At 42.9% G+C, this 72,089-nt stretch overlaps 4 protein-coding genes across 4 annotated transcripts in view; 2 read left to right on the top strand and 2 right to left on the bottom strand.

The window, feature by feature from the left end:
• Positions 1 to 13,142, top strand: part of fgd (faciogenital dysplasia) — a 93,805-nt gene extending 80,663 nt beyond the window's left edge. The window contains exons 12-19 of the mRNA XM_079526493.1: positions 437 to 516; positions 1,095 to 1,125; positions 1,599 to 1,703; positions 2,601 to 2,654; positions 6,276 to 6,377; positions 6,672 to 6,749; positions 9,104 to 9,247; positions 10,883 to 13,142. Coding sequence (XP_079382619.1) covers positions 437 to 516; positions 1,095 to 1,125; positions 1,599 to 1,703; positions 2,601 to 2,654; positions 6,276 to 6,377; positions 6,672 to 6,749; positions 9,104 to 9,247; positions 10,883 to 11,140 — 852 coding nt within the window. The 3' untranslated portion in view covers positions 11,141 to 13,142. The remainder of the gene's footprint in view (positions 1 to 436; positions 517 to 1,094; positions 1,126 to 1,598; positions 1,704 to 2,600; positions 2,655 to 6,275; positions 6,378 to 6,671; positions 6,750 to 9,103; positions 9,248 to 10,882) is intronic.
• LOC306932869 (kelch domain-containing protein 3-like) lies at positions 12,940 to 15,061 on the bottom strand (the record flags this gene model as incomplete). Its single annotated transcript, XM_079514841.1, has 2 exons — positions 12,940 to 13,013; positions 13,945 to 15,061. The coding sequence occupies 2 exons, from the start codon at positions 15,059 to 15,061 to the stop codon at positions 12,940 to 12,942; spliced, it is 1,191 nt and encodes a 396-aa protein (XP_079370967.1).
• Positions 15,062 to 23,401: 8,340 nt separating this feature from the next.
• susd3 (sushi domain containing 3) lies at positions 23,402 to 35,867 on the top strand (the record flags this gene model as incomplete). The annotated part of the gene is made up of 4 exons (XM_079514850.1): positions 23,402 to 23,564; positions 33,672 to 33,866; positions 34,709 to 34,856; positions 35,783 to 35,867. Coding segments are annotated over 4 exons (591 nt in total), but the record flags the coding sequence as incomplete, so codon positions are not given.
• Positions 35,868 to 53,887: 18,020 nt separating this feature from the next.
• On the bottom strand, positions 53,888 to 55,879 carry LOC306932885 (thimet oligopeptidase-like; the record flags this gene model as incomplete). Its single annotated transcript, XM_079514861.1, has 1 exon — positions 53,888 to 55,879. One exon carries the CDS (start codon positions 55,877 to 55,879, stop codon positions 53,888 to 53,890), a length of 1,992 nt encoding a protein of 663 aa, XP_079370987.1.
• Positions 55,880 to 72,089: the final 16,210 nt, after the last annotated feature.

Below are 72,089 nucleotides of genomic sequence, written 5' to 3' on the forward strand. Positions count from 1 at the left end.
GGCCCAAAAAATGGAAAACTTATTTCCTATCAGTTAAAGTACACCCCATGATGCCATGAATTCTTGGAGATTATTTTGTTTTTGTCGCATTCCTGAGCCAATCTGATGACCGGTTCATTGGCCAATAGGAGACTCCCCGGCATTGGACTGTCATCAAATGATTGGCTTTGGAATGCGACAAAAACAAAGAAAAGTCTCCATGAATTCAAGGCTTCATGTGGTGGTATGGAGTACAGTTTCCATTTCCCCCGTGATCTCTTGTTCTTTGCGTGCTCGTTCTGTGGGAGGGTGTTGAGCCTAAGTTATGCTCAAGTATTACCTGGTTAATATTACCTGCAAAAGTTGTGAGCTTGTAATGTCATATTGTCTGTGGGCGACACCCGCACACGACCATGGGCACATCATTGAAGGTGTTTCGGGTTCATGTGTCTTGCAGGTGCAGGAGAACGTCAAGCAGAACCTGGCTCACACCTTCACCATCATCGGCAAGCGGCGTTCACTGGAGCTACAGGCCAGGTAGGACCACCACCGTCTGCACACCACAGAAACATGCTAATGGCTTCTGCACCGTTGTTGTCGGGCAGAAACCTCTTATCTCCATATTTTAACTCTTTCGGTTTTTTCGTAAATTAATTCCTACTTGATCATACTACAGCATCACACAAAAGTATCAAAAGTAGCTGATATGCTTGTACTTTTGCTATTTAAAAAAAATTGAATCCTGAACAGTTTTGGACATAATGAGGGTCAAAAACGTTGGTTTGTTTTCTCTGTGTCCACAATAAACTCTTGGCATTTGGCAGCTACGAGTGTGCGGCTACTGGCACCTCACAAGGAACGGTGTGCTGTGCACCTTTCTGTTATAACATAATGAGGTTTCCACCTGACAGCGACAATATATTATTATATTTTAAGTTACATTGCTGTAGATGTAAGGTGTTTTATCACCATTGGTAAGGAATGTACATGTTAATTTAATTCGGACAAAACTAACCCTGGAAGTGTAATTTGTTTTTACACTTTCAGAGTGAAATTAACACTCTGGATGTTGTGAAATGAATTCTGAATTATTTGTTGGCTTATTTGCTTTATAGGACAGCGGAGGAAATGGAAGATTGGATACAGGTACGCATGCACACACGCACAAACGCGTGCATGCGCACACAAACACACACACACACACACACACACACACACACACACACACACACACACACACACACACACACACACACACACACACACACACACACACAGATATACACACACACATATACACACACACACACACGAGTGCCCGAGCTATATTAGAGAATGGTATAGAGAGGCTCTCACATTGTGTGTGTTTGTGAATTGTGTTCTCTCATAAAGCCTCTCATTATTGTGTCGTTTAGCTCATAACAGCTGAATAAAGCTGATTAAAAGCCTCCATGGGCTGGAGGAGGAAGGGCGTACATGCTGCACAGTGGGCTTTGAAAGGATATTTTGTGTTTTTGGATGATTGGATATTAAAGACCCCTCTCCTCCTCTCTCCTTCACCCTCTCCTCTCCCCTCCTGTCACCTCCTCTCTCCCACATCTTTCTCCTCCCTCCTGTAGGAGATCTCGGCAACAATCGAGCGTCACAAGCAGAATAGTGAAACCTTCAACAAAGCTTTCAACCACTCCTTCTCCCGTGAGGATGACCACCAGCCTGAGTCACCGGTCAGTCCCTCAGTCAGTCGCTCGTTCGCTCAGGCTTCGTACACACATATCAGACGAACATGCTCTGTGCTGTCCATGTTTTATGGCCGCCTCAATGCTTTTCCAATGGAAGTCATGTGGTTTGACCAAACAGTTGTGTGTGATGGGGGGAGGGGGGGCAATCAAACACAAGTGTTTGGTCAAACCACGTGACTTCCATTGGAAAAGCATTGGGGCGGCCATGAAACACAGGCAGAGCACAGCACAGTTGTTCTTTATGTGTGTACGAAGCCTCAGTCAGTCAGTCAGTCAGTCAGTCAGTCAGTCAGTCAGTCAGTCCATCACTTAATTAATTAATTCATTCATTGATCATCCTGTAACAACTAATGTCTCACCAAACAGTCATACAACAACTCATCAGTGGCTGAACTGACTGAACGAGACATGACTAAACCTACGAGAAGCTGTGACATTCACACACTAAGCTTGAGCTTACCAGAACTCTGTCATGACCTAATAGGGTTCTAACCGTAACACACAGTTGTATACAGAACAACTCTATGCATGCGTTCTGACCCACTTTGGCTTGTCTGATGCTGGACGCTCGCCAGCCGTGTTGATACGAGCCAGAGGAGCAGCCTCGCTGGAAGCCCACTGACACCTTGTGGTAGAGATGTGAAAGTGCAGTGTAGGAGTCCCCATGGCCTAGTGGTGCACATACCACATAGGGCCCTATACTATGTTGCCTTTTCCGTATGCCTTCTTACCACCTTAGGCATTTTTTACTAACGACACATGGTGAGCTTGTAGATAGGCTTGAGCCCGACGACTCTCTCCCTGTGTCCTGTCTATCTCAACTGTACTATCCAAATAAAGGCAGAAAAGAATATATATAATATAGTTTTTTGTCTCCTGCAGGGTCCCTGGAGCAACACGTCCATTGACTCAGATGGTGAACGACTGCATGAACGGGTAAGTTGCCCTGTAGAAAGTATCAATCAAGAAATCAATACAGCATTGACTCTGTAATTGTGAAACATAAAACCTTAGCGCTATTCTGAAATGCAGTTGCAAACTGGTTTCCCTATTATATTGGTAAAATTGTTCAAAACATTTCTGAAAAATGTCCACAATGACAAAAGTAGCTGTGCTGTGTGTTGCAGGGCAGAGGTAAAGTATCTGTACAGAGTCTAGTAGAGGTGTGCATCTTCAATGGCCTGACGATTCGATTACAATTCACCTACTAACGATTCAACTCTCAATTCTACAATGCATCTTGATGATCTACATTTTCTATATTTTTCCGGGGGCCTATTGCTGCCATTTTTTCATCAGTTAATACAAGCAGACAAATATATTATTATGAACTCCTTTGTGTATAAAGTGCTGTAATTTGTAAACCAAATCAGTCAAAACATAAATCCTTCAGCAGTGTATTTACAACCTTACAACCGTGCTGCCTGTCATAGACAGGCATAGACAGGGTTTTCACAGCTGTAGTAAGACATGGGCACCTCAGAGTGCACAGTAAACACAGTGTTCATTTTATCTCAAATGTGCCTTTGGCGGTCAGGAGATGTGAAGTGATATAATACGACCCTTTTGCCATTCCATATAGCAGACCTTCACTCACAGTGTATTGTGAGTGATCAGAAGGGCATTGTAAATCACAGATGATTAGATTTGAAAACACTGGCTGACATGTTATGACTTAATGACTTAATGACTTTAAAGCCTTCCTCAGTCCTGCACAGTTGAATGCGATGTTGCATAAACAGTGAACGTTAACAGGGTATAATCTATTATGTCACGTCACTGCATCGATGCAGAATCCTGCACGGCATCTTAGATTATTTTCCACACCTCTAGATCAGGGGTTCTCAACGTTTTTGGTCGGGGATCCCCGGAAATGCTTTGGCAATGTCTCGGGACCCCCGCCCCGCCCCCTCCCGACCCCCAATATAAACTGACCGCTACAATAACCTTAATAATAGAGACAATAGACCATAAATAAATACTGAAACCAGATATAATCATTAGGGAAGGTGTATGCATGTACTATGTGTCAGACAATTGCACGAGTCTCTCCGATCCGAGTCCGAGTCGAGTAGCAAGTCATTTGGTCCAAGTCTCAAGCAAGTCTCAAGTTTTTCTGTTGTGGGCAAGTCAAGTCAAGTCGAGTCTCAAGTTTTTACCCTCAAGTCCAAGTCGAGTTGCAAGTCGTCAAATCAATGACTCGAGTCGGACTCGAGTCGAGTCATCGAGTCTCGAGTCCAATACTCTGCTATGTGTACTATATTACTGTATGTCAACTCTTCATTTCCACTTTCCAGCCATTCAGTTGCAAAAAAAAAGAAAAAAACATTTTCTTTAAAAAAGAAAAAAATATTTGGGTCTTTGTAAAGTTAGTGTTAGGGCCTGGGCCATGGCTCAGTGGTCCAGTCCATCTCTCTCCCCATTTCCTGTCAGCCTACTGTCTGTCCCTAAATAAAATAAAGGCGAAAGCCACAAAAAAACCCCATTAAAGTTAGTGTTAGTAAAAAGCAGGTAAAAGAGTAACGTTTGAGCAGACTAACATCAGTCACTCTACCATTCAATGTAGTAGATTTAGAAGACCTGCGAGTTTACACCGCAGATATGTCGTCTCCGCCTACAGGGAATACGTTCGCTGCAACCAGGGGACCCGTTTCTGAATCGGTCTATATATGAATACAATTGCCCATGTTCTGGGGAGGGGAGGGTGATATTTCTTGCTATGTTGTCAGCGAGGAATGTTGAGCAGGAGGAGTGGGACGGATGAGCTACCAGCAGGGTACAACAGCAGTGGCATTATATGCCTATATACATTTAAAGCCTTTTGCCTGCATTACATCTAGGTCAAAGTCTGAATGCAGTGCACAAATACATTCTCATCACTTGCAAATAACATTGTAGACAGTCAGTCCTAAAGATCAGATTTGGGAAACAAAAGGGATTTGACTGGAGTCTGAACAAAGACTTACTCCATCCATTTGGAGAGGTGCAATGACCTCAGTGTAGTCAGGAAGGTCCATTAGCCATCAAAATGTAGCAGATGGATTTATAAACCACGCTAGTCTATAGAGAGCAATGGATTTATAGAGCAGTGGTTTCCAACGTTTCTGGATCAGGGCCCACTGAAGCTTTTGTGGTATACTCATTTGACCCCTTAACACGGGAGCTGCCATTTTCAGAGCATGTTCATTTCAATGATCAATTGATCGGGGGCACGGTGGCACAGTCGGTAGTGCTGTCGCCTCACAGTTAGAAGGTCCTGGGTTCGATTCCCGCTGGGGACGCTGGGGGCGTGTTCTCTCCTCCGTGTCATCAGTGCCCATACCCAAGGCGGGGTTGGCGAAAGGGCATTTCTGTGTGGAGTTTGCATGTTCTCCCCGTGTCTCACAATAAACATGCAGTAATCCTGGTCTCTAAACTACCTCTAAACCTCTCCCTGGCGAGCCGGGGCGCCTGATGGAGGGGAAAGGAACTACGTCCGGTCGGGGAAACTCCCCCCTGTCAGGTGAAAAGAAGGAGCTTAGACTCCTCATGCATAGAAGGAAGCATAAGGTCAGTCCGCTGCCCCCTCAGTAGGTGGCAGAGGATGTGTAGCGCCCAGGATTACTGGTTTACTAGATAATTGACACTGGGTGAAAAATGGGTTGCAAAATCGTGTGATAAAAATTATAATAAAAAAACCCATTATCGATTGTGTTCTGGCTTTGATCAATGGAACTAACGTAGTATACTTACTGTAGACTAGAGTAAGTAGTAGAGAGAATCACTGCAATAGACGGAAAAGAAAAGCTTGTCTTCTATTGAACAGTCTCATCTATAAAGACATTCTGTGATTATGTGTTACTGGCACCTCATGCTCCGTCTGTCTTGTTAGTGGAAATCTAACGCAATGATTTCACACTTCCTCCCACAATGCATCTGCACTAACCATCTGGTGGCTTGTTCTGCTGTCGTCGCCTTGCTCTGATTTCACTTTGTGTTTTTCATTTTAAACTTCTTAAACCCTATTTACCCTAGTCGTGCAACAGTGTTGCATGAAACCTTTTTACTTTTTGAAAATAATGAAGAAACTGTTAACTGGTTAATGTGTGTACCGGCACTTCAAAAGCGTAGTTTTATTTCCCTAGGCAGTGCTGGTTTGCAGGTATCAATGCACTTTTTGACCGACATGTGTGTGCCAGCATGGGTGATTGGGTGATTAGATTTATTTATTGATCGCCTCTTTTGTTGATTGTTTAAATATGATGTCATGGGCCGCTATGCTCGATAACAGGCTTGATAAGCCCAAAGGTTATGGATACCGGGTACTCAATAAGCTTGTTATCAGCTTTTTCCGGGTATCGGATTTCGAGCTCCATCCCTAATGATGACTTGCCCAAAATAGAGAAGCCAGGTTGAATGTGGTTAAGTAAGATAGTGGAAGGGTGGGGATCAGGAGTGTTGGGGTGGGGGTGATAAGTTAACGGAAAAGGAAGACAGACAAACAAAAGGGCAACAAAAGAAGAAGAATCCTTCCTGCCCAGAGTGTGACATCACTTCCTGTCTCTCTCCTCTGTGCAGAAGAGCTCCAAGAAGAAGGACAAAGAGAAGCAGACGTGTAAAGGCTGCAACGAGAGCTTCAACTTCACCAAACGCAAACACCACTGCAAGTCCTGCGGAGCGGTGAGTCAAACATCACTGCAAGTTCAGCTCAATTAATTTATTTGGCGTGACGTGACGTGTTTGCACATTGTTGTACTTGAAAATATGGGAGTTTTTCGTGTGTGTGTCATCAGTCCAATGTTTTCAAACTCTTTGGTTTTACCTATAGCCTAGATCACTATTCCTATGCATTTGAGGGGAGGGGAGGAGGGAGAGGTTAATGCACAAGCAGGGGAAAAAAGTATGGAAAAAAGTATTTCAGACAAACTACAAGCCGCCATGAAGTCTCTCAATCCCTCTCGTTTCCCAATGCAGGCCATCTGTGCAAAGTGTTCCAAGACTCTGGACAAGACGAGTCGAGTGTGTCCGGAGTGCTTCGAAGCAGCCCCTGAGGTGAGAGGAGTGAGGTGTGTGTGTGTGTGTGTGTGTGTGTGTGTGTGTGTGTGTGTGTGTGTGTGTGTGTGTGTGTGTGTGTGTGTGTGTGTGTGTGTGTATGTGTGTGTGTGTGCGCGTGTGCGTGTGTGTGCGCGTGTGAGCGCGTGTGAGCGCGTGCGTGTGTAGGCAGGAGGCATACAACAGACAATTGGTGTAGACTGGAAATAAAAACGTCTGGGTTTCCGTGGCTAGTGGTGTAGACCTAGACGGTAGCAGCTGAAACCCTCCATGGTTACAAGCTCTTGTTCATTCTTTTCATTGGTTAAATATTTATAAACCCCACAGACGGACTGAACCACTTCACTGTGATTCAACGGCGTCAACTCACACCCACTGACACAATAGTAAGCCAAATAGCACCCACTGACTGAAGGCTGAAGCTCCCTCCCCTTGGTCATTTTGTCACGTAGGCACACACCTTTACGGTGTTCACAGAACAGGTATTCAAATGCTAATACGGTGGCTTTGTTTGTTTGTTGTGACCGCACGGTTAATTCACACTCCTGCAGCAACAGGAGTCTGTAAAGAGCCATGAGCCGGGAGGGGAGGGGAGGGGAGGGGAGGGGAGGGGTAGCAACACCGCCAGGTAATCTCCACACTGACTTGAGACTTGACAAACAGAGCCATCTCAGCCAAAATATCCCAAAAGCCAAAACAATGTCCGGGGAACAGAACTGTTCCTTTTCCTCAGACTATTTTTACTTTAATTAAAAGGTAAGATGCAGTGGCTGTAATTGGGTCAAGGATCTTGCTTTCGTGAGCAATGGTGTACGAGATTGGGGGGGGGTGTTGGGGGGGGGGTGGCACCCACTGCTGTTATAATAACTTTCCGCCACTGCTGTGATTACAGGCAAAACATTTCAACATTCTTAATTCAATATCCTATATTGAAATTGGCTACTCACTTTATTGTGATGTGAATAACAAGGGGATGTCTAGTCACAACTTGTAAGATAGATAACCTCACCTCAATCATGAATCATGATGTACATTGACCATCTAAGCCAGGGGTGCCCACACTATTTTGACTTGAGAGCTACTTTCAAAATGACCAGCTCAACAAAATCTACCCACCAAAAATTATCCCATTGCTGAAAATTGCGGTGTTTTCTTTTTTGTATATAACATTGTAATGCTACCGACACTCTTGAAAACAAAGTATTGCATGGGTGGGTTTGAGCTGATTTTTTTACATCCCTTTTTGATATCAATCAAGTCACCTTAATTCAAATGGCAGATGCCAAAAATAGTTTAATATTTAAAAAAAAAATTGTCACTGGTTCGATACCGGCTGGGAACTTGTGCTGCATGCGTTGCATGTACCCCACACCACCCACTAGCCTTCCTGTCTCTCTACACTCTCCTACCTACATTTAAAACTAAAAGTAGCAATGACAGCCAAACGCCTATCTGTAGGAATATTACTCACCAAATGGGGGAGCTGTAGACCAGAACACGAACAAATCCAACAAGTCTCTGTGCAGCCTGATTCATACATATTTGTACACAAAAATGGGTTTTCAAAATTGTAGTACTGTTATAAGGTCTTCGTCAGGGTCTAACTCGTTACTCATACGGATTTGTGTGTCGCCCTCGCACACCAAACATAATGGACCTACAAGCTCACAAGCTTTTTGCTTTTTTATTTTTTTTATGTTTTATTTTGATGAGATCGCATATTAATGAACAATACAATCAATGCAATGTAAATATACCGGATTTAGCAAAAATGCAAATTTGACCCCCACAAAAACCATAAAAACAAGCAGACAATAGACATGTAATGTAATTACATTACACAGAGACAACGGAACAAAATCAGAGGTACAAAATCAGATACAAAAGGTGCAAAGTATATCTATTTAAAGCTATTTGTGGCAAGTGACACTGACGTATCAAGTCTCAATCTGTGATTTCTTCACCTGATTGACTTCATTGACTTTGTCATACAAACGTTTTCACTCGTGAGTTTCTATTTTGCCTTGACCCATGAAGCTGGCTTTTTAGAATTTGGGCATCACTTGCAGAGTCAAAACGCTATTGTTACATTTTCGCTAGAAACAGACTGACTGACAATAACGCAGAGACAGCTTGTTTATCTTTGGACCACAATGCTTATATGAAACAAATTTAAGATGAGCCCATGTTATTCTCCATAGAGAAATTACTTCTGTGAACCAGGGGAATCGAGGGGATGAGCAAGTGACGTCAGGACTTCAGCGCTCTATACCAAGCCTTGATGTCCAACATATTGATGTTTACGTGACTTATCCATTGGTTGTAATGTATGGCGGTACTGTTGGCCCTTTCAGAGACAGACGGCGGTGACAGGGGACAGCTACCTGCTGTGTGGAAACCTCCATCTGCAGGAGAAGGGCAGGAACTCCTGGACCAAAGTGTGGGCGTCTGTTACCAAGACGGAACCTCTGGTGATCTGCCTGCACGCCAGTGGACAGGTAGGACTGTCGCCCTCATGTACAGTAGTAGGACGGAGAGAGGCTTAAGAAGTAAGTAGAGGGTCATTGTCGCTATCGGACAAGAACATGGGAGTCTGCCCCCCGTTAAGTGTTATTTATAGTCTGATTTATCAGACTATAACCACCGCTCTCCCCAGCCCTTCTCTCTGTTTTTACTCACCACCGCTCCACGTTATTACAGCTCCGGTGGTCACCTCACCACCGGAGCGGTGGTCACCTCACCGCCGAAAATCCAGACTATGAATAGGCCTTTACAATATGCTACATAGACCCCTGGGAGATGGATTGGTGAGCTGGAGCACCACGCCTACCATCTCCCAGTACTTACCGCACCACTTGCCACACCGAAGTGCCGCACCCTGTGCTACTCATACAATGGATGGAACCCATGATCTTGTCAAAGGCAAGAGCTCACAAAATAGGCCATATTTAATAATGTTACACTCAAAAAGTAAACAAGCTCACGGTGCAACACGTTGTGGGCTTGTATATCTGCTATTTCCACTATTTAAAAAACATTATGAACATTTTTCAACATGGAAACAAGCAAAAATAATTGCGAGCATCTCATATAATTTGCGATCATGTAATATATTGTGACAGGCCAATAAACACAGGACAGTAGAGCTCATTCAAATATTATATTTGATCTTGGTGTTCAGGCTCCGCTACATTTTACGCCCTGCTCAGCAGCACATTAAAGACAAACATTTGACATGCAGGGTGATTGCGGACAACACCATCGCTTAAAAAAAAGATTCCCTATTAAAGTGTGGAATCTGGAACCAATAATTCTATGCGTATTTCATTAGTAATGTGTACATGTGTTAGTTACAGACAGTGGTCAGCTGTTGCCACCTATGTGGGACCCATTCTCAGGTTTATGGTGGAGACCCTTCCTGTGGCTATTTGTATGACAAAGGAGTTTGTTGACATGAATCAGTGAAATCAGTGAAATCAGTGAAAGCTTTTCATTTGGAGAAAGAATGTAATTGTGTGTGCGTCATTTAGAGCCTCAAGACCAATGTCCCATAGAAAGCTGCTGCTCCAAGGATTACCATTAAAGAGGGTTCAATGATCATTTCCTGATTACACAGAGAGAGACTGATTGAGAAAGGCTTTATTCATCAGGCAGACCTTGTATGTCTCATAACGTTGCTGTCGGGAAGAAACCTCCTATCTCAATATTTTAACACTACAGCCTCACAGAAAAGTTTTGAGCTCATGGATCTGCTACTTTTGAATATGAATTTGCCTGAAACGTTGTCTAACCGTTTTGGTGCGGTTTCCACACGACAGAGACGATAAGCTTGATACAGTCAGCGAGCTGATACAGTATGCTCAGAATGCTGACCCCATGATCTTGTATTGGACCACAAACAAGCCCCTTGTGCTTTTTGAGTTATCCTTATAGCAAAACCTGTCTTGTCAATAAAGCATTGAATCAATCAATCATTCTATTTTCTTTTTAACAAAGCATAATCAGTGGTTTTCGGATGAAAACCTTGCATGTCCAAAACAGTTACTTTTCAGGAAAGAAAAAGTGTTCTCACAGACATTTGAACCCAAGTTTACCTACTTCATTTGTATCTTCTTCTTCTGTTACCTCTCCAGGACTCCAAGGGCTCGCGGACCGTCCCTCTGTCGGGGGCCGAGGTGGCCGCGGTGCCGCCGTCGCCGAACGACAAGTCAGAGGTCAAGCACGCCTTCCGGTTAAGTCCCAGCGGGCAGCAGCAGACGCTGCTCCTGGCCGCGCACGACGCGGAGCTACAGGCCAAGTGGCTGGAGCTCCTCTCCAAAGCCTCCCGCGGAGAAACAGCCACGGACATGTCCTTATTAGGCGTGAAAGCCGAGCACCGGAAGAGCCAATAGCGTAGCGGCGCGGAGGCCGCCGGACTCTCTGACCCCTTCCCACCCACCACCCCCCCGCCCCCCTCTGCCTGTGTACAGAACACACATTACTTGAATTTGTTTGACCTTCGCACTTTTTTGTTGTTGTTGTTTTTGTTTTGTTTCTTTTGAAAGGACCACTTATTACTTCCTGTATGTGCCACTTTATCCCTGTTGACCACACAACTCTCTTTCTCTCTCTCTGTATTTTTTAAGTCTCTCGCTTGGCCTCTCTTCTACACACACACACACACACACACACACACACACACACACACACACACACACACACACACACACACACACACACACACACACACACACACAATGGTTGTGTTTTATGAGTGTTTTATTTCTGGGTGTTGTCACCGTGGTCCAATAGGAAAGGAGATGTGTGATTTGTATTCTATCTTAGACCAAGAGGACATTTTTTTAAAGATGGTTCCCGTCGGATGTTTTTATTTGTAAGATGAAGTACCTTGTATACATCATGTGACTGTGTTGTCAAGCATTAACCCCCACGTGTGTCTGCCTTTCCCATTTGGGTGAGTGTGTGTTTGAGTGTGTGTCTGTGTGGGTGGGTGTGTGCGTGCGTGCGTGTGTGCATTCGGGTGTGTGTGTTTGGGTGCGAGTGTGTGTGCATGTGTTCGTGCATGTTGCTCCTGTGTATAATTCCAGTATTGAATGATAAGTGTCCCCTCCTCTTTTAAGCCTAATTTATACTTAGTTGCGTGGCGCGTCCCTTGCCGCAAATAAGCGGCTTCAGTGATAAAGCATAAGTTAGGCTGTCCTCACTCATCCCTGCTCGGGACACAGATTGTACAGTATGTAAACTATATAGTGTGTTGTAAGGAAAACAAAGACAACAAAAGACATTTTAACTTAAGAAGGTAAAAGAGACGCTTGTGGCTGGCCACCCCATGCTCCACTGTCACTTATAGTCGTAACCCCTCCCCTTTATTAATATAACCCCCTCCCATATAGTTTTATTGTGAGACTCGTCCTTACTTTAACCTGCCAGGATAACGGCTAGAAGATGACCGTGTTCAGGTTATAAATGTGAACTGGAGCCCGACCGATGCCATGCCAGACTTTTGACGGTTGCCAATTTTCGACTGACCGTTGTTTCGAAGGATTTTGTAAAAAAGTTTTGAGAACATTTAACTTCTGAGGAAATGAATAGCCAAAATATATTTGAAATTAAGTAAATTCAATTTCAATATTTAGAAGTACACACTTGATTTTATTTAAACTCTTAAGCCCTATTCATTTTTTTCAAAAAGTAAAATAAATTCTTACTTTGACATGCCCAAAATAGGGCAGGACGCCCGGACCGATGGAAAGCGGTTAAAAGTCGGCGAAAAGGCAAATGTATTGGTCGGGACTCTATCTCGAGCCACTTCATTCGTAGGCTAGTAAATCCTTTCCACCTAGGTTCCCAATAGTATGAACTATTCATCTACTTGTAAACACAACCATAGTGAAGAGACTGTTCTGCCTTTAACTCCTCATTTCTATCAGCACCAACTTAACCACTTAAACCCTATATACTTCACTCACTGGGCTTCCCCAGTGGTCCATACTTGGCTGGCCCGGCCCCTACTCCCGAGTCCCCCCCCCCCCCCCCATCTCTACACACCAAATCCACAGTAGATCTGCTATTTTCAGCCAATGTTCGCCTAATATGACGTGCCAGAAACGGGACGCTAGGGTTCAAGTGGTTATAAGCAAAGTTAATGAATCATCCTCCGATGGTCTCTGCATGTAAATTCAACTCATATTTATGTACGGTGCTCTGAAACCTTGCTGAAGCTCATCCCGTCTCCCTTTCGCTCCAGAATGCGTCCTTGTTGTACTGTAAGTGAGCAAAAGTCAGTATTGAGTGTTTTAACATGGATTGTGCACCGTTGGAAAAAGCTGTCAATCATATCATAAATAAACAAACAAACGTGTAGCACGTTCAGTACTACACCGTCAAAGATGACATCCTTTTGTCCTGTGAGTCTCTCTTTGTCTCTCTCTCTCTACTGCAGATTCATAAGACCTGCATATGAGATGTTGTAATAAACATTTTACATACTTTATCAAATTAATATAAAAAGTGTCTGCAATTGAATATACTTCCTCGGGATTTCTACACCCACCATGCATTCAACACCGTCTGGCATGTACTATTTTTTTAATTGTTCTGAACTTATTGGCTAAATTATGATCCGGATAAGTTGATTAATGCAAACACTTTATTTAGCCACAATTTTGTTTGTCTCTTCCTAGGTTGTCTTCCAGGTTGAAGATGGCAGTCGAGACACTGCATGTGTAATTAGGTTAATGTTTTGTCACCTTTTATTAATTTCTACTATTATACTATAAGATACGTTTTCAAAACATTTATGCAGCTAAAATAGAAAACTATAAATGTATCGATATAATATGTATTGTATAGAATGCTATGGGAGGGACGGAAATCGATTCAGAATTTCAGCATGAGATCACAATTCTTGTTTTGATTGATTGTATTTATTAACAGTTTGCAGAATTACAGTACATTTCAAGCACAACTCAATACAAAAACATTTATTTTAATTTATGTCACTATTAATGATATGTTACACATTTATTGATTTTATGTTGTTTTATAATGAGTGAAAAATTGTAAAAGTATCAATACCGTCATGTAGAAACACTGTTAAAAAGTCCAGGCCTGGGCCGTGGCTCAGCGGTCCAGGCACCTAGCCCAAGCCTGGCAGTGTGCCGCGGGTTTGACTCCCGATCCCGACGGCCCTTACTGCATGTCACCCCCCGCATTCTCATGTAATCCTTTCTGTTGCTGTTGGTAGTCATGCCTGCCAGTTCCCACCTGATGTCCCGTGGCAGACCTGACTGCTCCAGACCGTACTGAACAACTGCTAGCTTGCAGAACATTTTCAAACTAGGATTTAAGTCTAAGATGTACAGGTCATCGCATCTGTGGCCTCCAAAGAGGATGATGCGATCTCCCACCATGCAACAGCACATCCTAGACATAGGATGTGCTGGGCAGCCCCGGGGCCTGCCCAGCACCCCCTGGGGGCTGTTCCCTGAGTGCTCAACCTTCTTCCAGAAGAAGGTCTCTGGATTGAATTTCCACAGATTATCGAAGGTCTGGTAAAAGTTGTTGCCACCAAATATGTACAGCTCTCCATTGTAGGCAAAAGCTGAATGACCTGCGCGTCCTTCTGGAAGAAGCTGTGCAGAAGGTGTGCTCAGCCATCCATTGGTCTCTGTGTCAAACACTCTGATGTTGTTGTGGTAGTCCCCTTGGTTCCCCATGCCCCCAAATATAAACATCTTTGTCCCAATGATGGTGGAAGAGTGAAATTGTAAAGCAGGCGGCGGAGTGCCTTTGGCGTTAATTACAGACCAGACCATCGTGGTGGTGTCCAACTTGTACATATCATTGTAGTATCCAGTCAGCCGGTTGTATCCTCCATAGATGTACATGACCTTCCCCAAGACACAGGCCGAGTGGTTGTACCTTGGCCCCGGGGCAGTCCCAGAAACCTTGGGCGTGAACCATCTGTGGGCGTCGACATCAAACGCATAAAGCACGTTGTCGAGCTCAACTTTCTCAGTGTAAACGGAACTGAACCCTCCGCAGAGGTAGATGACATCTTCGATCAGCACAGCTGTGTGGCCGTGGCGCATGGACGGAATCTCAGGGGGACATTGTCCTCTTTTGGTTGTCCCAGGGGGGGTCAACTTCGTCCAGTGCAAAGACACTGCATTGAAGACGTGCATGTCAACGTGGTCTATGTCTTCCACGTAGGACACTCCAAAGGAGTACAGCTTGTGTCCCACTGCTACAGTTGGATGACCCGCTCTCTCTGGTCCTCCTTGCACAGTGGTCGTCGTCCAGTGCAACATCTGTCTGTCTCTGTCTCTCCTTTCAGGAGAGATGGTCTGTCTGTCTGTCTGTCTGTCTGTCTGTTGTTATGGCAGAAATTATACTAATACAATAATACTTAGACTAAAATATAATGTGAGGACAAGATGATATGAGGCATTCAGTTCAAGATCTCTATAACACAACCACCTTCCAGCATGTCAGATGATTGAACTCCACAACAATACATGTGTCTCAGTTTTATACAGTTTTACTCAGAGGAGGAGTTACTGTCTGTCACATGACTAGAATTCTAAAATAGTTGAGTGGGCTTGGTGAAACTGTGATGGGTAAACATGACCATAACAAAGAATAGAAAACACAAGTCTGGGCTGGTGTTGCCCAGCTGGAGAGGCAGGAACAGCTGTCTCCCAACACCATGGTCATAACAAAAGCCTATTGATGTGCAAAGTGGTTGATTAAGTCAAGACACTCACAGTGTAAACCACACAATTAACCAAGATCACACCATAAGCAATATGCAGTTTAACAGAAATATGGTGTATGGTGTAATATAATTCATTTTGACTACTGGCTAAAATGCATGTAATAAATAAATAGATTAAAACACTAAAGCATTAAAAAAAAAGAAAAAAAAGAGCCTGAATAGGGTAATAATATTATGGAAGAAGCCATGTATTAAAATAGGAAACTAATTCATAGTCCTTTGAGTTTCAAAGCAAACAAAATGGTAGGAGCGCACACCAAGAGTAGGGAGGTGCTGACCACGGTGAAGAAGGCAACTTGTTTGTCGAAACGTTGGTAAATAAAAAGTATTACGAGTTGTGCGACCTCTCCTTTCTATTTTATAGTCCTTTGAGTTAAAACCTCACAATTTGTGCAGAAGGGCATAGTTTGTTTGCAATGTACATAATTGCCCAGCACATGGTGTGCAGGCCTACAACCTATATTGTTAGCAGAAGTTGTGTCAATCTTGTGTTTCCCCTGCTGAAAAAAATTAAAACTTGGTAAGAGATGAGGAAGACAGTGGAACTGATTTGTGTGAAACATTTCAAGGGTAGGGCCCGACAAGCCTGTGGCTTCTCCCTAGCCCTTTTTCGGATATTTGGACAGGATACAAGCAACGTACACTCAAACACTCAAAAAAAGGAAAAAAAGAAAAGAAAAGAAAAGAAAATTATGTTTGTTATGTATGAACTGTATATCCAACATTCCGAAAATAAAACTGAACTGAACTGAAGACATTTAAATCAATGTGCTTCTATTCAAACTGCATCAACTTTCCATACACTGTTTTGAATTGAGCATGTGTGTATGGTGCACACACTTTTCTGTGCTTTCACAAAAGCGGTGGAAGACAGCAATCAATAGGCCAGTTAGTGTGTGAACCATACGTTTTGATTTAGCAATTCAACAGTGAGTGTCAGAATGATGAATGTTCTGTGAAGTGCAGTGCAGAGATAGAGAGCAAACTGCTGACTGTTGCCTTGTGTCATAGTTTTACATACTGTAGGAGAGAGAGAGAGTGTGTGTGTGTGTTTGTGTGTGTGTGTGTGTGTGTGTGTGTGTGTGTGTGTGTGTGTGTGTGTGTGTGTGTGTCAGGGCTGTGCACACTTTTTATAATTCAGCTTATTGTGGAGACACATGCTGGAACTTTTTACTTTGAAATGTTTTGTAGTTTCTGAGTTATTTAACTTAAACACCCAATGCATTCTCAATGGCAATAGCACAAACTTTGGCATGCTACCAGTCCTACATACTTACACCTAGAAACCCCATTCAAACCTATTTAGGTTCATCTTATGGTGGACACGTTTGCCTGAAAAGGAATCTTTGAAATGTTTCATAGTTTTAGAAATATAGTGCTTTCAAATTTGAGAAATTCAGAATGAGGCTCAATGGCAGATATTAGCACGTCAACAAATCACTTTCACCTATAGAAACTCCATTCACACTTTTTATAATTCAGCTTATTGTGGAGACACATGCTGGAACTTTTTACTTTGAAATGTTTTGTATTTTCTGAGGTATTTAACTTAAACACCCAATGCATTCTCAATGTGTGTGTGTGTGTGTGTGTGTGTGTGTGTGTGTGTGTGTGTGTGTGTGTGTGTGTGTGTGTGTGTGTGTGTGTGTGTGTTCCTAAAATCAAACTGGTTCAAATCAAACTGGACCATAGCTGTCTCGATTTTTGCAGAGTAACACAATTATCCACAACATGCAAAAATAAGACTAAAGTCCTAAAATTAACCATGATCATGCAGATCAACACGCTTTCTCAAGGTGTGAAGATCAGAAACCCATTTTCAGTTAAAAAAAGGGGAAAAAAAGCCATATGAGATGTCAAAACATCCTGTATTTTACAAGTTTATTTTTATCATGGTTAAGCATCTGTGTCATTTTAGAGTTTAGAGCTGGCTATTCTACCTCCCAATAGAATCAAGAGAGAGATTTTAGTCAACTTCTCCAACCATTTAAACTTTACAAACCAAGAAATAATCCAAAACAGGTGTTCCCTAGTGCTCTACTAGGTCAACTCCTTTCCCCCCCTCAAGACCAAATCTATCCAACAAAACTAGCTGATCTACAAAGTTATTTTCGGTGACCGCTATGGCATGCCCAAAACCAGGACTCTAGGCCGGGTTCATGTGGTTTAAAAAAAAGAAAAGAATGAAAACATGATGACAGAAAACGGGAGCATGAGTAGAGTGTGAGGCTAAAGGTCACGGCCGGTGAGACCGCCTGCCATGTTGACCCCGCTGTCACTGTGGTGGCATCATGCTGCCAACAGCCCCAACACATTCTGCCTGGAGGTCTGAGTGCAGGGAGGACCGAAGGTGACCGCTGGTGCTGCCTTCTGCTGAGGTGTCCTAGGTTGTTCCGGTCATCCTGTTTAACCCATTGAGATCCGAATCTCTAGAAAATTCCCTGACCCACTGTTTGGGAAACTTAAAGAATGGACTTCCACACAGCCTTGGCTGACATCACCCAAGTGCTCCAGAAGGAAGTGTCATTAATCGACACAGGACTGTGACCAACAGTGTCTGGGCTACTCCATAAATCCACGTGGCTGTACAATCAGCGAGACAGAGGCAGGCGAGGGGACCGGGGAGTGTGCATGCAACGTTTCACGCAGATCGGTGCAGTTTTAGGTAAGAAATGTGAAAAGCTGCCTCATGGTGGCTCTATAACAGGCCGTTCTGGAAAATGCGGGGCAGAGGTTCATCGTTGGCATCCAGGGAGTGTGTGTGCAAAGTTTGGCATTGACCGGGTTAACGGTGCCGGAGATTAGCTGGTAACGGACGGACGGAAGGACGGACGGACGGACACACACACGGACGGACGGAGTGCAAAACATACTCTCTCCCCATGCCTTCGGCCTGGTGGAGACAATTACTGGAGTAATTGCTTTTTGAACACTTGAGTATTCGAAAGTACAAATTAGAAAATACATTTGCTTATCAAAGCATTCCTGTATTTAGACAATAACCTGTGATTTGTAGAGCTCCACAACATTCAGACGCTGCTCCCCTGGTTTATATAGTTGGAAGGAAGATCCAGGCACAACACCTACTCCACAGTTAGAGTGAGATGACCTTTGGAAGCTACTGATACTGCCCTGTGGGGTGTTGGTAGGTGGGTTGATTGTGTGGGTGGGAGATGAGGAGATGCTACAGTATACAGATACTGATACTGATAAGATGTGAGCCGGTAGAAGATGCATATCTACTTGACTGAGGGGTGCAGGAAGGAAAGCCTCTGGCCTGCGTTTGTGCGCGTGTGCGTGCGTGCGTGATCCTGTGGTTACAAAGGTGACTGTAAAATCTAATCTACAGCCTCCGAAAGCATCATTCTCCTATTTCTTGTGTCCAGAGAGGCGGATAATAGTGCAAATAATAGGCCAATGTGAAAAGGGTGCCATTTCTTCATATGCCTTTGATGGCAATTGGATGATTTGAGGCATTTTGTTCCAGAAATGTGTTTTGCAAAAATCAACCTGTTGGTGGCGCTATAACAGGCCAATGTGAAAAGGGTGGGATATATTCCTCAGCCTAGTAAGAAAATGTGTGAAAGATTTCACGTAAATTGCATGCTGCGTTCATGATTTGAGGCTTTTGTTCAAAACGGGGCAATCTTGCAAACTGTGAAAGCCTAGCCAATTAGGATGGAATATGAAATCTCTGACAGATCCGACTTGAGCACATGACCATAGAGATACTGTGTAATGATTTGTGAGATTTTTGGACAGAATCTGGAGGAGTAATATCAAAAAATGTGTTTTACAAAAGTCGGCCTCCTGGTGGCGCTATAAAAGGCAGATGCGGAAAATGAGGGTCAAAGGTTTGTCCTTGGACTCTAGGGAGTGTGCATGCAACATTTCACACAGATCGGTGCAGTTTTAGGTAAAAAATGTGAAAAGCTGCCTCATGGTGGCGCTATAACGTGAAAAGGGTTTGTCAAAGGTTTGTCCTTGGACTCTAGGGAGTGTGCATGCAACATTTCACACAGATCGGTGCAGTTTTAGGTAAAAAATGTGAAAAGCTGCCTCATGGTGGCGCTATAATGTGAAAAGTTTGGCATCGACCGGGTTAACGGTGCCGGAGATTAGCTGGTAACGGACGGACGGAAGGACACACACACGGACGGACACACACACACACGGACGGAGTGCAAAACATACTCTCTCCCCATGCCTTCGGCCTGGTGGAGACAATAAACTCTTCTTTGTTGTTGAAGGAACAGAAAGCAGACCTTTCCCAGATGACCTGAGAGGTCTGGATGGTTCATACAAGATCAGAAATGTATTTAAAGCTTTATAGACAAACAATAGTATTTTGAAATCAATTATTTGACCCATGCACAAGCAGCCAGTGTAAGGATTTCAAAACTGAATGCTCCACTTTCTTATTATTAATAAGGAGATCTGCTATTTTTGGTGCACATCATGGCATGCAACCAAGTATAAATCAGTTATTAATATTATTGTTGGAAAGATGGCGAGAAAGGCCATTTAATGGATAAAAATAAATTATATCTATTTTGTAATGCTAATTAGAAAGGACTGTAAATATATATATACCTTCAATAACCCAGCAGGGAGACCAAATACTGTGCTGTATTTACCTTACAAATGAGTGGATAGCCCTTTAAATCTTGAATGACAGCCACGGTACCATAAAAAAAAGAAGGATACCTTAAAAACGAATTGGAGACAGACGAAATAAAGTTCTGAGAGGAAGTTTAAGGTTTTAACTGTAATTTTGAGTAGGTAATAAAGTCAATTTACATAGAGAATGTGCTACATGGTTCAGATAATAATAATAATAGTAAAATACATCACTATAATTTAGAGTATTCAATTGTTCCAATATGGATCCGAACTGAACCTGAACTCCTCTTCACAGTATGTCCCAGGCATTAATACTGTAGATCACGTCAGTTGTTGATAAACGTTCATTGGCTGGTAAATAGTTCATTTCCGCAATATCCCACGGTGGCGCTGGTTGTCGAGCGCTCATTGGACCAGCACATGGATGATGAGACTGGTATCGTGACATCTTCCTTGGTTCCGTCATTGAGGGCCATAGACCGGGAAAGCACAGAGGCTGGCGTTGCTATGGCAACCTGAAGATAACATTCTTTCCCTGCTAGCTGTAAACTTTCGACAGAGAGAAATACTCCTATCTATCACTAGGTCAAATACATGTCTCAAATCAAAATAGGCCTCTCAGTATGCGAGTTAACTTGCCTGGGGACAGACAGTATGGAGACCGAATAAGGAGTCAACAAGATATAAGATATTAAATCTGAATGTGGCATCAGGAAATCCATAATATAAATATGATAAAATAATATAAAGGATAAGATGAACAATCCTGTGTATGAGTAAAATGATGATAAAAGGACAGGATGACCAAATATGACCTATATGGAACACGGGCTGGGCCATCTGTGTTGACCAACAGAATATGATGGAGTGGCCAACTTGACATGACGTGTAAACAACATGTCAGAATTTATCTAACAATTATAGCTCATTAGTTTCAGGTAAATAGGAAAATCTGATGCAAACAATAGCGTAGTTTCTCCAGAGGAGAGTGTGCTATGTCCTATGTCGCTGTTCTCTTCACCATGGTCTACATGGAGGCTCGACTGTGTTTCTCAACGTGGGGTCTGGGGACCCCCAGGGGTCCAGATGGACCATTACGGGTCTGTAACTCGGGTGTACAAATGGAACACTCAGCTGCTCTGTGGTTCACTGTGCTTCCACAGTAACCCTGACCGCTATGACGTTATAATACAGGGATGGAGCCCACTACGTATACCACGGAGACACGCAAGAATAATAGGGGTGAACTATCCCTTTAACCGCCTTATCCACAGTGCTTACAATGTGCATTACATTCATGACACATTCACACACCAAGGTAGAGGAAGCCATGCAAGGCACTAGCTTATTTCAACATCAATCCATTGTCTACTACAAGAAACAAACCACATGCACACAGAAACTGTTGCAACCACTTCCTTCCTGCCACACCCTATACACACCCTATACACACCCTATACACAGTACTTGAGTAAATGTTCTTTACACCACTGTAAAGTAACTGAGAACATTTACTCAAGTACTGTGCTGTACTTTTTTTCTTTTTTCTTTTAGTGGTGCAACCATAGGGTGCAGCCACTCCAATGCCCAGCTATGTCCGTCCCTCCCTATGTGTCTGTATGTTTGTATGTCTGTATGTATATAATTATGTTTAGGGTACCAACAGCAGGTGACAAAGTGGCGCTGTTGAGCTTCACACTGTGCACAGGTGCATGATGGGAAGCTGAGTTTTTTGCACCACTCACTTCAGACGGGTCTGATTTTTGTCTCCACCAGGCCGAAGGCATGGGGAGAGAGTATGTTTTGCACTCCGTCCGTGTGTGTGTGAGTCCGTCCGTGTGTGTGTGTCCGTCCGTCTGTGTACAGCTAATCTCCGGCACTGTTAACCCGGTCGATGCCAAATTTTTCACACACTCCCTGGATGCCAAACGATGAACCTGATGAAACTTTCCAGAACGGCCTGTTATAGCCACACCAGGAGGCCGATTTTTGTAAAACAAAAATTACTGCTCCAGATTCTGTCCAAAAATCCTGCAAATCGTTACACAGTATCTCTATAGTCATGTGTTCAAGAAGGATCTGTCCGATATTTCATATTCCATCCTAATTGGCTAACATTGGCTTTCAAAGTTTGCAGGATTGGCCCGTTTTTAACAAAAAGCCTCAAATCATGAACACAGCGTGCAAGTTACGTGAAATCTTTCACAGACTTTCCTACTAGGCTGAGCCTGAGGAATATATCCCACCCTTTTCACATTGGCCTGTTATAGCGCCACCAACAGGTGGATATTTGCTAAACACATTTTTGGAAGGAAAAAAAATGCCTCAAATCATCCAACTGCCATCTAAGGCATAAGAAGAAATGTCACCCGGCCTTTTCACATTTCACATTCTAGCTTTACTTTACTTTACTGGAGTATTTCCAAATTTCAGTACTATTACTTCTACTCCACTACATTTCAGAGTCAAATATTGTACTTTTACTCCACTACAATTCTTTAAAAACTTGAGTTAATAGTTACTTTGTAGATTTTGATTATTATACAGTAACCACGATGCAATGCATTGTATATTGTACATTTTGATACCAATACTTTTGTACTTTTGTACTTTTGAATTCGGGACTGTAACAGAGTATTTCTACATTGCTGCCTGTATGGATACTTTTACTAAAATAAATTGAGTACTTATTCCACGGTTCCACCACTGCATGTGTGTGTGTGTGTGTGTGTGTGTGTGTGTGTGTGTGTGTGTGTGTGTGTGTGTGTGTGTGCGTGCGCGCGTGCGTGTGTGTGCGTGCGTGCGCATGTGAGAGAGATGCACTTTTTCTCAAATCATCCATCAATCCATCCATCCATCCATCCAAGGTGTAAGAAATGGCACCCTTTTAGTGCCACCAGGAGGCCTGGTTTGTCTTCGGTCAATGTAAATGTGCGATGGAACGGTGCTGATCAGTCGCACGTTTGCTCAGCTCCGCGTCAAGTCTGAAATAAACCATGAAATAACGACACCTTTCAAGTTCAAAATGCTAAGAAAGGACGCTGCAACTCTACAATAGTCTCAGGTACTTACAATGCCGCCGAAAAAGCAACCCATGAAGAAATTCGATCTTAGAAGTGGAAGTGCGCTCTTGCCTGTGAACAGTGAGCTGTTTGATGAGCCCGGCGCTTTGTTTACTTCACCAAGTCCAAGTTCAAGTGCAAAGGCTGCCGGCGGTGACGAGGATATATTCAGCAGTGAACTATCAAACATGAGCGACAACGTGAGCTCGGGAGACATTCTCAGAGCTATAAATGAGATGAAAACGGAATTCTCTTTTAAGTTTGAAAGTATCCTGTCTGCGGTGAATAATGTCCAGATCGAAGTGAAAGAATGCGCCGAGCGCGTCACCCAAGCTGAAGGCCGCATTTCTGGTGCAGAGGATAACATCACAGCCATGCAGGCTTCATTCGCCGAGTTGGAGATAAAAGTCTTATCACTCTCTTCAAAAGTGGTGGAATTAGAGGGCCGTAGCAGGAAAAATAATTTGAGATTAATTAATTTACCCGAGGGGGCAGAGGCTGCGGACCCCTGCTCATTCCTAGAGAATTGGCTGCCCGAGGCCTTGGATTTGGGCCCTCTCCGCTCTCCTATAGTTGTTGAGAAAGCCCACCGCATTGGTACTAAAGAAGCCAATTCTACACATCCGAGGGCTCTGATAATGAGGTTCTTGAACTACAAGGACAAGATTCGTGTCAACAACGCAGCCAAGGCAAAGAAGACAATTCTCTACAAAAACGTGCATGTGATGTTTTTCCAAGATCTGCCTACGGAAATCCACAAACAGCAGAGGCGCTTTACTGACGTAAAAAAAAAATTAAGAGACAAAGGATTTCAATGTGGAATACTCTACCCGGCCCGTCTATGGGTCTCCAAAGGGGACAGATCCAACTACTTTCAAACACCGACAGAGGCACAGAGGTTCCTGGAGAATTTGGATTTCGAGGAGAACGAAGAGCTGCAGCAAGAGGTCGACGGAATGTAATGTAGTGTTTAATCCTGACCGCTGAAGTTAAAATCCTTTTTTTTTCTTTTTTTCTCCTTCTCTTCCCCCCCCCCCTCTTTCTTTCTTTTTTATTTCGTTCCAACTGGAGCCTATAGGCCTATATGTAAAATGCATGGTTAATTTAAAATGGAAACATGTTGCCTTAACTCTCCTATATAGGCCTAACTAAACTCTTTTTTTTGAATGCTTTTCACACAGCAAGTTGGAAAGACTGGAGCTATGCTTATACATGTTTAAAGGAGGCCTGCCTTTTTGGACCATGCTTATTAGGCCTATTATTATTATTATTTCCATTCCATTATTATTATTTTCTCTCTTTGTAAAAACGACGGAGCAATGTATATTGGTCTGCAAGATTACAGCTGGTACGGCGAAATGTATCCTACGTGCTTAATGACGGGCGGTGAATTAATCATGATTCTTTTTTTCTCTCTCATTTTCGTTCTAAAGAGGTTGAATAGGTTAATCTAAAAATGTAAATAAAATTGCCTTTAACTCTTTTGGATTGACTATAGCCATAATATTGTTTATTTAGGCTACTTATTTTATTTGGAAACTATAGGCTTTCTCTTTGATGTGTAGGTATAGGCTGATTCTCGTGGTTTGCGTTATGGCCTCTGAACTTATTCTCTATCTTTAACTATATCACGCATCTGCCTGAAAATGCCGTGGCTACAGGGGTTTAAATATATTTTTCGTAGAACGAGAACAATCATATATTGGTCTGTGACACTATAGCTGGAATGCAATTGGCCTACTAGAATAAAGCTTTTGGCTATTTAACATCTTTGGGGTATTTCTGTATTTTATTTTCTATTGTAAAACAAGATCTGTTTAGTTTGTTTAATATGACCTGAGCATATGGGATGCTAATTGGAGAGGGGGAAGAGAGGGGAAGGGGAGGGGGGGAGGAAAGAAGAGAAAAAAATAAGAAGAAAAAATGTTGAGCATATGAGATTGGTTCATTTGAATATAATTTACATTATTGAACAGGCCTATGTAACGATTTAAAGGTGCTCCACCTATTTACTTTACATCTGACTATAGGCCTAATGCATTAATTTAGCTTCTCTACCTTATTTATTGAATCCTACCCTATACCTAAGGAAGGGACTGATTTCATCCTCATTAATAATTATACATTTTCCCTTTCTTCCCGTTTCTCTTTTTTTTTCTTTTGCTACTTTTATTATTATTATTATTTTTTGTACTATTAAGAATAAACTGTAATTTCAGGTATAATTAAATATTACTTTGGGGGTTTATTAAATTGATTATTATTACTACCACTACTTTTCATGCCGCTGATCAATTCAGCTTTACTACCATACTAGGGTTTTTCCACAAGAATTATATGACCAGATTAATGGGGTTTTGAATGGTTATCACAATGTAGTTTTTCTTGAGGTGATTCTATAACACAGACCTGTCGCGGGCTGAGGAAACGGAGACAAGGAGAGGCACAGGGGCGATCTCAATATGCTCGCCCATCTACTAGGGATGAGTTTTGCCTGCAGTCTTTGTCATTTGGGGACGAAGACATTAGGTCTGGGGGTGGGGGACGGGTTTGTGTTGTATGTGTGTGTGTGTCTGTGTGGGGAGGGGGGGGGATGCCCTGGGGGAAACAGTCCTTTCTTTTTTTACTGTTGCATCACGTTTGGTTCCTCATGCATTTTTTTCTCTTTTCTCGCTTGTGGAGGGGGGCAATGTTTATCTCTATAATAACAATACTAATAAATGTCAACTACTATAGGACAGTCAGCTGGGGGGTCAGGGTTCTCTGCTAGAATTGTTACATGGAACGTACGAGGCCTGGGGGGGCAAATTAAACGCTCAAAAGTACTTTCACATTTAAAAAGCCTCTCCACTGATATTGCCTTCCTACAGGAGACACACCTCCGTACTGAAGACCACATTAGGCTCCGCAAGCCCTGGGTCGGACAAATATTTCACTCCAACTTTAACAGTAGGTCTAGAGGCACTGCTATCTTAATTCACAAACGTCTTAGATTTACTCCAGATCAAGTTTTCTCAGATTTTGGCGGCCGTTATGTCATAGTCTCAGGCATTCTTCACCAAACACCAGTTGTGCTGGCTAATGTATACGCACCAAACTGTGACAACCCTGGCTTCATATCAACGTTGGTGTCCCGCCTTCCAAATCTTGACACACATCAGTTAATCCTAGGTGGGGATCTCAATTGCGTGACCAACCCGTCTACAGATCGTTCACACTCTAAGTCACCAACTCCAACTGCAATGGCCAGAACTCTGTCCGAGCTGATGTCCCACTTAGGCTGCATTGACCCCTGGCGTTTCTTGCACCCCACGGCCAAAGACTATTCCTATTTCTCCACTGTCCATAAGGTTTTTTCACGCATAGACTACTTCTATATTGACAAGGCCCTCTTACCATCTGTCCAGTCTTCGGAATACTCAGCCATAGTCATTTCCGACCATGCCCCACACATTTTAGATCTCAACCTTTTTTCATCCTCACGCAGACACAAGGGGGGTTGGAAATTGAATTCAGAGTTGCTGGCAAATACAGAGTTCTGTGAGTATGTTTCAAAGGAAATCGACTTTTTCCTACAAACAAACAGAAGTGAACTGGTCTCCCCATCCCTTCTATGGGAAACATTTAAGGCTTTCATTCGGGGACGTATTATTTCATTTAACGCACATCTGATAAAAAATAGGAAAAAAAGACAGCAACAACTTTTGGAAGCCATTTTACACACAGATAGACAACAGGCTTCCTTATCGAGCCCAGCACTGGTAGCCAAACGATTACAACTTCAAATGGAATTTGATCTGTTAACCACAGGCAAAGCCGAACGCCAACTACAGCAGACTAGAGCCACCTATTATGAACACGGGGACAGATCGAGCCGCCTCCTAGCCTCCCAGCTAAAGCACCAACAAGCCTCACATTTGATATCACAAATCTATGACTCTACCCATACTCTGACCACCGATCCTGGCAAAATTAATTCCGAATTCTCTTCTTTCTATTCTAACCTTTATAAATCGGAGCCTCCCTCAGATGTCCTAGCTATGGAAGCTTTCATAAATAATTTGGACATACCAACTGTAAATGTAGCCACAGCTGAACGTCTAGATACCCCGCTGTCCTTAGTGGAGGTTAGTTCATGCATTTCCACAATGCAGAGCAATAAAGCTCCTGGCCCCGATGGCTTCTCTGCCTGTTTCTATAAAAAATTTGCTGCACAACTCGCTCCTCTACTTTTAGAGGTTTTCAATCACTCCTTAGACCAAGGTGTTCTACCACCAACCCTAAATCAGGCTCTAATCTCACTCATCTTAAAAAAAGACAAAGACCCAGACTATGCAGCAGCTACAGACCTATTAGTCTGCTTAATAACGATGTCAAACTCCTGGCCAAGATATTGGCAAGCAGGCTTGATGCATGTCTCCCCAATATAATCTCTCAGGACCAAACAGGCTTTGTCACAGGTCGCCAACTATCATCCAGCGTTCGCAGGCTCCTGAATGTCGTTCTGTCGCCTTCTACCTCCCAAGAACCAGAGATAATAATCTCGTTAGACGCAGAAAAAGCGTTTGACCGTGTTGAGTGGCAATACTTATTCAGGATTTTGCAGAAATTTGGCTTTGGTACAAAATGTATCTCTTGGATTCAGCTTCTTTACTCGGCTCCATTGGCCAGCGTTAAATCGAACTCTGATGTCTCTCCAGCTTTTCCCCTCACACGTGGTACACGCCAAGGCTGCCCCTTGTCACCCCTATTGTTCGCATTAGCTATAGAGCCCTTATCCATTGCTCTAAAAAGCTCTACATTGTTTTCAGGCATAAGGAGAGGAGGAATTGAGCATAAAGTGGCACTATATGCAGACGACCTACTCTTATTTGTCCAAAACCCAGTTAATTGTGCCGATACCATTGTTAATCTATTGAACAACTTTGGAGCCTTCTCAGGATACAAGTTGAACATTGCTAAAAGTGTATGCTTCCCTGTTAACCACATAGCCAAATCAATCCCCCCTGGCGCGCTACCCTTCAACCTTTCGTTAAATAACTTTAAATACCTGGGTATAACTGTATGTCACTCACTTAGCTCGTTACACAAGGAGAATTACACAACATTAATTGAAAAGGTTAAATTAGATCTTCAAAGGTGGAATAAGCTTCCTCTCTCACTGGTGGGCCGCATTGAAACAATTAAAATGAACATACTGCCACGCCTCCTTTTTCTTTTTCAAACCCTCCCTCTTTTTTTGCCCAAATCTTTTTTTAATTCACTTGATAAAATCTTATCATCCTTTATGTGGGCCAATAAGTCCCCTAGAATCACCAAAGTTACTCTTCAAAGACCCAAACAAGATGGAGGACTTGCCTCACCCAACATGATATTCTATTATTGGGCATCAAATATTTTAATGATGAAGAAATGGTGCCACTCTGTCGAGATCTGGTGTGATATGGAGGCTAAATCCTGCACATCCTCTCTTCCAGCATTACTCTTTGCCCCCCTACCAACACGTTATTCCCAGTATACCAACAATCCAGTAGTTCTCTCTTCATTGAAAATTTGGAATCAGTTTAGACAACATTTTGAGTTAAAATCCCCATCAGTCCTTATGCCCATTTGTAAAAACCATTTGTTTCCATCCTCCTCTTTGGACTCAACATACAGCAAGTGGAAGGAGAAGGGCCTTATCTCTTTTAGGGATCTATACAGAGATGGGTTATTTATTTCTCTCGGAGAACTCACCACCAAATTGAATAATCAAAACAATAGCTTTTTTAGATTTTTCCAAATACGTAACTTTGCAAGCACCCATTTTAAACCCTTCCCCAGTTTACCTGAGAAAACCCTAGTGGAGTCCATCATGTCTGCACCAGATTCTATGTTTAACATTTCATCAATTTACAATGCTCTTGTTTCCTTTAGAACAACCTCTCTACTTGGGTTGAGAGGCGCATGGGAGGATGAACTTGGGACTGAGCTGAGCGAGTAATATTGGGCTGATGTGCTGTCTAGGATTAACAATTCATGTGCCTGCGCTCGTATGTGCCTGATTCAATTGAAAGTGGTTCATAGGATTCATTACACTAAAGCTAAGCTTAGTAGACTATTTCCAGAAACAAACGACTCATGCAACAGGTGCCTTCAATCCCCTGCAAACCACACACATACTTTTTATTCCTGTTCAAAGCTCGCCTCTTTTTGGAAATCCTTTTTTGACACACTCAGTCTGGTCCTGGGATTCTCTGTACTACCATGTCCTTTTATAGCTATCTTTGGCGTGTCCCCTGTAGGAGGCAGATTTAATAGATTCCAGGCCGATGCGGTTGCTTTTGCCTCCCTCATAGCCAGGCGTCGTATATTGCTCCACTGGAAGAGCCCTAATCCTCCTGAGGCGTCAGTATGGCTAAAAGATTTGTCATCCTTTCTCCATTTGGAAAAAATCAAATACACTGTTAGGGGTTCGTTGAATAACTTCTACAGAACCTGGGACCCATTCCTCACACACATTAATTCCTTAACCACAATTTAAGTAGGAACTAATTCCAATATTCCCCCTCTACTGTGAGTATACTGTGATCATGCGTATATGTGTATGTGCATGTATGTACATGTGTGCACGGTTATGCGTGTGCGCATATGTATGAATGTGTATCATGTGCATGTATATATGTATATGTGTGTATGGATACATGTAGGCTATGTGTGTGTATGTATGTATGTATGTATATGTATGTGTATATATATGTGTATGTATATATGTATGTATGTATGTATGTATATGTATATATGTATATATGTGTATATATATATATATATATATATATATATATATATATATATTTAAAAATGAAATAGTTCAATTACATTTACATTTTTACATTGCTTCCACATTGCTCCCACTATTGCTAGCATTTAATCTTAATTACTTTAATGCATGAATCCCAAACTTAGTAACTCATTCTGTTTCCCCCGGGGCATGGGAGGGTAAGGGCGGGGGGATACTTGTGAGGGTCTGTTTTGTTTTTGTTGTTGTCTGTTTTGTTTTGTTTCCACGTGTTCTGTTTACTTTTTTGTTTTGTCTCCTGTTTTGTTTGGTCATGTATGTCTTGTATTTTAAAATGGAAAAAACCTAATAAAAATATATTAAAAAAAATGTAAATGTGCTATATAAATAAACTTTGATTTGATTTGGTTTGATTTACACTGTACACTGCAGTATTCACCAATCAACTGCTAGGCGACCAGCTATTGTGGCATAATTATTCCTCCAAGAGTTGGGGTCCTACGGCGTGGCGCAGCATCCATCCGGCTTTTAGCACGGCCCATCTGATGCTTGGCAGAGTGTTCCCTGAAGATGTCAGTAAACTCGTCTCTATGTCTGCGCTGCGCGCTGCGCTGCTGTGCGCGCACAGTCAGGGACTCAGGGAAGGCACACACAGGCAGTGCAGAGACGCTGTGTGTACAGAGTGCATGACAGAAAAGGAAGCAAGCCAACAACAGAGGAAGTGATAAAACATCGCACACGAGGGTGTCTGTCTGATCCTCCAAGCTGCATCTTCGCTTTACGCACAGAGAGACCGACATGTCATCACCAGCGACAGCCTCGGTAGCAGATATGTCCAGGAATGTTTCTACAAGCGAAAATGTCAACAGCGCCCACAACAATTCAGGTAGGGATTGATTTCACACAGCTCTGCTTTTTCTGGGTTTATGGAGAGGAATTTACTTTTCTAAATCCATCAGTTTTAGGGTGCACAGTCTACTAGTGTAGCCACTGCCTACACCAAAGTGTGTAATGGACCTTTTTGGGGGCTGCTGATTACACAAGCTATTACAATATTACACATTTCAAAGTTTGTATTGACAAAAACTGCATAGCCTATGCATGAATGTATATTTGTACAAATCTGTCAGAACTCAGAAGCATAAACCACAAACAAGCTTGAGAGATTATATTTCCATTGTGGTCCTTTGAGTAGCCTACAATATGTGTGCAAACAGAGTAGGCCTACCATGTGTTGGGGAGGGGTGCAGGCAGAGACAGAGTACAGAAAACCAATAGTTGACCTATGAACCATAGTTCATACAATCATACAATTTACTATACAAGTAAAGAAGCAAAGAACAACATGAACATGGTTTGTAAAAGGAAACTAGTTCATGGGCCATAAGGTGTTAGTTGTTTTATTTATGTAATTTTACTTCCCGATTCAAATAAGACATAATGCCTACAATTATTAATTGCTACTAATAGCTAACAGCAGGTTTGTTTGATTTGCATTTCCGTTCAATCCAGAGCTGATGACACGCTACTGCAGCACATACTTTCAGTTCCGCTTATATTTTATATGGTTTGTGATAATTCAAATGCACCTTTCAGAGCACGCTGTATTGCAGTGCCGTAGGGGGAAGTGAGAGATCACACAGCAGGTGCAATCTCTGAAGAACTACAAATACTGCACGCACGGTCGCACGCGCGCAACACACACACACACACACACACACACACACACACACACACACACACACACACACACACACACACCTTGTGAGGGCATCAACATTTTCTTTTAATTTGATATTTGTAATTTCTATTTACTAAAGATTTGGGGAGACGGGACCCCCTGAGGGTAAGGAACTGGTTGGAATAACGTGTTCCTTCCACATTCTACGTCCTACCGGGGAAATTCTCCCATCAGGTGATACGAATATGGTCTCCTCACTCCTCATGCATTGAAGGATTAAGCATGATCTCAGTTTGGCAGAGGGAGAGTAACGTCCAGTATTACAGCTTAGGCAATTGCACCGCGTGAAAAATGGGTTACAGAATTGTGGCATAAAAACAAATAAATAAAACATTTCCCTTCCTCAAACAGACGTCAGTATATAAATTCCTAGCAGCGTGTCAGAATCTTTCATCATGTACAGAGATGTGCTGAGCGCGCTGTGCTCTATGATAAGCATTTGCTCCAGACAGAAACAGAGCTCCAGATGGCCCGTGTACTTCCTCAAAGGTGTTTTGTTTAACGATTTATCACATTTCCTTTGATACCATGAGCATGTAGCAAACTGTTTTTGTCACTCAATGTTGGCCGGCCCCCTGCACTGCCTATACCCCCTACATCCCCCCTACATGCTCCCCCTAAATACCCTCTAATTAACCTCGACATACCCCCTACATACCCTCTACACATGCCCCTACATCCTGCATTAATGCAGGGGTGGGAATTCACCAATGCATCTAAAACAACAAATTCTCAACAAAAACACTTGTATCCATCCATTTTTATACTTTGTTGAATGATGGTGAAAATAGACTATCTACAATCAGAATCTGAACCAGCTTTATTGTCACATCACGTGATTATAGGTGTAAATTGTGTGTGTGAGTTCTCAACATTGCAGTTACAGGAATAGAAGAGTTAGAAAATACCTAGAGAAGAAAGGATGTTCAATAGCACATATTTATATAGAAAAGAAAAAAAGATGTCTTGTTTGAGGATCCAGGGACCTTTTAATACTTTCCATTGGTTCAATATTTTTTTAACCAACACACAGACGTAAAGGGTGTTCAATAGCATTGATTTATAAAATAAAATAAATCAATGCTATTGAACATTGCCTATGTGTATAGCTAACTGTGTATAAAGTGGTCAAGATAAAGTGGGGCACCACCACCATACTTGCATCAAGCTATGTTAAAAAAAATTATTTTTCCTTTTTTTGTTTTGTAAAACTATAAACTATAATGACATGCAGAAAATAAAATAATAAGAAAAATTTAAAATGGTCCTCAATACACACATTTGCACTCAAATGACCACAGCTTGCTTTCTGTCCTTTTGATAGATACAGTTAAGTACAAATGCAGTATGGCCATATCAATCTATTTCATTGGAAGTAGCTTCTACACCTTTTCAATTGACACATTTTAAACATTGTGCTGTCTGCCTGCCTGTCTGTCTACTGAGATAAACTGAATATCAGCCACCAATTCACATTAGGGCTGTCACGATTATGTCATTACTTGACAATTAATTGTCATACAAATATTTGCGATCAACGATTTAATTGTGTTTTTCCATTGAACATTGGAAGATAAATGTAACATTTTCTGTTTGTCATTAGGCTTTATACGGGCCAGATGACAAATAACTGAAATGACTGACAATGACCAATACCATTAATCAAAATAAATAGTACAGTATAATGGCCAAAATAGGAACTATTTAATAAAGTTATACCCAAACTTAGCTTAGAAATAGTGGAAATGGCCGATCACGTGTTGTGTTGTGCTATTTCCACATAGGCCTAGGCTATATATTTTTTAAAACATGTTTGAAAATGTATGAATATTTGTCTACATTATAATAATAATTGAGATTATCTCAATTAATTGTGATTAGGAAATTATGTAATCATTTTGACAGGCTTACTCACCAATCCATCCATCTTGTCTTTTAGGTGTGTCTGCAGCTCAGTGCACGCCAGTGCCTCTGCCAGCCCTGGGCATCCAGAGGATCATCCGGGGCAATGGCACCGGTGTGGGTACAGTGATCTCACTCCAGTGCCCGGCCAGACACAGGCTGATGGGAGAGCAAATGGAGTGTGTCATGGGCCCCAACGTCACCCAGTGGAAGGGGGAGACTTACTGTAAACGTAAGTAGAAACAGTGGTGGAAAGTAACTTAATATGTCTTAATATGCTGCTCAGTTTTAATGCACTGCACTTTAGGATTGTATATGCTTATTCTTCTTTTACTGATAGGTTTTAATATACACTGCTGTTCCTGATTACGATTTTCATTTTATATGTGCAAACATCTGAAATGACAAATAAAGTGCACCTTGAACCTAAATAAGTAATGTACACAAGTACTGTAGGCCTACTTAAAGTACAATTCTGAGGTGCTTTTACTTTGGTACTGAAAACCACCACCGAAAATTAATCATAATGTGCACATTAGAACAATGCTCTCAAGCCATGACACCGTCTTCGACATTCTTTATAGCAAAGCCAAGTGCATGGGGAAAATTAGATGAACATGCAGAATTAATTTACAAGAAGATTGAAGTAACTGCTGTACTCCATCAGCAGTCTGTCCTTCCAACTAAGTTCCCATTATTTTGAAAATATGTATTCATATATAGAAACTTGTGGTCAATCATGTAGATGTGTACTGACTCGCAAGAGTTCATGTCCTCATTTTAAATGGAATGCATTTAGAACGAAACACATTTACCGCTTGACAAAATATGTCATTAAAGGCAAATAATAATGCTAATGATTGAAGAGAGATCTAATTTAGAAGCTATTGTCTTTTTTTAAAGTGAGTGTCGTCTTATTATATTTCAGTACCCAAACAGTTTTAATCTGTCTTAATCTATTGCACTCTCTCTTTGTCGCTCTCTCCCAATGTCTCTTTGTCGCTGTCTCTTTCTGTCTCTCTTCTCTTGCTTGTCTGTCTCTCTCTCTTTATCTGTCTCTCACACTCTCTCCAGCACTATCCAGTCATGAGGACTATGGTTTCCGTGTGGCTGTGGTGGCATCCATTGTGAGCTCTGCCATCATCCTGCTCATGTCCATGGCCTTCATCACATGCTGTGTGGTGGACTGTCTCAACCGTGGCAAAAAGAGACATCAGGAGAGGTCAGTGACATTCACGCCATTTGGAAGAACAGAGAGAGTAGAGGTTCATTCATGCTTTGAGGGATAAGTGTCGAGTGACGTGTTGCACGGTGAAAGTGACGTGAAAACTACAATGTGTTGCGGATTCCTGGAAAAATGTATGGTTGCTGACGCTTCATAAAATGCTGCGTACTCTCTACTCTAATTGGTTTGGAATATAAGACAAGTAAGCTCCAGTTCACAAGCTCACGAGTCTTTGCATTTTGGGAGCTTGAAGATCAGCTTGAGATGCACAAGACCTTAATTCAGTTTACAATTTAGGCATTTAGCAGACGCTCTTTATCCAGAGCGACTTACAATAAGAAAAGTAAGCAACTAAACATACATCAAATGCAGATCTTGCAGAGAGACAGTGTATAGGCCTAGTGTTAGTCTAACACAGTCTGAATTTTCATTTCGTTTCACAGAACATATATTTTTTAATGGATGTGGCTAGTGATTCATGGCTGGAGCCAGGCTAGTGTAGCGCCGCCGCCTTAGTAAACTACCTAGAACCTAGCCTGCAGTCCAAACAATATACCTGTACTATCAATAAAAATAATCTGTACATTGAAACTATAGAAACTAGAGGATACCAAGTAAACAACCTAGAATCATTCTAAATAACATGCTATCTAAACCTTAGGTTGTGTGATGCATAAATTGACCTTTAGGGTTAGAGCAGCCAGGATTTGGTCATGAAGCCCCATTTGACATTACTTTTTTTTTTTTTTTAATCTCTGGTACTCCAATCTACACTGTAAAATGATCCTCAGTGTTCATTTAACATGTCAGAGCTAAAGACCAGCTAATCCCACTGGGGAAAAATTGAGTTTTGTTCAATGTTTTGTTCAATATGTGAACCGATACCGTGATGCATATTTTCTAATGGTGGTTTCTGGCACCAGGGAGGCCGATTTTCAGCAGAGGGAGGAGAGGGTGGAGCAACAGCAGCAGCAGAGGGAGGAGAGGGTGGAGCAACAGCAGCAGCAGAGGGAGGAGAGGGTGGAGCAACAGCAGCAGCAGAGGGAGGAGAGGGTGGAGCAACAGCAGCAGCAGAGGGAGGAGAGGGTGGAGCAACAGCAGCAGAGCGCGTCCCGCTGCAGTAATAAAGGCAGGAACAACAATAACAACAACACATCCCTGTGGGATGACCATGACCTGGAGCTGGGTGACATCTGCAAAACCATCTGCAGGTGAGAACTCACCTCACTTGAACACATCTTGGGGTGCAACAATTAATCAAAGTAATCAATTTAATCAATTAGGAAAAAATAAAATCAAGTTTGATTAAATAATACTTTGATTTAAAAAATACCCAAAATAGCATGATAGACAGTTGTAAGCTCATAGATTGGCTATGTTTGTGCCACATGACAAGTTATAAACAGGAAAGTGGTTAATCAGAATAATTGATTTAGTTGATCTATTAGAATTTTTCGTGTAAGTTAAATAAATAAAAAGAGACTATTCTCGATCATTTTAATAATCTAAAAAGTAGCCTAACTAAAAGGCCTACAATAATCGCTGAGAAGATAATCGATAGTTGCACTCTGCTCAAATGAGAACAAGTGAAACCAAGTGTAATGCTTTATGGTGTCGTCCACAGTTAACAGTTTTTGTATCGAGTTGTGGTTGAAATGTACCTATTCTACATACTGTTAATAAATACTTCAATCAATCAAACTATGCAGACCACTCAAACATTCAACAAGTCTTTCTTCCACAGATACCATCAACGTTACCCCTGTGGAGGTCTAATAAGCATCCCATCTTCACCCTACACGTTGGCTCCAACTCTCCCAGCCTTTGCTCTCCCCGGTCACGGATATAATCAGCCTCTCTTGTCCCAAAGCTCCTTGTCCGACCCAGCTCAGAGTTCCATCTCGTCCCAGAAGAGGCAGTATCCTGCTGGACTCTACTGGGGCTCCTGTCAGACTCAGAACTCAGCTCTGGTCCAGAGCTCTGCTCTCTTGGTTTGGCACCATGGAAGAGCAGTGAGGTGAGCTGAGCAGTATGTCAGCTCCGTACAGATTATATTTGTGTGAGACACATAACAGAGAAAGGTGAATTTAAAAAAGACACAGTGAACAAACTGAATCTCAGTCAAGAGCTTGTTTACTATTTAGTTTTGTAACCACTGTAAGGGGCTGTGTCCACAGAGAGCGTTTGGTGGATATCGTGTCCACAGAGCTCGCAACAAGCCTTTATTAATGCCTGTGTTCAAAGGTCGAACATAGCAACCGCTGCTGAGCTCAACGTCTGGTCATCTGCGTCATTAGCTCAGCTGAAACAATGCTAAACATGGACTTCTCAACGTTGTGGTAATGATTCAAAGTCTTTAATCAAAATAACTTTCCGTGGCTTTTCCGTGGAAAAGTGGCTATGGACATTTTTAGACCAAGGAGTGTTTTTCGTGCAAAACAAATGCTTGCATCAAATGATTCTTGATTCAGAATCATGAAAAACCCCAAGTTTGACCCATCCATGCTACATTCAGAATTACAAATTGAAATGTTTGCCTGTTGCAAAAAGTTAAAGGAGCATTCAGTCATTTGGGTGATTTGGAAAACCCAGGGGTTAACTGGGGATAGTTACTCCTTATATGGTCAGCACACTCTATAGTAGGGAGGATTATCACAACAAAACAAAAAAAGAAGTGATATTTGAATTAAGTGGAAATCACTGAATATACCTTTAAGGGTACCCCAACTTTCAGCAGCTGTCACAGATTCCCCTAGGCAGGGACACTGAATTTCAGTCTTCTTTTTGTGAGATGTGTTACTAGATCGACACCTTTGCAAACACATTGGACACGAATTGGTAAGGAATTTATTCTAAGATTTATTTTTTTAATTCCCTGACTAAAGGCAGAAGTGGCAACTAAAAAAAACCCACTTTTTTATGTACACAGCTACAAAAGAGAACTGACTCAAAGACCAGCTGTGTATTACAGTATGTGATGATTCCATGTGGACTGAATGAAGCATTGCCTGAACTGTAATGGTCCAGACTCCATACACTGATCTGTGACAGGAGATACTGCTTGATCAGTGTTTTGGCACAAGGTATAATTATGAAATTAACTTGTGTAGTACTTACTTACTTATGCCTATTACCCCTTCTGGGGCTTAGGCCGTCGACAAGAGTTCTCCAAGCATCTCGATCCTGAGCCAACACTTCCAGCTGTCCCCAAGTTTGGCCCATATTCTTTGCATCTGCCTCCAGGTCTCTGCACCAGGTGTTTCGTGGCCGACCTCTCTTTCTTTTCCCTTGGGCGTTCCACTTGAGGGACTGCCTTGTGGTGTTTGAGGCTGGTTTATGGAGAGTATGGCCTATCCATCTCCAACGCCTTTTGAGGATCTCTTCCTCAGCAGGTTTTTGGTTGGTGCGTTGCCACAGCTCTTTGTTGCTGATGGTTAGGCCAGTGGATCTGGAGGATTCGTCGCAGACAGGTGTTGATGAATGAACTTGTGTAGTACATTTTGTAAACTCTGTGGACACACTGCCCTCTGCCTGAATTGCAGAGACATTGGACTTATTGGATAAACAGCCTTTATTACTATATATATGAGTATACCACAATGTCCTTGTTGACAATACATGTAAATATTTTGAAGGAATGTAAAATAAGCCATGAAATGTATTGGCATGACACATGATACTGGAACAAGGTGAGTTCCATGTTTTCATACATCCGCAAAACGATTCTGCTTTAGAGGAAATAACCCACAAAAAGGAATGCCTGGGTACAGATTGTAGTGACAATTTATGTGAAGGTACCTTTCCTGCATTAATGGACCAATAATTACAATTTCAACCTATCTTTATAAAATTGTAAGGCATCATTTCAGTCTACTGTCTCAAGGGATGGCTGTGGACAGTACCATCTTATAGCACTAGAGGACTAATTATACTGTAAGAAGATAAAGTTGAAAATGGGTGTTGTGCTTTAAGCGTAGGAGCTCATTATGTTTCTGTGTACTTGGGAAAAGCCTCATTGAGCAAGTTCACCATTAGCACAAATGGCAAAAAGAATAATGTAATAATGATGTAATAAATGTCAATGCTATGCGCACTCTTTTTTAACAGTATGTTTATCCCCTGTTGCTCTCACACGAGTACCCTAAATCAGTGGTTCTCAACCTCAGGGGGGTTCCAGGGTGTCCCAAGCTAAATGATTGATACAGAAAGAGGCTAAGTGATAAGGGTAAAGGCACTTCGCATAGTTTGTGTACCGTATTACATTCACCCATTCACACACACATTCATACGCCGATGGCAGAGGAAACCATGCGAGGCACCAACCTGTTCATTGGGAGCAATTAGGGGTTCAGTGTCTTGCTCAAGGACACTGACAGTAACTCAGGGTGATCCCGGGATTGAACACGGAACCTTCCGGTTAAAAAGCAGCCGCACTACTCCTGAGCCAAACAAATATTGCACAGGCCAGATATGACAAATAACTTCAAGAAATGACTTACAATGACGATACCAATAATCAAAATAAATAAGTAATGTATTGTGACAATAGCCAGCCAAGACCCACAGGTTGAGAACCACTGACTAGTTTAAGAACCACTGATCTAGCTGGGCAGTCTTTTACTTATCTCTCAGCACCACTGCTCTGAACATGTAGTTGTCAGTGCAGTTTGGAATCGCTCGTTTTCAGTAACGCAATGTCCTGCTGCCTCCTGCATTATGAGATTTCAAAACCGGTGGTAATGACTCTTTTTGACACGGCAAAGGCCGTCGGGCTCGGGAGTCGAATCCACGGCACACTTAGAAAATGTATCACCTGCACAGAACTTAGACAGAAAGTACGGTAGGTCGGCCTGGGCCATGGCTCAATGGTCCAGGCACCTTGGCTGGTAATCCAGCCTGGCAGTGGCTGGCAGGCACAAGCCTGAAGAAGGCCAGAAAGTGGCGGTGTGTGGGTCTCTCCTCCATACAGGGACGAATAGTTTTCATAATCCTCAAGGGGGCCCGTGCCGCCCCGCCTCCCCGCCCCTCCCCCCGCAATTCCTCATGGTGGCCCTGGCCCTCCGGCCCCCACAGACTCTACGTCACTGCCTCCATACGTTTGCTGCTCTGCTAGGACCTACACGCACCTGCTGAAAATGAAACCGGGTGTGCGGAAGTCATCTCTCTAATATATATCTATGATGAGGTCAAAGATGTACAGACCGATCTTGTTGGTGATTGTGGAAACATGACAAAAGACAAACAGGAAATGTTGCAATAAAATTGTATTTCTCAAATAGTATAACAATGGAAAAAACATGGTCTCAATTGAAACGGATAAACAAAAACAGTATAGTACTGTTACAGTGCAAAAGCATCTGATAAACAAAAACATCATACAACTATGTCGGATGGAAACCTCACATGTCCAAAACTGTTACTTTTCAGGATTCTAATTCAAAAACAGCAAAAGTAGCAAATCTACAATCTCCAAATGTGTCGTTCCGCATTTGGAGCTTGCAGATATGCTACTGTTGATTTTTTTGGTGAAGCTGTATTGTGACCGAGCATGGCGTTAATTCACGAAAAACCATGTTTAAATATGGAGATAAGGTTTCTTACCGACAGCAATGATGTGTAACGTAGTACAGTAGTTGCATGTGCTGGTTAAAAACAAAACATGTCCATACTTTTTTCCCCTTTCCCCTTTTTCCGTGTGGGGGTCCCAGGAAGTTCCAGACCCACAGGACCACAGCCAGGGTGCCGGCCCGGTTCCGGCGAGCCGCCCCACGTCCGAAACGGTAGAGAAATGACAGAGTTACCGTGTGGGGGTCCCTCTATATACTGTAGGCTACCCTCTACTGTACTGTCACTGTACTGCACACCCAAAATCATATATATACAGTTATGTGCGTGTGTGTTTGTGTGTGTTAGGTTGCGCACAGGTGGTGAAAAACAACCATGCTATTTTCGTGCTCATACCCACCCAGGCAGGCAGCCAGCCACACACATAGCTCCGTAAGGGAACAGTGTCATGATATCAGTCTGTTGCATACTTTTATTATGCAGTTATGTCCTAATGTTTCCTGTTTTCCCTAGTTACTGTTTCCTGACTTGTCTCACCTCCCTGTGATTACTAGTTTTCTCCACCTGTGTCCTGTAAGTCTCCCAACCAATCCCTGTGTTGATTGTTAGGTCTGTTCACCTGTGTATTGTTATCCTGTGTCTACTTAAACCCTCAGTTCCTTAACTTCCTTGTGTTCTCTGCCAGATCTTAGATGTTCCAGTCCTGTTCCTGTGTATTTCCAGTGAATAAATCAGTGTTCATTTGACCAGCTCTGTTCCTGCCTTACATCTCCTGAGTCGCGCTGTGACAAACAGGGGAGAGCAGTCTGGAAAAATAGTTCTCAACATGACCCATGGGTCCTTGGAAAGTTAAGGGTCTGTAACTCTGACAGTGAAAGGATGGAACCAAATGGACCCGACTCTCAGAGTTACTGTACATTAACACTAGATTTTATATTGGGGCGTCAGAAAAATGAATCAAATGGACACAGGGCCTAATGCACTGGTTCTCAATCTTTTTAATTTAAAGGACCCCCAGTTTGATATAAATTATCAAACATTTTGTCTTATCTCTGGGACCCCAGTCTGCACTGTAAAATCCTCAGTGTTATTTTAACTCTCAGCGTTACTGACCCCTAAGTGTGCATTTGGACCCCTGGTAGTTCCTGAATCTGACATTGAGAAAGTTGCAATACAATTTTATTTCTCAATAATACAATATAAACACCAAATCCAATGAAAAAAAATTAGTACTGTAACAGTGCAACAGCATCTGATAAAAACATACGACATGGAAACCGCACATGTCCAAAACAATACAACAATGAAAAGGAAAAAAAAAGGTTCTCAATTGAAATGGATGAACAAAAATAGAGCAACAGCATCTGATAAACAAAAACATTCGATGTCGGATGAAAATCTCACATGTCCAAAACTGTTACTGGATCCACGAGAGGATGCTTGGTCCTGATCATCTCGTTCTTGATGACCGCAAAGGGAAGTTTGGAGAGATCAAATGCTCCACGATTGGGTTGCCCAGAACTGCCTGAATGGGAGGTGGTAGACAGGAGCACACAGATTAGATCCCCGAAAACAATCCCACAGGAGGACAGAGTTTAAATACAGTACATACAGTAAGATCAATTTTGATGTAACATTCCAGATGTTACATCAACATATTAGCTAATTGATTACTAGCGGTGCTAGTTTCTACCATTTACATCTTCCTTCACTCTCTAAACAAAGACCTGTGACCACCCAGTCCACCAGCCAAACTAACTTTGAAGTGTGAACGAATGTCCGACTTGGTCTAATAATGTATGACTGACTGTAGCCCTCCGTGCAATTACTACTTGCACGTACAGTGCAAAACAATGTCATGATCATTAGTGTTTAGAAACATTAAATAAAACAAAATAAGAGTGACTGGCAGTATGTTCTGTTTAAAGGCACCACTATTCTGGTGATATATCAATGGAAAATAAACGCACGCACGCACGCACGCACGCACGCACGCACGCACGCACGCACGCACGCACGCACGCACGCACACACACACACACACACACACACACACACACACACCATCATCATCATCATCGGCGATCACTCAGAACGAATATGATTGTCCTCGGGTGGGTCTTGGTGGGTCTGGTCATCTGTGGGTCTTCAGGTGCTGGAAGAGGCCAACCCTTGATCCACAGTCTCTGTTGCAGTGGGTGCATATGTGAATGGTTGTCATGGGGGTGGTGGTGGTGTGAGGAGCCATCTTGGTGGTAGGTCTCTCCTTTCTTAGTTGCCTCTTTGTTTCTGCGGCACTGTGGAGGTCCTTTTCTAGTTGTGCTGAGCCTTCATGGACCATCCTGCTCCACATGCCTCTCTGGAGGGCAGCCTCCTCCCAGGTGTTGAGGTTGAAGTGGCACTTTCTCAGGTGAGTTTTGATGTTATCTTTGTACCTCTTTTTCTGCCCTCCTTGGGTGCGTTGACCTTCCTTCAGCTGGCCATACAGCATTTGCTTCGGGAGGCGGTAGTTGGGCATACGGATGACATGGCCTGTCCATCGCAGCTGGTGCCGAATGATGGTTGTGGTGATGCTGAGGATGTTGGCTTTCTTCAGAACGCTGGTGTTGGTACGCCTATCTTCCCAGCTTATCCTAACGATCTTGCGGAGACAACGCTGGTGAACGCTGGTCCAGCTATCAGCCCCGTAAAGCAGAGTGGGCATGCAGAACTACAGCTTGGTAGACAAGGAGCTTGGTGTTGGTCTGGATGTCCCTATTCTCAAAAACTCTCTTCCTCAGCCTAGCAAAGGCTGCACTGGCGCACCCTATGCGGTGGTTAATCAATGACAGTTCTTGTGGAAAAAAGACTGCCAAGGTATGCAAATTGATCCACGTTTTCCAGAGTGTTGTTCCACATTGTTGTTTTCCACATTGTGATTGTGGGGGCTTGGGAGGGTGTGTCAGGAGCTGGTTGGTACAGGATCTGAGTTTTTTTTTACCTAGCAGACATGTCTGTCTGTCTGTCTGTCTCTGTGTGTCACGCTGTAACACCACCCGCCCGCCACCAGAGGGCGCAGCTGTATCACACACAAAACACACACACACACACACACCACACACACACACACACACACACACACACACACACACACACACACACACACACACACACACACACACACACACACACACACACACACACACACACACACACACACACATACACACACACACACACACACACACACAAAACTTAACTTTAAAAAAAAAATAACTTAAAAAAATACCTAACTTAAAAGAAAACAAAAAAAAAAACCTTACAAAAAAAACCACACACATGCACGCACACATACACACAAAAAATAACTTAAAAAAACTCAATTTAAAAAAACTTAACTTAAAAAAAACCTTAAAAAAGTACGTAATTTATTCTAATTGCAATTTACAAGCTGCGTTTGCTTCCCGCGTTCGCGCGTCTTACTTGTGTAACTGTAACATATGTACTAGATAGATCTGTTAATCGGTCTGATTGATTAATCGAACCGATGCCGATTAATCTAAAAACAACTAGAATCGGCAGATACCGATGTGTTTGCCGGAGTTAGGAGCCGAGTAGTCCTAGTAAAATGATGGAATTAAAAATGAATACTGTATACCATAATTAGTTAGTATGGGTATATCAACACTGCATATTTCTCCTTGGTGGTGGTGATGCACAGATCAATGTCAAAAGACGGTCAAACTTTTATTCACACATAAAACAAGTCTAATCAACCTTGTAACCTACAATAAAACAGACGGAAACGTGAGTCTGGACCGGACCCCGACGTCGCAAGCAATGAACAACGCTCCATATCACAACAATGTTTCACACAATATTGCCGTCGGAACAGTCTCTTTGCCTGTGTGAATAAGGTGTAAACCGACCTTAAGACTGTTTCCACGTCCACGTGCGTAATTTAACTTTGGCAATGGAACCAAATTGACCAGCTCATTCAGACAAGACGGCTCGGTGCAATATATTTAACATAATTCCTGCTGTATCATTTATAGCAGTAAAATGAGTTTACATGTCTTTGCAAAAGTTTTCCAGACAGCATGGATGAAGCCAAAACAAGTTTTCCAGGCAGCCAAAACAAGAAAACAGGACAACATCAACGCCGATTGGCTGTCAGGGCGCAGCAAACATCGCTTCAATTGGCTGTCAGGGTCGTTCAGAAGCCCTTGAGGGATGATTTCACCAATCTGCCCATGACTCTGCCCAAAAATCATCCCCCAATTATTTTTATTAATAGTTGGGGGGTGATTTTACCCTTAACCCAAAATTGCGTGGTTATCATTGTGAATGTCGTACCTGCGTATAGACACCTATAGAATTGTGTGGTTGGTACACAAAATGCATGCAGGTTGGCAGGACTGTGATTGGCGGAAGGCCCCTCTCTATCCTGATTGGATGAAGGCTGGGCCATCTAGCCAAAAAACGAAACCTGAGGTGTATTGACCCCAGGGGTTAACTGGGGACAGGGAGGAACTCCTTATATGGTCAGCACACTCTATAGTAGGGAGGATTATCACAACAAAACAAAAAAATAAGTTATATTTGAATTAAGTGAAATCACTGAATATACCTTTAACCCAATTAAAAAGTGTCATGTAAACATGGCTATTCTGTGACAGACATTGTTGTGGAGAGAAACCAGTGAACTGGACCAGGAGAAGACGGTTTCCACGCCATCCATTCGAGCTTGGACTGGGACAGCTTGAGCGTGACAGTGTGATAGAATAGTGAGTGAAACAACTGAGCTAGATAGTGACAAGGCATTCCGTGACGGCGTCACTGGAAGGGAGGATCCAGCGGATGTGGCCAGGAGAAGCGGAAGCCCGATGGAAGGACCTTCGTAAAATGAGAGAGCTGGAGCCAGGAGCCAGTACTGCACGCCGAGCCAGGAGCCAGTACTGCACGCCGTGATCAGAAGAGAGGCAGGGTCAAACCTGCCTTTGTCTGTAAGTAATCGATCTTAGCAGTACTTGACTATCAACCTGTCTTCACGATCGTCGTTAGTATAGTTATCTTGTATGGAACAGTTGAACTGGTGTACGCCTATTGTGTGTTTCAGTGTAAAGAAGTAGACGATTGACCAGGAGCACCAGTCTGCCTTGCACCCCCTGATGTCTCAGCACTTTAAAGTTGATGCCTCTGAGCTAATTCCTATTGACAGTGATTGCAGTTTGCACAGTTGAATTAGGATTTAGTTTAGTTTAGTTATTTAGGAACGTTTTAGCATTCATAAATAAACTATTGTTTTTCTATGGCCATTTTAGAGTGCCCCTGTAATTAGCCAATAAACTATTCAGCTTTTGTACTCCCCCCCCCCCCCCCCCTTATACAGTTTCCACCTCAGTCCTTTTTCCTGGGTTTTAACCCCTTATGGATGGAATTAATTTCTAATGATGAAAAAAAAATATTTCTTTGTGTTTCTGCCATCAATCAGATACTATATTAAGTTGAGATACTAAATTTGCATTTAACACAAACAATAGATATACATTTAGGTATGTACCAAATTTGGCACATTAGGCTATTAGGGTTATTACACTATTACACTATTTACACTATTATACTAATTATACTATTACACTTAGTACACGTATTGCACTATTACATTAGTACACTAGTACACTTATTACACTTATTACACTTATTATGCTTATTATACTATTACACTATTACACTTATTACACTATTACACCATTACATGTATTACACTATTACACTATTGCATTTATTACACTATTACACTTATTACACTATTACACTATTACAAAATTACTTCTTACACTATTTCACTATTACACTATTACAGTTACTACTATCTCTATTGTGAGATGCCATGTCCTAGTGCCTGATGGGTCAGATTTGTCCCAAACAGACATTGCCAAATATCTCAGACAAAAGTAATGTCAAATGTAATCTACTTTAATATTTCTATAGTTGAGTCATCAAGTTAGCTGGTGTGTATTTTTATTTTAGCACAACTAATCTCAGATTTGGGCAGTAAGTCTTACACTGGCAGCCTAGAGCCATGTGCTGTCATCTCCACTTCCTGCTTTTTCAAATGAATGTAATTTATTCTCCAAACCACTTGATGGTGCCAAAGTACTTCCAGTCCTACCTTGGCATGTGCCAAAACTGACTCACTAGGCATTGACAGCCTCCTTTTTCTACATCGCCTATATTTGGCCATTAACTGGTATGTGCCAAATTTGACCCAGTCATCCAAAAGGGGTTAAATGTTTGATGCTCTTTTTACCTGGGTAAAAACACAAACCTGTGTGTGTATACCTTGTATTTGAAGTTGAGGGTATTAAATGGAGTTCTTTATCTCAGAATAAAATAAAGTGGCGTAGTCGGGTCATTCTCACGAAACATTGGTTTTCAAGATTTCATCGTGCAAATTTTCAAAACACTTTTATTAAGGAATTTATTTTTTAAGCATTATTAACAAGGTCTTACGTATTTGGGAATATTAATTTAAAAATATTTAATGACAATTTAACACCTTTTTTAGCATATTTTCCAAAACGTGTCCATAGAAAATATCATTACCGCAACAGTCTGAAAACGGTAAGAGCATTAGAAAAGATAATCATTATGAAAAAATGTTTTATGGATTATTAACAGTCATGCACAGTTACTTAAACTGTGAAATAATATATATTTGTAAATTATCATTTTTATCAAAATTTGATTGATTTGTCTCATTACCGCAACACCTTTCATAATTTACAACCCAATCTTTTAGATATTTCATGGAAACCTGATTTGTTTTCAAAATGATATGGCAATCCTGAAAGAACATAATATATAGATTCTACACATGTATTTATAAACAAAGTTATATGTTTCCATCTATTGAAATAACGTTAAATAAACACCCGTTGCGGTAATGATATGTATGTTTCGGAAATGAGGTTGATGATTTCGGTAATGATAATAAGTATACTAAGTCTGAGATATGGTTAAAACATTATAAAATGTGAATTCTGCTTTCTCAATATATTCATTATGAAAAATAATAACAATAATTTAAACTGCTCACAATCGAGTACATGCACACCATTTACAGTAATAGGGCGATAGAAAATAACACGCCACCGCGTCCATTAAGTTCAATGGAGAAGTGGCGCTCTGTTATTAATATTATTAGATTATTATTATTATTGAAAGATTATAATTATTATTATATTGGGATTGAAAATAGAAGGTGTGCCAGCACTCGCTTGCAAAGGGCAGCAGCCACGACCATGACAGAGGCAAAGCAGCGGGTGTGGGGCAGTTTGGAGAATTGGGCAGTTTGGAGAATCGATGGAGAAGGACTTTCGGGCCAACCTGACTCCGCCAGATTGAAGAAAAGCTTGCTTCACACTAGTTACACAAACTACTTCCATCTGGAATCGCTGTAGCCCATTCCCTGAAGAAGGCGGGCTCTTTTTTTCAAGCTACTTGGCAGGTTATTGGCAGATCCCGCCCGTAGCTGCTGCTGATTGGTCAGAACCGCGGCCAGTTCGGTTCATCGCTACTGCGTCAGCGATTCCAGATGGAAGCTGTGTTGTGAACTTGTGAATCAATACCGACCCCCATCTGACACCTCAGGAGGGGAAAGCGGTGAAACATCTAAGCTGTGTACAGCAAGGATTGGCCGACTTTCGAATAAGGAAGTCGTTGAGCGGTGGAAGGAACACTTTGAGGAATTCCTAAACCCAGTGAGACCAGACCCACCCTCCCAGACAGGAGTAGGGCCTGAGTATTGGGAAGTATGGGGTACCGGCGTCAAGCTCCATGGAGGAAGTGACTGAGGTAGTTAAGCAACTCCACAGTGGCAAAGACCCAGGGGTTGATTAGATGCTGAAGGCTCTCGTTGTTGAGGGCTGTCTTGGTTGAGACTTCTTTTCAACATTGCGTGGAAGTCTGGGACAGTACCGAAGGAGTGGCAGACTGGAAAAGTAGTGCCACTCTTTAAGAAAGGGGACCAGAGGGTGTGTGCCAATTCTAAGCATCACACTGATCACTCTTCCTGGGAAGGTTTACACCACAAAGATATTATGCGTAAGGCATCCAATCTCTGTATGCCCAAAGCGAGAGCTGTGTCCGAGTGTTGGGCAGTAAGTCGGATTTGGATTGGTTTCGGATTGTTTCCTGTGAGGGTTGGCCTCCACTATAGCTTTTCACCTATCCTGTTGATATTCATGGATCGAGACACAGTCGTGGAGGAGAGGTTATACGGTTCGGGGAGCTAAGGGTTGCTTCACTGCTTTTTGCAGATGATGTGGTCCTGATGGCACCATCGGTCCTAGACCTTCAGCTCTCACTGGACCGGTTTGCGGTCGAGTGTGCGGTCACTGGGGAGAGGATCAGCATCACCAAATCTGAGGCCATGGTTCTCAGCAGGAAACTGATGTATTGAGTACTTCGGGTAGGGATCGAGAATTTGCCCCAGGTGAAGGAGTTTAAGATCTCAGGGTCTTAGGGAGACAGGGAAATGGGGATCTTGTATCTGATGTCAGACCAGAGCTCACTCATCAAAAGAGAGAGAGGGAGAGTGCCTAAAAACGAATAATGCAAAAAACACGGATTGGCGGTGTGGGCTTTTGGGAAAAAATGAAAAAGAAAAAAACATGTAAAAACCTGTGATTGGCAGAGAATGAGTTTTAACAGTAATTATAATAACTAATATCATTATACTGTATTATACGAACTAGAGCGGTGACCGTTGGGCACTGGCCTACTTGGAACGATGCAAGTTGGAAATGCATGCCCCACCCAGTTATTCTGTCTGTGTCCCTTTTATGCCCATATATGGAGTTCTTTGTCAGGCATTCCCCAAATATGGAGTCTATGCAGATGTCAGAATGATGTCAGAACAGGCCAGCTCCATATATGGAGATTTAGAGGTGATCAGGTCTATGGCCCGGGCAGAGACCTTTTGTGGCGGTTCTGGACAACCGTGGATCCGACCGTCTCGACACGGGCACTGCAATCCCTGTGGGGGTGTGGAACACGTGTGTCGAATTTGAAGTCAGTGGGGCGAACGGTTCTCGAGTAATGTGGATTACAGACGTACGTACGTATGTACGTACGTACGTACGTACATACGTACGTATGTATACGCAGAGACTTTGTGCATTTATAAATATTAGAGCGGTGCCTGTTGGAGCCTCTACAGCGGTGCCCGTTGGGCACTATAATAATGAACTACATTTTTATAGCGCTTTTCCAAATGCTCAAAGCTCTTTGGTTCATTCATTTATACATTGGGAGGTGAAGTGGCGAACAGTCAACGCCAGCGTCCTCACTTCCCTCATTCACACACCAATGGTGGCAAGCTCACACCGACCAACTCATTGGAGGCAATGTACATAGGGTTCAGTGTTTTGCCCAAAGACACTTCGACACCTACTTGGAACGATGCGAGTTGGAAATGTATGCCCCACCCAGATATAATGTTCGTGCCCCTTTTATGCCCATATATGGAGTTCTTCAGGTATGCCCAAATATGGAGTCTATGCAGACGTCAGAATGATGTCAGAACAGGCAAGCTCCATATATGGATACTGGGCAGGGGCCCTGTCCAGAGCCCGGGCAGAGGCCTTTTTAGGTCGGTTCTGGACAACCGTGGGTCCAACTGACTCGACACCGGGCACTGCACCCAAAAAGAAAAAAACATGTAAAAACCTGTGATTGGCAGAGAATGAGTTTTAACAGTAATTATAATAACTAATATCATTATACTGTATTATACGAACTAGAGCGGTGACCGTTGGGCACTGGCCTACTTGGAACGATGCAAGTTGGAAATGCATGCCCCACCCAGTTATTCTGTCTGTGTCCCTTTTATGCCCATATATGGAGTTCTTTGTCAGGCATTCCCCAAATATGGAGTCTATGCAGATGTCAGAATGATGTCAGAACAGGCCAGCTCCATATATGGAGATTTAGAGGTGATCAGGTCTATGGCCCGGGCAGAGACCTTTTGTGGCGGTTCTGGACAACCGTGGATCCGACCGTCTCGACACGGGCACTGCAATCCCTGTGGGGGTGTGGAACACGTGTGTCGAATTTGAAGTCAGTGGGGCGAACGGTTCTCGAGTAATGTGGATTACAGACGTACGTACGTATGTATGTACGTACGTACGTACATACGTACGTATGTATACGCAGAGACTTTGTGCATTTATAAATATTAGAGCGGTGCCTGTTGGAGCCTCTACAGCGGTGCCCGTTGGGCACTATAATAATGAACTACATTTTTATAGCGCTTTTCCAAATGCTCAAAGCTCTTTGGTTCATTCATTTATACATTGGGAGGTGAAGTGGCGAACAGTCAACGCCAGCGTCCTCACTTCCCTCATTCACACACCAATGGTGGCAAGCTCACACCGACCAACTCATTGGAGGCAATGTACATAGGGTTCAGTGTTTTGCCCAAAGACACTTCGACACCTACTTGGAACGATGCGAGTTGGAAATGTATGCCCCACCCAGATATAATGTTCGTGCCCATTTTATGCCCATATATGGAGTTCTTCAGGTATGCCCAAATATGGAGTCTATGCAGACGTCAGAATGATGTCAGAACAGGCAAGCTCCATATATGGATACTGGGCAGGGGCCCTGTCCAGAGCCCGGGCAGAGGCCTTTTTAGGTCGGTTCTGGACAACCGTGGGTCCAACTGACTCGACACCGGGCACTGCACCCCCTGTGGTGGTGTGGAATACGTGTGTCAAATTTGAAGTCGGTGGGGTGAACGGTTCTCGAGTTACATGGATTTCAGACGTACACACGTAGACTGTATTTCTAGTTAGATAATTCATATACACTATGATCCTTGAAAAAGTCAGTGAGTGTCCAACAATGAAGTATAATGTTACTTGACATGTCATAACATTATGCCATATTATAAATAGATTATAGTGCATTATAGTTATAGTACAGCGGATTACCAAAAAATTGTGCACTTTTTCAAAAAAGCATGAAACTTTTACCATAGTTAGATGATACCATGAGGTGTATTTTCAGATGTGGAGTCAAGTCAGATTTGACCCCTGAGGCCCGGTAGAGCATAATATGTGACCAATACCCATAACATCCTATATAAGGCAAAAAAGTCCAAATTTCATCATTCTTCAAGTAGCATGTGACATATGAAACTAGGGTGATTTCATGATGCTGAATCCATTCCAAGCATTAGTTTTGCAAAAAAACACTCATTGGGCTAAAAACGGCCAATGCCGTCATCACAAATTGATGATGCCAGCACATTTGGGCAAGTGGGCATGGCCGTTTTAAGCCCAATGAGTGTTTTTTTGCAAAACTAATGCTTGGAATGGATTCAGAATCATGCAAACACCCTAGTTTCATATGTCACATGCTACTTAAAGAATGAAGAAATTTGGACTTTTTTGCCTTATATAGGATGTTATGGGTATTGGTCACATATTATGCTCTACCGGGCCTCAGGGGTCAAATCTGACTTGACTCCACATCTGAAAATACACCTCATGATATCATCTAACTATGGTAGAAGTTTCATGCTTTTTTGAAAAAGTGCACAATACCTCTTGAATTGGGGTATAAGCCGCTGTACTATTATGTTTATAATGTAGTATAGGCATGGGATTCATAGAAAGCGAATTTTGACAGCCTAGTCTTTACTCTAAAGCTTTCTTTTCATGAAACAGGAAATAAAGAAAATATCTAGTTAATGAATAATATTTAAATTAATAGTTGATTTAAATATAAACATGATTTATTTAAAAATATAGCCTGACATTATTAAATTCTCATTACCGAAACAGACGTTCTCTCTACCGCAACTACTTAAAAGTGTAGCGGTGTATGAGAATGGGTGTTGCGGAGGATGAGAAACATTAGCATGTTTTGCAGAGAAGCCATGATGGCTGAGGCAATTTTTACTCAATGTACAGAACTAGACATTAATGAAGTATATTGTCACCCAAAAAATTATTTCTAACTATTTTCTAAATGTGGAAAACTGCCTGTATCGGTAATGATAACCAAAAAAGTTCTAACAGACTTTTTTAACAGAGATTTTAACTTCACTCTGGATGCATGTAAAGAGATCTGCTAAACTGGTAGCCATCTTGAATGTACTGTCAGATGTGTTGAGTCATTCAAAATCTAACTTTATTTGCAATGCTCTGTGTGTATTTGAACAGTCCTTCAAAAATGTAGCGGAGGATGAGAACTGTGACCATGGCCGACACCTTTTTTCCCAATAAATATTTAATTGAAATGTATTTTTTTCTAATGAATACATTTTATATTTTTACTAAACATAATTAATAATGTGAATTCAGTTTGAGTAAAATCCATATATCTTATCCAATCGAAAATACAGTCTAAGCGCCACTAAAATGAATGTCGCCGCATTGCGGTAATGAGAATTTCAACTAAAAATGCATAAAAAAACAATAATAATGAATTTTCAGATCTAAATAAACCTCTGTATAAGAAAGAGAAAACTATTATCTTTAAAATGATAATTTAATTTTATTATCAAATTGTGACTTTGATATTGAAATGTTCACTGCCATGCTATTTCATTGGTTTCGTGAGAATGACCCAGTCGCATCAGTGTTTAACAAACAACTTTTATTGGGTTCACAGAAATATGCACTCGCAATTTTAAAACAGTGCACTTTAACTATATATGATGTGTTTCTCAAGAGTTGGTCAGTAAAGTTGTGAGTGTTTTCTGTTTTTCTTTTCTTTTTTCCTCATGCCATGTTAGATTATACCCACTAAAAGCAAAGGAATAATAGTTAGATATTTGCTCATTTGCTTAAAGGACAACTTTTGTCCCCCTCTCAATCAAGGCTCATGTTTTAGGTTGTTATTAGAGAAAGTAGAAGATGAGAGTATTTTTATTTATTTGTATTTATTTGTCTCGTCTCAAGAGCACTACAGCTGCGAGTTGAGTGACAGGTACCTTGGACACGCCCACTTACTGAGGAAAAAGCTGCTTCAAATTTATTTCTGCATGCTTTTTGAGTGGTGCAAACCACTCCAACAACCAGCTTTGTCTGTATGTACCTGTGTACCTGTACGTGGCGCCATGTACATGTGAGCATGGTTGCTATGGTTAGTGTGTGACGTCACTGCACCACTCAGTTCACACGGGTGTGATTTTTTTCTGGTAATGGGGCATCATAGAGTATAAAGAATGATAGAGACTGAAGAGGCAGGAAGCTCCGCCCCCCCGCTATTCATGTCAGTAAGTTGCTCAGTGGCGCTTTGAAGCACCCGGAAGAACCGTCTACTACCGTCTTCTTCCGCATTTGACCACCACATTTTGGTGGTCAAATGCGGGAGTGCAACCGAGCGCTCAATGTTAAAGCCCAGCTGCACAGGGTTTCCCGTTCATGAATCCACGGGTCCGCCTGCAGTCCCTCCTCTTACCACTAGGCCTTGTGGGGCATCAGTCCTTTGTTCATGAGGAACGCTTCCTGATTGGGTTCACGACCCAGAAAGTTCTTCAGCATCTCTTCGGTATACTTAGAAGCACCAGGCTTCAGGATGCACTTCCTGTAGTCCAAACCCACCTCAGGGTTCATGATGCCTTCCTGTTTGAACCGGCTGTAGAACATGTCCATGGACAACACCTCGCTCCACAGGTAGCAATATCTTTTGCCATCTCCATTACAAAATGGAGCTGGAGTGTTTGGATTCACGGGGACTCCCAGAATCATCTTGTAAAGCCTGGCGTATTCCTTAGCCGGGTCTGATGTAGTCTTTCTGTGAAGAGCCTGGTCCAATTCAGCCATGACTATGTGCTCCAAGCAGTTCATACCAATGTTGGTGAGGCGAGACTTGATCAATTTGTCCAGCAGGTCATCGGGAATCGGAGATCCCGTCTTGTAGTGTTTGGACATTCTCTGTAGTGGCTCCTTCTCCCAAGCCCAGTTCTCCAGCAGTTTGGATGGAGCCTCAGCAAAGTACTCCTCTACACAGAATGATCTGAATTCAATGTAGTCGACCTGAGCACAGATTAAGTGCATGGCGTGACCAAACTCATGGAGGCACGTGAGCACTTCGGAATGCGTCAGCAGGGAAGGGCAGTCGGCTGTGGGTTTACTGAAGGCGGTCACTATAGTAGCGATGGAAATCCGTCTGCTACCGTCAGGCAGCAGACAGCCGGGCTGCGGATTGGTGCAGTATCCACACACAGATTTCATGTCCTTTCCCTCTCTGTTGAAGAGGTCGAGATAGAACTGTCCCACTGTCTGTCCAGAGGAGCGGTCAGTGGCGCAGTACAACGTGACATCGGGGTGCCACACGGGGGCGCCATGCACCAGGCTGAACGACAGACCCAGCAGGTCCTGGCAGATGTCCAGCACACCTCGGATCACAACCTCCACTGGAAAATACTCCATCAACTGGCCGTGTGCAAACTGTGCATACAGATTTTTGTCGAATGGCACACCTCTTTTCTGACAGTCCTCCTTTAGCTTAAGGAGGTTGGCTCTCTCCTCGTCTCCCAGCGGCTTCAGCTTATGGGCCAGCTCTTCCAGGAAGGTAGAGACCTTTTTGGCAGGTTTTGCAACGTTCATCTTCAGGACAGAGTCTGCATGGGATTTGAAGCCCTGCAAAGCACTCTGCTGTGCACGTAGCTTCGCCAACTCCTTCAACATGGCTGAGTTCTCTTCACAACGTGAATTCTCAATCCTCAGGTTCACATCATCTCTCATGAGCATCATGTCCTCATACAATTCAGACAGCTTCTTGTAGGCATCAGAGCTGGCTTTTCTCACTGTCTTACTGGGAGACACTTGCCGGAGGTAGTCCGCCATGTTCATCTGGTCAATGTATGCCACGTTAATGTTGGCCAGTTTCTTCAAGATGTTATCGGTACTGTCTGGGTCCAGGGAACCGTATACCTTCTTGGTCTCAAATATGAGATTGTCAGACGTGTCCAGACAATTAACTTGTGGATATGTACGCCTAAATCTTTCTTCAACCCATCCCTGGACATATCTCTTATCCTCTGCAGTGAGACTGTCTTTATCCACCTTCATCCCCAAAGCTACAATCCTCTGGTAGATATTCAGAGGTCTTTGCATCGTTAAGTCCGCTTCACTCTCTACCAGCTTCTGATATGCCTCTGCGCTGGCGCTCCTCACCTCCTTACTGGGAGACAAGTGCCTGGGAAAGGTCAACATGTTCATGTGGAGAATAGCCTCTGCATCCGTGTGGGCCAGGGCCTTCATGGTGTTGTCGAAGGTGACACTGTCCAGGTCCAGGGAGCCCACGGCGTCATATGCCTTCCTGCGCTCCGCGATGACCTCGGCACACTTCCCCCGGATCTCTTCGGGGCTCAGATCCCAGCGCAGGTGGTTCTCTGTGCAAACCCCAGGAGGGTTGCTGACCATCACCTCTCCTCCCGTTGCTCCCATTCCAATGAAAATCGATCACAGTCTGTGCCTTTGAACTTGGGCTGACAAGTTGGCAGACTGGCATGAGCATATATAGCATGACCATATATAGCATGACTGTTACGAAGGATATGAGATGTCACTCTGACGTCACAACCGTGGCGTCAGAAGTGACATCACGATATCATAAATATACAGCCTCGGCAGGTTACAGGTAGAATTAAGCTTGGATCTATAGTCAGTGAATTACTCATCCTTTGATTACTATTGAACCCACCTGCCTTCAAGAGATTACGTTTCTACCCCTTTACTATACAAGGTGTGATCTCTAGGCTGTAATTCCCAACCAGATTGAGACTCTGACCAGAGCCTACAATGACCATATACAACACCAAATACGACAGTCCTTATTAGGCTTTGGACTTGTTGCGACTGTAGGTCGCAGTCTACTATGAAAACCTGCATCTCCCGTCAGTCCGTCAGTCACGCCTCGAGACACGCCTCACCAGGCTTTCCACCTCGGAGGGAAGCCTGGTTGGTCTCTGTTCCAAAAGTGCCGTATGATCTGGTCGGTTGTGTTGTAGTATTGTTTTGTAGTCGTCAGGCAGGAACAATCAAACGGAACTTCCTTTTCCCTCAAACCGGAAGAATAACAATAAAAGCTCTCGTAGCCTGTAGCTTTTATTGAGAAAAATCGGTTTGAGGGAAAAGGAAGTTCCGGAAGATTGCTGACTACAAAACAATACTACAACATGACGTAGCGATATCATCCGCTCCCGACCGGTTCATGAACCCGAAATGGAATGGTGCCCAGGCTAGATCAAACCATGTACACTCAAGACACACTCCATATATGGCCAGTACAGAAATTATTCCATACGTTGATCTGACCTCATTAACGCAAAGCGTGCTAACGATTCCCGCAAACTGATTACCCCTGACGCTACGCTGATAGCATTGGACGACCAACCTTTTCCTAGGCCGACAGCAAATGTTCTCTTATAGCGAGAAGCACACCACATACCTCAAAAGAAAGCTTAATTTGTCGACTCAAAATGATTTTATCATCTTCCATTCTGGAGATATTTACCTTTATGTAACACCTGCTTTTGTAGTAACGGGCTCTTCTTGAACAGAAAGCCTAGTTAGGGACCGTTTTATGTCAGACGGTGACAGGCAGTTATAAAAATGAACACAACAAAAACCCTATACATACTATACACCGGATGAAAGCCCTGAATGTCTAATTTTACGAGGAAAAAAGTACACATTGATCCCATTTACCTTTCGTCGATAATTGGCTTTTGTATGAGCTAAAGAATGAGCATAGGGATTGAGGGAACATATCGGGGCTATGTTTGTTTATTTTTTATGAAGATTATGACGCCAGGCGGGCAGATGGAATGATGCAAAGACGCGTTGTCATTATTTATCCATCTATGTACGTGTCTGTCGCTGTGTATCGTTCCAACTCGGCTCACCGAGGGACGGTGGTGTTGCTGACTTGCTGTGCCACTCCAGTAACACAACAAAGCGTATTTGCATTGTTCCATCTGACCGCGGCGATGATCATCATCATAAAAAAATAACCGTCCCTCGGCGAACTCGATACAATCCGTGATGGTTTTCTTGTTTGTTCGAGTATGGAGAAGGAAAGGAGAGCGACTTTAGATCCTGTAAGGGCCTATTCATACTCCTATTTTAGAGCCGAATAAAAGTCGGTTCGGCTCTGTAGAGCCTACAATGTGACGTCATTTGAAGTTCGGGGGGCGGGTACCGTCCTAAAGTCGGCTCTTCGGTGCTACTGAAAATGATGTTATGAACTTGTAGGTAGAGTCACACAAGGACTGAGTTTCATGACATGACATTGTTAAAAAAAAAGAAATCACACCCGTGTGAACTGAGTGGTGTAAGGTCTTATATAGCCTGTCTGACGTAATGAAATCATGTCTGACGTAATGAAATCACACCCGGGTGAACAGGGTGAACATAGCAACCATGCTCATTTTCTCTGCACAGACTAACAAAGCCAGTTGTAGGAGTGGTTTACACCACTCAAAAAAATAAAATAAAAATAAATGTGGAATGTCATTGAGTTATACTTGAGTAATTTTGATTGATTGATATTGGACGTTATTGATTTGTTGCATTTGACAGTATTTGTTGCATACATTGAAAAAAAAAAGAAGATTGAAATGTATGGTTCTGTATTTGCATATCTGGGATCTGGAATCTGCCTACTGATAACTGAATTTGAATATTTCTTTGCACTGGTTACAGTATGTATTTTGAAGTATTGCACTAAGCTGTTTGGTCTACAGTATTTCTGAATATTATGACTAGTTTGTTTTTGAGGCATCTAACAAGAACTTACTGCAAAGTTTTTTCAAAAGAAGGGGGATGTAATATTCTCACAGAATATGCCTATATTGATGCTATATCTCCACCTAGCGTCTGTTAGATATAGCCGCTGTGATTGGTTAGTGCTACTGCATGCTGGGAGTATCTTCAGGTACTGGAAGAATTAAAACATGTTAAAAATCAGTATATGCACTAAATAGTGAACATATCTTTACCACTAAAGCTATTATGGAATTATTACCTTATATATTGAGTGAATAGGTAAATATAGGAGAAAATGATATTTAATCTTAAATGTTGCACATAACTCTCACACAAGTTAAAATTACGTTAATGGTAAACAGGCCAGCTCCAGCTTCATCCTCACAGCGCGTGCACGCACACACACACACACACACACACACACACACTATCTCTCTCAGTGGAGAACAGAGACACTGGCGGGTTCCCTCACAGGTCAAAGTCACCGCGACCACCGGGCTGGGGAAACAATGGGACCGGATGACTCACTCACTCACTCACTCACTCACTCACTCACTCACTCACACACACACACACACACACACACACACACACACACACACACACACACACACACACACACACACACACACACACACACACACACACACACACACACACACACACACACACACACACACACGCTGACTTAATAAAACACGTACACAACACTCACACATGAAGGAGGAAAGTCCGGGAGAAGATGACCACGCGAGCGAGGATGACCACACGATTGATCAGACCATCAAAGAGGGAGGAGGCCCAGTGCGCCTTCCTGAAGAAGTGATTGGCAAGTAGCATCACTCAGAGACTATAATACTCTAACTGTTGTTTGTAATCTTCACTCATCGTGTCTAGGATGAGTCCAGAGCTTATTCGGGACATGATAATTCATTGTGAGCTCTGCGGTAATCACTGTCGGTAACATCTGTCTCTGTTCGTTATAGTATGATTGTATAGGATCACATATATTATGATTAGGCTCAAGCATAATTGTAACTAGAAGTAGGGCATAAAACTAATTGACTTAAATTGTAAATCTCTCTTGTGTGTTATTCCTGAAGTTTTGGTTCATTTATGGGAATAATCATGTAAACGAACACGTGTGAATTTTGCACCTCTCTGGGGGTTAAAGGTGAAGGACCCAGAGGTCAAAATTTCTACCAGATGGTGACCTTTGCTGATGTGATTATTCCACTTTGTACCAGACTCAGAACACAAAAGGATCTAAGAGGGTGAACATCTTGCGGAGACAACCTGCCAGGTCAACACATGGGGTCCTTTTTCCTGTGAAACTCAAAAACGGCGCCAAATATAGAGGTAAGCAGTTCCCTATTAAAAAAACTGCTAATTGAATTGTTCCAAATTCATTTTGCCAAAAACATTGAAATCTAAAAGCATAACAGTATATATTCTAAGGAACAGATATGGATGGCCAACATTCGGTTATAATCAATAAGTGTATGTTTTTGTATGGCAAAAGTAAATACGTTTAGAGAAGGAAGTGTTAAGAGGCATAAGGACACAAAAGTTTCGCTGAGGAAGCTTTTGGTATATACGTATATATATATATATATATGATGTATGTATATATATATGTATGAAAACCTATCATGTGATGGGTTATTCAAATCGGGTAGATTTGGATATGGCTGATTAAGGATCATTCTGTGTCTGATCAACCGTCTAAGATCCTATAGACGAGCCTGTGGAAAAGTCCTTTCATTGTAATAGTACAGTGTTTTTACCTATAAAGTCTCTAAGTGTGCGGTGAGATAGGGTAGTTTGTAACCAGTATGGCTGGTCACAAATAATGGATATTTTCATAAGACTGTGTAAATTAGACAGTACAGTACAGCATAGGAAAGAAAGACTAAAAAAAAAAATATATATATGAGCAGTATTGTAAGATATAGTGTAATCAGTGTGTGTGGTTACAAGTAAAATGGATGTTCTGTGAAACTGCCCGGTGTCGCCGTGCACCGTCAGTGATATTGTGAAATAATGGGAGTAACATGCTGTGAAAATACAGAGATATGCATAGGATAAATCAAGGTAAACTACTCTCAGAAGTAAAATGTGATAAATAGACTATCACCAGGGATTTAATAAATGAAATGTAACATGGTAAAGTAGTGTTACTAGTAATAATTTAGTAAAAACAGTAGTAAAAGTATGGTTAAGTATTTGTATACTTAGCTGCTGCACTTGAAGTGCAGTTTAGAGGTATGTGTGTGTATATGTGGTTTAAATTCCCCATTCCTAGCTCAGTACTATCTACTCAGATACACACAAGTCAGGGTTGTAATGCTCCTTCATTGCCATTGGTTAAGTAAAAAATCACACATCTGTGACCGGAGTGGTGCAACTCCCCCTCTCTCTCTCTCTCTCTCTCTCCCACTCACTCTCTCTGTACTGTCTCTCTCTCTCTCTCCCTCCGATCACATGAAGTGTGTGTACATGATTTATTCCCCAGTTCCGGGAATTGTAAGTGTGGGTCAGATCGCTGAGTAGAGTTCTTTCCGTGCATTTCAGACCGCCACGCTAGAAATTAAAACAAAATCACACCTCTGTAATCAATCTGAGCGGTGAAACCACACGCATCTCCCTCTCCCTCTCTCCCTCTCTCGCACGTCTCTGTTTGACTGCCTGTCTGTCTGGCTGGCTGTCTGCCTGTCTGACTGACTGACTGACTGTCTGTTTGTTGCGAACGCAGTGAGCATTTACTATGAGACCCAGCAGATCATGTCTGTCTGTCTGTCTGTGTGTGTGTCTGTCACGCTGTAACACCACCCGCCCACCACCAGAGGGCGCAGCTGTATCACACACAAAAACACACACACATGCACGCACACACATACACACACACACGCACGCAGGCACGCACGCACACACACACACACAAAACTTAACTTAAAAAAAACTTAACTTAAAAAAAAACTTAACTTAGAAAGGAAAAACTTTAAAAGGAAAAACTTTAAAAGGAAAAACTTAAAAAAAACTTAACTTAAAAAAAAACTTAACTTAAAAAAAAACTTAAAGGAAAAACTTAAAAAGGAAAAACTTAAAAAAAAAACTTAACTTAAAAAAAATCTTAAAAAACACAAAAAAAGAGAACTAAAAAATAACCTTAAAAAATTACGTAATTTATTCTAATTGTTGTTTTTGCAATTTACGAGCTGCGTTCGCTTCCCGCGTTCGCGCGTCTTACTTGTTTGTACCCTTGTCTGTCTGTCTGTCTGTCTGTCTGTGTCGTTCTGTCTGTCTGTCTGTCCCTCCCTCCCTCTCTACCCCTCAGCTCTATCTCTATCTCTCTCTGTGTCTGGCACAATACAACAAGCCAAGCTGCGGCGCGACACATAGTGAGATGGTAGAATGGTTATATTGTTTTAATAGATTTGGTGCACCTGTAAAAAACAAAAGTGAGGCATTCTGCAGTATGAGTATTGTTGCTTTGAATACTTAGAGGTCAATACTGATACTCGGATATGTGTACTCGAGTACATTTTTCTAAATCTGTACTTCTGCTTGTAAAAATTGGTTTAAGGTTAAAAAGTTAGTATTTTTAGGCTCAAAGGAGTACTTTTGCTTATAATGGAGCAGCGTAAAATAGTGGTATTGGTATCTTTTGCCTGGGGAGACCCAGTTAAATACTTTTCCATTATATTGAGGTTAAAATTAACTAGGAATAACTGGGTGAAAATTATTATAATAATTAAGTGTCACATAAAACTATAAATTGGAACAAAGTTCAGAAGGACAGATAAAACCCGCCCTTTGATTAGGTTGAAAAAAGGTTCCGTGTAACCTGCACAAAGTCTATAGATCTACAGTATGACAGAAATAATAAATTTGATCTCTCTACAGGAAAAAGACAGGAGAGACTACAGGATTGCCAAAGGACGGCGGGAGAAAGACTTGACCTTTGACCGACAGGGGTTAAAGGTTGAGGACTAGGTATTTCTAGAAGGCACCAAGCCAAAACTCCCAAAAGGAAATATTGAACAAAATAAATAAGAGTTGATTGACTTAACTGAATCAGAGATATTGACAACAGAGGAAATTATCTAAATATCAGAAGGGCATAGTCTCCTCAGAAATCTATAATTATTTAAGTTAAAGGTTGAACTCTGCCTACTGACCCAGGGGACTACAGTTATGATAACAAATTAACTGTTTGTTTCCAACCAACAATTTATTTATAGAAAAATTGGCTGACAATAATTAATGATCTTGTTTCAGGTGTATAATGATCTTGTTTCAGGTGGAGAAGACACTAAAAAAAGGGCTAACAAAGGTTTCACCCTTCCACTCATAAATTAAGTGAATAACTAAATACTACAATCATTTTTGTGTGAAGTTTGCTTTAAGCTGTTCAATTCCCGGAGCCATTTGTTTCGACATGCAAAGACCCATAGCAAATAAGGAAATTCAACACCGGGTACTGATCATATAAATATATATATATATATATATCTATATTATTATATTTCAAAAGCAATCTAAATACCCTATATCCAGGCAATCATTTCAAGAAGCCATGGACTAATGTAGGCAGTAGATAATATTCCACCCATAGGCCAAATGTGTATCATAAAATTAACATGGTTGTGGCAACTCTTTCATGATTTTCCATTTAACACATTGGTTGCTCTAGACGCAACTGTTTTAAGAATTCCAAATACTAGCCAATATACATTTATTCAAAAAGTAGAAGGACTCCCCATGTAGAGTGCCTCATTTCACGTTCACAAATATATATATTTAGAATAAGTGTAAAGAAAAATAGCAGATCTACAAGCTCTCATATGGCCGGAATGTTTATATATAGGCTAATTAACCATATGTAGGCAACACTAGGGTTGCATCCAAACTTCAATAAGAAGACTTAAGTAAGTATAAAGGTAAATGTAAGATATGTATATATAGAGCACAGGCTATGGGTCTTAGGATGCACCAACAATCTACCAAATTTGTTTATAAAAGTGTCCACAGGCAAAATCAGGAGAGGCGTGAGGAATTGAATTCAGACAGGCCTAATCATATAAAGGTATGCATTTTATCAATATTAACCCATAAGGGAATAACTTATATAGTCAGTTGAAGTCTGACAGGCCTGATTAGCCTTGTATCAGCAATGTTTTTACAATAGTATAGATTTTTCACACAAATACACCCACGAAGTTCAAGGTACATTTTTAGTAAACCTGTCAAGTCTAAATTGAATAAACGGTGGTATAGGGAATATTTCTCGTTCACATGTTCACATCAAAAGGCTGAATCATCAACACTCAGCCAGTCACCATGCGCACGGCGCAAAGAGAAAGAGACTATTTTTGTCACTGAAAGACAATAATTTGGGGACGGGGCCTCAACAGGACAAATGCTGTGGTGGGGACATGTGGTTTTTTTTGGGGGGCACATGTCGAATGATTATGAACATTTGTATCTGCTTCATCGTTTTTCCAGCAAAAAGGAGTACATGGTCATCTTCTCATCACGTGACTGCAAGCATATGGGTCGGTCTACAAGCTCTCCGGCCCAAAACGACGTGAGAATGTGAAAGTCAAATATTTCTCTTACCCTTTTTATGGAAGAAATTGGAAAATGTGGCAGCATTGCACATCAGACACACACATTCCCGTGCGTGTACGTGTGTGCGTACACATGCGTGCTCTGTAGATTTGCCATTTTTTACTCAGGTTAGCAAGGCTATGACCATAGAGCTAGGTATAAAATTGATTAGAAAATCATTTGTACATATGCGCAGGAATAGGGTAAGATCCACTGTATTAGCACTAAACTATAATGCTGTTTATAAGTAACACATAAGTCAAGTAACACTAATAGAAAGTAATACTAGTTTTGTCAAGTAACACTAGAAAGTAATACTAGTTTTTGGGGGAACCATACAACCCACCCGGATCATTTTCCAGTCCCTCATCTCAGGCCAGTTCAGCTTAAGCAAATATATTACATCAATCATGCAGCACTAGGGATGGGGATTGGGCTCCCCAAACCTAGTGCTGAGCAGGGGACAGTGGGACCGCAAGGTTCCGAGGGCACGCTAAATACATGATATAGTGCTGGGGAGAATCACTGAAGGCCCCCGTGTCTAGTGAAGGGTGAGTTTACACCCTACTGTGGTATCCCCTAGTCGGCGCTTTTGTCGCATTGTATACATCGGACAAACGTGTGGTCTTTGCTTTGTCGAAGTTGACGAAGTGACGGCAGTTTTCATGTGGGTCTCCAAGAAGAGAGGTCCATGTGATGTGTATATGGAAATGACAAAGAGTGTCAAGAGTAAAATGGAACAGTACAGTCAGGCCACTGTAAGCCAAAAGCGAATGAGTTAGTAGGTGAGCAGTGCTCTTTGTGATCGGTTGGCTCTGAAAAGGAGCCGCCGGGAAGCAAGGAGACTTGAAATCTTCTCTCCAGGGTAGCCTGGGGGGGGTAGACCTCAAGGGGAAAGGGGTCCAGCCCGGGACTGCGCCCTGGAGGAGAGGAGAGGGAGGTCTGAAGGACTTAAGTGGCTATTTAATGAAGTTACTTTTTAATGATGTTACCTTTACATGTTAAACTTTTATTTCTGTATTAATTGATGTGGTTATTAAGAAAATCAATGTAACAAGGGGGGGGGGGCTAGTGGGATAAAATAGACCTTTTAAGTAAAGTAGACAGCCTGGCGGTGCAGCACTGCAAAACCAAGGTCATAGGCCAACACTGTGCTGATATAACAAAGGGCAAGAGATAAGTACTGGTGTGCTTGTCTCTGTGTTCATGTAATGTGAATAAATGCCTCTCATCAGTTCTGTTGTGTACAGCTGAGAGAGTGGATGTGAACTGACGCTGCTGCCTACTCGTCTCATTATTTATTTCCTCCATACATCCGACTTGTGTCCACAGTATACAGACTCTTCCTATCGCTGTAATGAAGCTCTGTCTAACAGGTTATGGGACCCAGCAGGGAGAATATGTTTGTTTAATGGAGACGGAAGCCATTTCCAGGTATGGCAGACAAGGTTTTTCGCCTACCTGAAGCTACGAGGACTGAAGAGCACCATATTGAATGCGCCTGACGACGGCGACAATATGGACGCCGAGAGAAATGAGGAGGCATACGCTGAACTGATTCGGGTGCTCGACGAGAAAAGTTTGTCTTTGATTGTGCGCGATGCAGCAGACGATGGGAGGAAGGCGTTGAAGATTCTGAACAATCACTATGCTGGTAAGGGAAAGCCAAGGGTGATTAGTTTGTACACAGAGCTTACGTCGCTCCAGAAAGCTGCTAATGAGACAATTACTGACTATATTATACGAGCCGAAACCACTATCACAGCATTGAGGAATGTGGAAGAGACTATAAGTGACGGCTTGTTGACAACTATGATTCTGAAGGGGCTGCCAGATTCATACAAGCCATTTTCTATCCACATTACACAAAGTGATGACAAGATGACCTTCGCTGAGTTTAAGACCAAGCTGAGGAGTTACGAGAGCACTGATGAATTCAGTGGTAAGTGCAACTCCGTCGCCGGAGACAGCGTGATGAAAGGCAAAGACATGACACTGTCGTCCTGTTGTTACAACTGCAGCCAGAAGGGACATAAAGCTATCGAGTGTACTGAGGCTGCTGTTGGTCAGAGGGAGCAGAGACGGTGGTGCAGTTTTTGTAAAAGTTCCACGCACTACGAGACCAACTGCAGGCTGAAAAGACGGAGAGACAACGTCAACGTGAAACAGCATGCCATGGATAAAGAGGAGCACACGTCTGCTTTCAAGGTTTGCCAAGTGGACGGCGCCGGGGGACCGAAGCAGAGACTCTGTCAGGGCATTGCTCTGAGCAGAGGGCTGATGATCGACACCGGGGCTACGTCCCACATTGTGACCGACGTGAAGAAGTTCCGAAACTTCGACGAGAGTTTCGAGCCACGAAAGCATGTTCTAGAGTTGGCTGATGGAGTGAGGGCCTCTGGCAAACGCTGAAGAGAGGTGCTGCAGTAGTTTGCCTGAGAGATAACAAGGGTCGAGAGGTGGAAACGATGCTGAAGGGGGCGCTCTACGTTCCATCCTTTCCCCAAGACATTTTCTCAGTCAAAGCAGCTACAGCAAATGGAGCCACAGTCATATTCAAAGAGGTACAGAACAAGCTCATCCATAAAAACGGTACGACATTCAACATTAAGGTACATGACAGATTGTTTTATTTAAACACTGTAGAGGGAAATTCTGATGTTGATGAATGTCAAGGGTGTTATGATATCAAAACGTGGCATGAAATTCTAGGCCATTGCAACTACGAAGATGTGTTGGAATTGCAGAATGTAACTAAAGGTATGGAAATTAAAGGCGAAGTTGATATTTCCAAATTGTCATGTGAAGTGTGCACAGAAGGTACATTTGCTCAGAGCCGAAACAGAGAGCCAGAACAAAGGGCTAAAGCTGCACTAGAATTTGTACACACTGAATTATTTGGACCGATCTATCCAATGGCTAAAGATGGATTCAAATACATTTTAGCATTTACTGATGTTTTCTCAGGAGCAATTTTTGTTTATTTCTTGAAATGTAAGAGTGACATAGTCAAAGCTACAGAGAAATACATTGCTGATGTTTCACCTTATGGGAAAATTAAGTGTATTCGATCAGATAATGGTACCGAGTATGCTTCTGGCCTATTTCAAGCATTGCTAAGCAAAAATGCCATCAGACATGAGACCTCAGCTCAGAAGGGGGCAGCTGAGAGAAATGTGAGATCACTGATTGAAATGGCCAGATGCATGCTGATTGAAAGCAATTTACCAAAGGAATTGTGGACATATTCAGTAATGACTGCTGCTGTCATTCGAAACAGGTGTTTCAACAAGTGTGTAGGGCAGACACCATACTATATGCTGACAGGAAAGAAGCCAAACCTTTCAAGAATGAGAACTTTTGGGTCCCCATGCTATGCATATAAACAAAATAAGAAAAAGTTGGATTCACGATGTGAAAAAGGGATATTTGTAGGATATGATAAAAATAGCCCAGCCTATTTAGTGTTTTATCCCGACACTGGGAAGGTAACTAAGCACAGATTGGTAAAGTTCATTCAAAGGAATGTCATTGAGGTTCAGACCCAAACAGATTGGGATGATGATTGCAGTGGGGGAAGGACTGTAAACCACCTCCCTGAAGATAGGGAAACTAAGAACAAGAGGTGTTTGAAATGAGTGATTTGGCAAATGTTCAGGCAGGTGAAGATGGCCAAACCAGTGAGACACAGGAAAAAGAAGCAGGGGAGATGGATGATTTGGTCAGTGCTCAGGCAGGTGAGAGTGACCTGAGTACAACCTATCCCAAAAGGGAAAGAAAACCACCTCAATATTTAAAGGAGTATGAGTGTCAAGTAAAATCTGATGACCAAGATGATGTAACCTTTGATTATTGTTACAGAGTTATGAAGGAAAATGATAAATTGACCCTGACTATACTGCCAGAGGGCAAGAATGCAGTGGAAAAACAAAAACAGGGTGGTGATGCATGATTGTCACAACACAGTAAAACTAAAGAAAAGAAGGAAAAAGATGGGTTCATTTGGGGGATATTTGTGATTCATGTGATTTATTTATTGCGACATTTTATTGGCATTGATTTTGAACCAGGGATAAATCTTTCTGGGCAGAAAAAGCAATGCACCGTAGCACTTTCAACTTGTGAAGCTGAGTACATGGCTTTAGCAGCAACTCCACAAGAGTGCTTGTATTTTTGTTTAATTGTAACATATGTATTGATATTTATTTGAGTATTTGTAAACTAACATGTATTTTAGAAATTACATGGGTAGTAGAAGTTTTATTATTGAAACTAGTAATGTGATGTGATGAAAGATGTAAAAGAGATGCTTACATTTTGCACATTTATTGAAATGGATTTTATTGATTCTGAACACAATAATTATGTAAAATATGTTGATTCAAGTTTTAACATTAAGTTTACTGCATTTTCTTATTTACCAATTGGGGGTGTTGAAGATGTGATCTTTATTATATTGTATGCTCTTATTCTGAAGTGAACAGCTCGTAACAGGAAGTGCCTATTAACTTGTGTGTATATATTGGGTGAATAAATGCCTCTCATCAGTTCTGTTGTGTACAGCTGAGAGAGTGGATGTGAACTGGGGGTTACGAATGTAACCAAAGTTCTATAACAGCGAGCAAGGCTGCTCACTATGGGAGTTTGCGCCTCCTGGCGTGAACACAGAAGCATTTATTCATAAGCTCACAGACAATAGATGGCTGGGACTTTAAGGCGCAATGGCGTTGACCCCGCCCGCCGGTGCGCTGGTATAACAGTCAGTCAACGCCCTGCGGCCTCATTCGATAACAATTGTTCTCTTCTCAAGCAAACAAGAAGGGAATCTTGGTGAGCAGCCTTGCTCGCTGTTATAGAACTTTGGTTACATTCGTAACCCCCAGTTCTAATAATCAGCTTAGCAAGGCTGCTCACTATGGGAGACTTCATTAACTCCCTTATTGTCATCGCGAAGTCTGGACCCCTAGGGCACGTACCCTCATCTGTGAGAAAAGGACCACAGCACGTCCCTCAACAGGACCACTGCACCTTTTTGGGAAGGCCGACAGACCCAAGTCTGCCAAAAGAGCCTAAGAGGGGCCGACAGAACAAACTGTCGTAACGCCCTGGAGAAACCCAACGTCCCCCGTGGGGAACTAAGCCTCTCCCTCACCTGGAGGCTACGCCCAGGACCGCATGCGCCACTGGCGCCGCTGTCACATCCAGTCTATAATAGGTGGCAAACGTGGAAGACGATGCCCAACTTGCAGCGGAACAAACATCCTGAACAGAGACCCCCCTACAGAGGGCCCAGGACGATGCCATTCCCCTCGTGGAATGTGCCTTCAACCCTACGGGAGGCACCATATTCCTGCCAGAGTAGGCCCGCTCTATAGCCTCCACGATCCACTGGGAAAGCCTAATCTTCGAGATAGGCAGTCCCACCGTCTTGGGATCCCAGGAGACAAACAGTTGTGTAGTCTTTCTCGTCGCCTTAGTCCTGTCCAAATACAACCTCAACGCCCTCACCGGACAGAGGTTATGCCTCCTCCTATCCTCCTCAGAGGCAAAGGGAGGCGGACAGAACGCCGCCAAGTCCATCGGAACCGGGGTAGCTAGGCTGGATTCAGAATCCAGAAATGCTGGATTGGTCTTCATGACCACCCTTGCATCTCCATTGAATCTCATGCATTCCGCACTCGTCGACAAAGCATGGATATCACTGACCCTTTTAGCGGTCACCAAAGCTAGCAATAACGCTGTCTTCAGTGATAATAGCTTCATACTCAACTCCTCCAAGGGCTCAAATGGCAACTGGGACAGAGAGTCCAAAACCAAAGCAAGGTCCCACGAGGGGACCAGAGACTTGGTCACCGGATGAAGGTGGCTAGCCCCCTTCATGAACTGGCGCACCAGTGGGAGCTGGCCCACCGTCTTGCCCTCAAACCCGATGTGGCAGGCTGAGATAGCAGCCAGATACACCTTGACTGGACTAAAGGCTCTGCCTTTGTCCAGGAGGTCCTGGAGGAATGACAGTATGACCCTCACAGGTGCTTGAAACGGCACAACTTGAGCTGGCGAACACCAGTCCTCAAACAGCCGCCACCTCATATCATAGGCATCACTGGTCGACTGCGCCCTCGCACACTGAATAGTGTCGATGACGCTCTGGGGAAGACCCTCCGCGCCAAGATTCAACCTCTCACGGGCCAGGCCCAGAGGTCTAGATCTTCCGGCCGTGGGTGGAATATCTCGCCTCCCGCCTGGGTCAGTAGGTCCCTGCGCAACGGAAGTTGCCAGGGCCGGTCGTACAGGAGAGGGACTATGTCTGACCTCCAAGAGCCCCACCCTGGGGCCACTAAGATCACTGACAGGCGCTGCGTTCTCACTCTCTCCAGCGTGGGAAGGATGAGAGACAACGGGGGAAACGCGTAAAGTAGGCCCTGGGGCCATTGGTGCGCCAGGGCATCCAAACCCAGCGGAGCCGTCCCTGCTATGGAGAAGAACAGCGGACACTTCCTGTTCTCGTCCGACGCAAACAGATCTACTTGTGGCCTGCCGAACCTCTCCCATATCTGTCTGGCCACTGTTTGATGCAGTGACCAAGCCGCATAGAGGTATCGGCCCCTGGACAACAGATCCGCCCCCGTGTTCCGGAGTCCCGGAACGTGGGAGGCTCTGATCGACAGAAGGTGCTCGTCGCACCATAACGTCAGTCTGTGTGCTAGCGCATGCAGTTTGGTGGACCGTACGTAGGCCCCCCTGTTTGTTGATATAGCACATTGTCGTCGTGTCGTCCGTCTGAAACAAAGCCAGACATGACTGAAACGAGCGGATCCTCTCGTCGGAGAGACGCACAGTGAAAGACACAGCGTTCAGCGTCATGCCTATGTAATCTATCGATTGCGTCGGCACCAACTTGGCGTAATTTATGCTGAAACCCAGAGACGTCAAGTGATCTACCACCCAGCCTGTGTGTAGTCGCAGTGTTGACGCTGAGTCCGCATAAATTAGCCAGCCGTCTACATACATTGCTATCCGAACGCCCCGCTGGCGCAGCGGGGCGACGGCAGCCTGTGTACATTTCACGAAAGTCCTTGGACTTAGTGACAGCCCGAACGGAAGGACCAGATATTCGTATATCTGTCCCTTGAAGCCGAACCGCAGGAATTTCCTGTGTGGTGGGTAGATGGGAATGTGGAAATACGCGTCTCTCAGATCGAGAGTTGTATACCAGTCCCCTCGGCGCATCATAGGCAGCAGAGCCTTGCTCGTGAGCATTTTGAAGTGAAACACCTTCAAATAGCCGTTCAGAGCACGTAGGTCTAGAATGGGCCGCATGCCCCCCCCTTTCTTTTTCACGAGAAAGTAGCGGGAGTAAACCCCTGTGTTGCTCTGCTCCATGGACACCACACGTATAGCCTTCTTCTCCAACAGAGACGATATCTCGTCCTGGAGAACCTCGGCTGCCTGACCACTCGCTTGCGAGAACAGAACGTCCCCACAAGCGGGAGGTCTTCTGGCAAACTGTAGTTTGTACCCCTTCGAGATGGTGTTCAACACCCAAGGATGAACACCACACCGATTCCATTCCTGTAGACACAGCGCCAGAGGAGTTGAAGCCAGCTCTGAACCCTTCTGTGGCAGAGCGGCGCCCCTTACGGTCAGAACCTGGGCCTGGGGCCTCTGTCCTGCAATATGGACCTGGGGCCCTGGCGCTGTGTCCACGGCAGCTACGCTTACATCTCGGCCGACTGCCACGGGCCTCCTTGAAGGCCCGGGCTGTGGGCCCATCCCCCTCAGTTTCAAATGACGATCCATGAGACCGGTTTTCAGTAGAAAACACTGCTTTATTGTAAATCGTGGTGGCACAGAAAACACTGGAGAAACATTTATTTTTGAAAAACAAGTCCTCTTTCTGTCCACACTGAGAGCGTCCGGCATGAGGCCCGTGGCCACTATGCTGCGCTTCAAAGAAACTCGGGGAAGGGTGGGGGAGACTGTGTCCGACGTCTCCCCGTGGGGCGGGTCTGGTTATTTCGCCTTCCCGCCGGGTGGCCCTCCTTTCTTAGGCCGGAGAGGCAGAGGGGCGCCTCCTATCGACCTTCTTGCGGTTGCGAGGTGGGCGGGAAGATGAGGCAGACGCTGACGGAGCCCTCTGGGCGTCGAGGACTTCGAAGGTGCTCCTCCTGGACCTGGAACGATCGTCCCTGTCCTTGGTGCGCTCGTAGGTCGGCCTGTAGGGTTGAGCCTGTTTGGGCCGTGCTCTCGTCGCCGGGAGACAAGCGCCGATGAC

The sequence above is a fragment of the Electrona antarctica genome (assembly GCF_951216825.1).
Source record: "Electrona antarctica genome assembly, chromosome: 2".
Classification (NCBI taxonomy): Eukaryota; Metazoa; Chordata; class Actinopteri; order Myctophiformes; family Myctophidae; genus Electrona; species Electrona antarctica.